The 72089-nt window shown below is 40.3% G+C and overlaps 1 protein-coding gene and 1 pseudogene across 1 annotated transcript; one reads left to right on the top strand and one right to left on the bottom strand.

Moving 5' to 3' along the window:
• Nucleotides 1-13202, top strand: part of LOC123481284 — a 22143-nt pseudogene extending 8941 nt beyond the window's left edge.
• A 14933-nt stretch (nt 13203-28135) lies between these two features.
• Nucleotides 28136-67154, bottom strand: LOC123488227 (guanine nucleotide exchange protein smcr8a-like; the record flags this gene model as incomplete). Its single annotated transcript, XM_045219114.1, has 2 exons — nt 28136-29306; nt 66930-67154. Coding segments are annotated over 2 exons (1036 nt in total), but the record flags the coding sequence as incomplete, so codon positions are not given.
• Nucleotides 67155-72089: the final 4935 nt, after the last annotated feature.

Raw genomic sequence — 72089 nt, 5'->3', positions numbered from 1 at the left:
CCAGAGCGCTCAGGACCTCAGACTGGGGCGAAGGTTCACCTTCCAACAGGACAACGACCCTAAGCACACAGCCAAGACAACGCAGGAGTGGTTTCGGGACAAGTCTCTGAATGTCTTTGAGTGGCCCAGCCAGAGCCCGGACTTGAACCCGTTTGAACATCTCTGGAGAGACCTGAAAATAGCTGTGCAGCGAGGCTCCCCATCCAACCTGACAGAGCTTGAGAGGATCTGCAAAGAAGAATGGGAGAAACTCCCCAAATACAGGTGTGCCAAGCTTGTAGCGTCATACCCAAGAAGACTCGAGGCTGTAATCGCTGCCAAAGGTGCTTCAACAAAGTACTGAGTAAAGGGTCTGAATACTTATGTAAATGTGATATTTCAGTTGTTTATTTTTAATACATTTGCAAAAAAATTCTAAAAACCTGTTTTTGCTTTGTCATTATGGGGTACTGTGTGTAGATTGATGAGGGGGGAAAACAATGTAATCCATTTTAGAATAAGGCTGGAAAAAGTCAAGGGGTCTGAATACTTTCCGAAGGCACTGTATGTGTGACTACTGGTGTGGTGGTGGCCTGGAGCAGGCTCTGAACCCAGAGTTTAAGGGTTAATGTGGGTTAATGTGGGTTAATGTGGGTTAATGTGGGTTAATGTAGGTTAATGTGGGTTAATGTGTGTTAGTGTGTGTTACTGTGTGTTAATGTATGTTAATGTGTGTTTAATGTGTGTTTAATGTGTGTTTGTGTGTGTTAAAAGTGTGTTAATGTGTGTTAATGTGTGTTAATGTGTGTTAATGTGTGTTAATGTGTGTTAATGTCTGTTAATGTGGGTTAGTGTGTGTAATTGTGTGTTAATGTGGGTTAATGTGTGTTAATGTGTGTTAATGTGTGTTAATGTGTGTTAATGTGTGTTAATGTGTGTTAATGTGTGTTAGTGTGTGTTAATGTGTGTTAATGTGTGTTAATGTGTGTTAATGTGTGTTAATGTTGGTTAGTGTGTGTTAATGTGTGTTAATGTGTGTTAATGTGTGTTAATGTGTGTTAATGTGTGTTTAATGTGTCTCCAGGTGTTGCAGTGGCCCTGAAGCAGGCTTTGACCCCAGAGTTTAAGGCATATCAGTACCAGGTGCTCTCTAACTGCAGAGCTATGGCCAACGCCCTCATCAACCACGGGTACAAGATCGTCACCGGTGAGACAATAATGTTGTGGTTAACAGACTGTAACCCAGCGTTTCCCAAACGCTGCTGTTAGGGATGGGCTCAGTTATTAACCCTGTGTGTTAACTAGGGATGGGCTCAGTTATTAACCCTGTGTGTTAACTAGGGATGGGCACGGTTATTAACCCTGTGTGTTAACTAGGGATGGGCTCAGTTATTAACCCTGTGTGTTAACTAGGGATGGGCTCAGTTATTAACCCTGTGTGTTAACTAGGGATGGGCTCAGTTATTAACCCTGTGTGTTAACTAGGGATGGGCTCAGTTATTAACCCTGTGTGTTAACTAGGGATGGGCTCAGTTATTAACCCTGTGTGTTAACTAGGGATGGGCTCAAGTTATTAACCCTGTGTGTTAACTAGGGATGGGCTCAGTTATTAACCCTGTGTGTTAACTAGGGATGGGCTCAGTTATTAACCCTGTGTGTTAACTAGGGATGGGCTCAGTTATTAACCCTGTGTGTTAACTAGGGATGGGCTCGGTTATTAACCCTGTGTGTTAACTAGGGATGGGCTCAGTTATTAACCCTGTGTGTTAACTAGGGATGGGCTCAGTTATTAACCCTGTGTGTTAACTAGGGATGGGCTCAGTTATTAACTCTGTGTGTTAACTAGGGATGGGCACGGTTATTAACCCTGTGTGTTAACTAGGGATGGGCACGGTTATTAACCCTGTGTGTTAACTAGGGATGGGCTCAGTTATTAACCCTGTGTGTTAACGAGGGATGGGCTCAGTTATTAACCCTGTGTGTTAACTAGGGATGAGCACAGTTATTAACCCTGTGTGTTAACTAGGGATGGGCACAGTTATTAACCCTGTGTGTTAACTAGGGATGGGCACGGTTATTAACCCTGTGTGTTAACTAGGGATGGGCACGGTTATTAACCCTGTGTGTTAACTAGGGATGGGCACAGTTATTAACCCTGTGTGTTAACTAGGGATGGGCACGGTTATTAACCCTGTGTGTTAACTAGGGATGGGCACGGGTTATTAACCCTGTGTGTTAACTAGGGATGGGCACGGTTATTAACCCTGTGTGTTAACTAGGGATGGGCTCAGTTATTAACCCTGTGTGTTAACTAGGGTTGGGCACGGTTATTCAATATCCCAACGGACGTTAATATTATAATACTTGTTGTTGTTAACCCTGTGTGTTAACTAGGGATGGGCACGGTTATTCAATATCCCAACGGACGTTAATATTATAATACTTGTTGTTGTTAACCCTGTGTGTTAACTAGGGATGGGCACGGTTATTCAATATCCCAACGGACGTTAATATTGTAATACTTGTTGTTGTTAACCCTGTGTGTTAACTAGGGATGGGCACGTGTTATTCAATATCCCAACGGACGTTAATATTATAATACTTGTTGTTGTTAACCCTGTGTGTTAACTAGGGATGGCCACGGTTATTCAATATCCCAACGGACGTTAATATTATAATACTTGTTGTTGTTAACCCTGTGTGTTAACTAGGATGGGCACGGTTATTCAATATCCCAACGGACGTTAATATTATAATACTTGTTGTTGTTAACCCTGTGTGTTAACTAGGGATGGGCACGGTTATTCAATATCCCAACGGACGTTAATATTATAATACTTTGTTGTTGTTAACCCTGTGTGTTAACTAGGGATGGGCACGGTTATTCAATATCCCAACGGACGTTAATATTATAATACTTGTTGTTGTTAACCCTGTGTGTTAACTAGGGATGGCCACGGTTATTCAATATCCCAACGGACGTTAATATTATAATACTTGTTGTTGTTAACCCTGTGTGTTAACTAGGGATGGGCACGGTTATTCAATATCCCAACGGACGTTAATATTATAATACTTGTTGTTAACCCTGTGTGTTAACTAGGGATGGGCACGGTTATTCAATATCCCAACGGACGTTAATATTATAATACTTGTTGTTGTTGTTAACCCTGTGTGTTAACTAGGGATGGCCACGGTTATTCAATATCCCAACAGACGTTAATATTATAATACTTGTTGTTGTTAACCCTGTGTGTTAACTAGGGATGGGCACGGTTATTCAATATCCCAACGGACGTTAATATTATAATACTTGTTGTTGTTGTTAACCCTGTGTGTTAACTAGGGATGGCCACGGTTATTCAATATCCCAACGGACGTTAATATTATAATACTTGTTGTTGTTGTTAACCCTGTGTGTTAACTAGGGATGGCCACGGTTATTCAATATCCCAACGGACGTTAATATTATAATACTTGTTGTTGTTAACCCTGTGTGTTAACTAGGGATGGCCACGGTTATTCAATATCCCAACGGACGTTAATATTATAATACTTGTTGTTGTTGTTAACCCTGTGTGTTAACTAGGGATGGCCACGGTTATTCAATATCCCAACGGACGTTAATATTATAATACTTGTTGTTGTTAACCCTGTGTGTTAACTAGGGATGGCCACTGTTATTCAATATCCCAACAGACGTTAATATTATAATACTTGTTGTTGTTGTTAACCCTGTGTGTTAACTAGGGATGGACACGGTTATTCAATATCCCAACGGACGTTAATATTATAATACTTGTTGTTGTTAACCCTGTGTGTTAACTAGGGATGGGCACGGTTATTCAATATCCCAACAGACGTTAATATTATAATACTTGTTGTTGTTAACCCTGTGTGTTAACTAGGGATGGGCACGGTTATTCAATATCCCAACGGACGTTAATATTATAATACTTGTTGTTGTTGTTAACCCTGTGTGTTAACTAGGGATGGGCACGGTTATTCAATATCCCAACAGACGTTAATATTATAATACTTGTTGTTGTTGTTAACCCTGTGTGTTAACTAGGGATGGGCACGGTTATTCAATATCCCAACGACGTTAATATTATAATACTTGTTGTTGTTGTTAACCCTGTGTGTTAACTAGGGATGGCCACGGTTATTCAATATCCCAACGGACGTTAATATTATAATACTTGTTGTTGTTAACCCTGTGTGTTAACTAGGGATGGGCACGGTTATTCAATATCCCAACAGACGTTAATATTATAGTACTTGTTGTTGTTGTTAACCCTGTGTGTTAACTAGGGATGGGCACGGTTATTCAATATCCCAACGGACGTTAATATTATAATACTTGTTGTTGTTGTTAACCCTGTGTTAACTAGGGATGGGCACGGTTATTCAATATCCCAACGGACCTTAATATTATAATACTTGTTGTTGTTATTAACCCTGTGTGTTAACTTAGGGATGGGCACGGTTATTCAATATCCCAACGGACGTTAATATTATAATACTTGTTGTTGTTGTTAACCCTGTGTGTTAACTAGGGATGGACACGGTTATTCAATATCCCAACGGACGTTAATATTATAATACTTGTTGTTGTTAACCCTGTGTGTTAACTAGGGATGGGCACGGGTTATTCAATATCCCAACGGACGCTAATATTAGAATACTTGTGTGAGTATTCATCTTTGCACTAAAACAATTTATAGGCCTATTTTAACATTGAAAAGTTTATTGTATGTTTTATTAAAATATATAGATTTGACATGGTTACATAAAATGATTCATGTTATATCATTTTGTTAATTTATCAATATCATTTTGTTAATTTAATAAAACAAACTTTTCAATGTAGGTTTTATGACGTGCGCCCCATTAAAATACCTGTAGCCGTCCGGTAGCCTTCACGTGTGTTGCTTGTTGTTCAAAGCTGCAAAAATATACACAAATGATGCATTATCTGATGAAATTGCTTTAGAAAGGGGCACAAGACAGGGATGTCCTCTCTCCCCCCTCATGTTTGCTTTAGAAAGGGGCACCAGACAGGGATGTCCTCTCTCCCCCCTCATGTTTGCTTTAGAAAGGGGCACAAGACAGGGATGTCCTCTCTCCCCCCTCATGTTTGCTTTAGAAAGGGGCACCAGACAGGGATGTCCTCTCTCCCCCCTCATGTTTGCTTTAGAAAGGGGCACCAGACAGGGATGTCCCCTCTCCCCCCTCATATGCGCACCATGGTTGTTTCGCCTGCCCCCCCCTCAAGCTGGCTCGCCTGGGGCGTGTTCATTGCGCCGATTCTGTTGCAAAAAAAACGTTTCTGAACGGAAGCAAACTAAATGGGGAGGGATCTACCTGAATTTGTCCAATAGAAACTCTTGTTTTAGTTGCAAACTGTTTGGACTAATGATTCCACACCTTCTCTTCCTCTTCCCTAATGACGCCAGTGTGTGTTCAGTCTTCGGTCTGTTCCGTGTAGAATATCGTAGCCTATTCACAAAATAGTCCAAATTGGTGGAGTGAAATGAAATTAATAACTTGTTTCAAAAAAAGTATTTTAAAAAATATATGGAAAAGTGGTGCGTGCATATGTATTCACCCCCTTTGCTATGAAGCCCCTAAATAAGATCTGGTGCAACCAATTACCTTCAGAAGTCACATAATTAGTTTAATAAAGTCCACCTGTGTGCAATCTAAGTGTCACATGATCTGTCACATGATCTCAGTATATATACACCTGTTCTGAAAGGCCCCAGAGTCTGCAACACCACTAAGCAAGGGGCACCACCAAGCAAGCGGCACCATGAAGACCAAGGAGCTCTCCAAACAGGTCAGGGACAAAGTTGTGGAGAAGTACAGATCAGGGTTGGGTTATAAAAAAATATCTGAAACTTTGAACATCCCACGGAGCACCATTAAATCTATTATTAAAACATTGAAAGAATATGGCACCACAGTAAACCTGCCAAGAGAGGGCCGCCCACCAAAACTCACGGACCAGGCAAGGAGGGCATTAATCAGAGGCAACAAAGAGACCTAAGATAACCCTGAAGGAGCTGCAAAGCTCCACAGCGGAGATTGGAGTATCTGTCCATAGGACCACTTTAAGCCGTACACTCCACAGAGCTGGGCTTTACGGAAGAGTGGCCAGAAAAAAGCCATTGCTTTAAGAAAAAAATTAGCTAATTGAGCTTTTTGGCCATCAAGGAAATGCTATGTCTGGCGCAAACCCAAAACCTCTCATCACCCAGAGAACACCATCCCCACAGTGAAGCATTTTGGTGATACAAACCCCCCAAAATCTATTTTAATTCCAGGTTGTAAAGCAACAAAATAGGAAAAATGCCAAGGGGGGTGAATACTTTGGAAAGCCACTGTAGCTGAGAAGGAAAAGCAGACTGTGAGGTGAAACTGAGGTACGGTAATGGAAGTACAGGTGCAATGCTTCACCATCTGAGCGACGCACTCGCGAGACCCAAACTGTTGCTGGCAGCAGCGCGAGCTGCGTTTGTGAATTTACGGGACATTTTATGCATTTTTCTTATTGTTTTAATGGAAAACTGTTTTTTATTTATTTATTTTTTTGCTGTTTTTAAACGTTAAGAATAGTGGTCCATTTGTCACATCCCTAGTTGCTATATGGTTGTCTTAATGTTGTTATATGGTTGTGTTAATGTTATATGGTCGTGTTCATCAAATCAAATCGTATTTGTCACATACACGTGTTTAGCAGATGTTATAGTGGGTGTAGCGAAATGCTTGTGCTTCTAGCTCAGACAGTGCAGTAATATCTAACAAGTAATATCTAACAATTTTACAACATATACCCAATACAAACAAATGTTGTGTTAATGTTGCTTAATGGTTGTAATTAATGTTGCTATATGGTTGTGTTAATGTTGCTAAATGGTTGTGTTTGTTGCTATATGGTTGTGTTAATGTTGCTACATGGTTGTGTTAATGTTGCTATATGGTTGTGTTAATGTTGCTATATGGTTGTGTTAATGTTGCTATATGGTTGTGTTAATGTTGCTATATGGTTGTGTTAATGTTGCTATATGGTTGTGTTAATGTTGCTATATGGTTGTGTTAATGTTGCTATATGGTTGTGTTAATGTTGCTATATGGTTGTGTTAATGTTGCTATATGGTTGTGTTAATGTTGCTATATGGTTGTGTTAATGTTGCTATATGGTTGTCTTAATGTTGCTATATGGTTGTGTTAATGTTGCTATATGGTTGTGTTAATGTTGCTATATGGTTGTGTTAATGTTGCTATATGGTTGTGTTAATGTTGCTATATGGTTGTCTTAATGTTGCTATATAGTTGTGTTAATGTTGCTATATGGTTGTGTTAATGTTGCTATATGATTGTGTTAATGTTGCTATATGGTTGTGTTAATGTTGCTATATGGTTGTCTTAATGTTGCTATATGGTTGTGTTAATGTTCTCCAGGGGTTCTGATAACCATCCGATCTTATTGGACCTGAGGCCCAATGGGACGGACGGAGGACGAGCTGAGAAGGTTCTAGAAGCTGCTCGCCATCGCCTGCAACAAGAACACCTGCCCAGGTAAGCAACCGACACTGTCCTCTGTAGGTGATAAGAGTGCTCTGCATCCCAGCGGTCTGTGTGTGTGTGTGTGTATATACGTAATGTGTGTGTGTGTGTGTGTATATACGTAATGTGTGTGTGTGTGTGTGTGTGTGTGTGTGTTATATACGTAATGTGTGTGTGTGTGTGTGTGTGTGTGTATATACGTAATGTGTGTGTGTGTGTGTGTGTGTATATACATAATGTGTGTGTGTGTGTGTGTGTGTGTGTGTGTATATACGTAATGTGTGTGTGTGTGTGTATATACGTAATGTGTGTGTGTGTGTGTGTGTGTATATACGTAATGTGTGTGTGTGTGTGTGTGTGTGTGTATATACGTAATGTGTGTGTGTGTGTGTGTGTGTCTGTGTGTAGGTGATAAGAGTGCTCTCCGTCCCAGCGGTGTGTGTGTGTGTGTGTGTGTGTGTGTGTATATATACGTAATGTGTGTGTGTGTGTGTGTGTATATACGTCGTGTGTGTGTGTGTGTGTGTGTGTATATACGTAATGTGTGTGTGTGTGTGTGTGTGTGTGTGTGTATATACGTAATGTGTGTGTGTGTATACGTAATGTGTGTGTGTGTGTGTGTGTGTGTGTATAGGTGATAAGAGTGCTCTGCGTCCCAGTGGGCTGAGGTTCGGCTCTCCTGCTCTGACCTCCAGAGGAATGGTGGAGGATGACTTCAGGAAGGTCGCAGAGTTCATCCACAGAGGTAACTCCTGAACTCTTAACACTAACCCTCAGAGGTGACCTTTAACCCCTTGACCTCTGTGTCTATAGGCAGTAGGTGCTGACCCTAGATGTCCAGCCAGCAGACCAAGGCCTCTCTAACCCCTTGACCTCTGTGTCTAGAGGCAGTAGGTGCTGACCCTAGATGTCCAGCCAGCAGACCAAGGCCACTTTAACCCCTTGACCTCTGTGTCTATAGGCAGTAGGTGCTGACCCTAGATGTCCAGCCAGCAGACCAAGGCCCCTTTAACCCCTTGACCTCTGTGTCTATAGGCAGTAGGTGCTGACCCTAGATGTCCAGCCAGCAGACCAAGGCCCCTTTAACCCCTTGACCTCTGTGTCTATAGGCAGTAGGTGCTGACCCTAGATGTCCAGCCAGCAGACCAAGGCCCCTTTAACCCCCTTGACCTCTGTGTCTAGAGGCAGTAGGTGCTGACCCTAGATGTCCAGCCAGCAGACCAAGGCCCCTTTAACCCCTTGACCTCTGTGTCTATAGGCAGTAGGTGCTGACCCTAGATGTCCAGCCAGCAGACCAAGGCCCCTTTAACCCCTTGACCTCTGTGTCTAGAGGCAGTAGGTGCTGACCCTAGATGTCCAGCCAGCAGACCAAGGCCCCTTTAACCCTTGACCTCTGTGTCTATAGGCAGTAGGTGCTGACCCTAGATGTCCAGCCAGCAGACCAAGGCCCCCTTTAACCCCTTTGACCTCTGTGTCTAGAGGCAGTAGGTGCTGACCCTAGATGTCCAGCCAGCAGACCAAGGCCCCTTTAACCCCTTGACCTCTGTGTCTATAGGCAGTAGGTGCTGACCCTAGATGTCCAGCCAGCAGACCAAGGCCCCTTTAACCCCCCTGACCCTCTGTGTCTAGAGGCAGTAGGTGCTGACCCTAGATGTCCAGCCAGCAGACCAAGGCCCCTTTAACCCCTTGACCTCTGTGTCTATAGGCAGTAGGTGCTGACCCTAGATGTCCAGCCAGCAGACCAAGGCCCCTTTAACCCCTTGACCTCTGTGTCTATAGGCAGTAGGTGCTGACCCTAGATGTCCAGCCAGCAGACCAAGGCCCCTTTAACCCCTTGACCTCTGTGTCTAGAGGCAGTAGGTGCTGACCCTAGATGTCCAGCCAGCAGACCAAGGCCCCTTTAACCCCTTGACCTCTGTGTCTAGAGGCAGTAGGTGCTGACCCTAGATGTCCAGCCAGCAGACCAAGGCCCCTTTAACCCCTTGACCTCTGTGTCTATAGGCAGTAGGTGCTGACCCTAGATGTCCAGCCAGCAGACCAAGGCCCCTTTAACCCCTTGACCTCTGTGTCTAGAGGCAGTAGGTGCTGACCCTAGATGTCCAGCCAGCAGACCAAGGCCCCTTTAACCCCCTTGACCTCTGTGTCTATAGGCAATAGGTGCTGACCCTAGATGTCCAGCCAGCAGACCAAGGCCCCTTTAACCCCTTGACCTCTGTGTCTATAGGCAGTAGGTGCTGACCCTAGATGTCCAGCCAGCAGACCAAGGCCCCTTTAACCCCTTGACCTCTGTGTCTATAGGCAGTAGGTGCTGACCCTAGATGTCCAGCCAGCAGACCAAGGCCCCTTTAACCCCTTGACCTCTGTGTCTATAGGCAGTAGGTGCTGACCCTAGATGTCCAGCCAGCAGACCAAGGCCCCTTTAACCCCTTGACCTCTGTGTCTATAGGCAGTAGGTGCTGACCCTAGATGTCCAGCCAGCAGACCAAGGCCCCTTTAACCCCCTTGACCTCTGTGTCTAGAGGCAGTAGGTGCTGACCCTAGATGTCCAGCCAGCAGACCAAGGCCCCTTTAACCCCTTGACCTCTGTGTCTATAGGCAGTAGGTGCTGACCCTAGATGTCCAGCCAGCAGACCAAGGCCTCTCTAACCCCCCTGACCCTCTGTGTCTAGAGGCAGTAGGTGCTGACCCTAGATGTCCAGCCAGCAGACCAAGGCCCCTTTAACCCCTTGACCTCTGTGTCTATAGGCAGTAGGTGCTGACCCTAGATGTCCAGCCAGCAGACCAAGGCCCCTTTAACCCCTTGACCTCTGTGTCTAGAGGCAGTAGGTGCTGACCCTAGATGTCCAGCCAGCAGACCAAGGCCCCTTTAACCCCCTTGACCTCTGTGTCTAGAGGCAGTAGGTGCTGACCCTAGATGTCCAGCCAGCAGACCAAGGCCCCTTTAACCCCTTGACCTCTGTGTCTAGAGGCAGTAGGTGCTGACCCTAGATGTCCAGCCAGCAGACCAAGGCCCCTTTAACCCCTTGACCTCTGTGTCTATAGGCAGTAGGTGCTGACCCTAGATGTCCAGCCAGCAGACCAAGGCCCCTTTAACCCCTTTGACCTCTGTGTCTAGAGGCAGTAGGTGCTGACCCTAGATGTCCAGCCAGCAGACCAAGGCCCCCTTTAACCCCTTGACCTCTGTGTCTATAGGCAGTAGGTGCTGACCCTAGATGTCCAGCCAGCAGACCAAGGCCCCTTTAACCCCTTGACCTCTGTGTCTATAGGCAGTAGGTGCTGACCCTAGATGTCCAGCCAGCAGACCAAGGCCCCTTTAACCCCTTGACCTCTGTGTCTAGAGGCAGTAGGTGCTGACCCTAGATGTCCAGCCAGCAGACCAAGGCCCCTTTAACCCCTTGACCTCTGTGTCTAGAGGCAGTAGGTGCTGACCCTAGATGTCCAGCCAGCAGACCAAGGCCCCTTTAACCCCTTGACCTCTGTGTCTAGAGGCAGTAGGTGCTGACCCTAGATGTCCAGCCAGCAGACCAAGGCCCCTTTAACCCCTTGACCTCTGTGTCTAGAGGCAGTAGGTGCTGACCCTAGATGTCCAGCCAGCAGACCAAGGCCCCTTTAACCCCTTGACCTCTGTGTCTAGAGGCAGTAGGTGCTGACCCTAGATGTCCAGCCAGCAGACCAAGGCCCCTTTAACCCCTTGACCTCTGTGTCTAGAGGCAGTAGGTGCTGACCCTAGATGTCCAGCCAGCAGACCAAGGCCCCTTTAACCCCTTGACCTCTGTGTCTATAGGCAGTAGGTGCTGACCCTAGATGTCCAGCCAGCAGACCAAGGCCCCTTTAACCCCTTGACCTCTGTGTCTAGAGGCAGTAGGTGCTGACCCTAGATGTCCAGCCAGCAGACCAAGGCCCCTTTAACCCCTTGACCTCTGTGTCTATAGGCAGTAGGTGCTGACCCTAGATGTCCAGCCAGCAGACCAAGGCCCCTTTAACCCCTTGACCTCTGTGTCTATAGGCAGTAGGTGCTGACCCTAGATGTCCAGCCAGCAGACCAAGGCCCCCTTTAACCCCTTGACCTCTGTGTCTATAGGCAGTAGGTGCTGACCCTAGATGTCCAGCCAGCAGACCAAGGCCCCTTTAACCCCTTGACCTCTGTGTCTATAGGCAGTAGGTGCTGACCCTAGATGTCCAGCCAGCAGACCAAGGCCCCTTTAACCCCTTGACCTCTGTGTCTATAGGCAGTAGGTGCTGACCCTAGATGTCCAGCCAGCAGACCAAGGCCCCTTTAACCCCTTGACCTCTGTGTCTATAGGCAGTAGGTGCTGACCCTAGATGTCCAGCCAGCAGACCAAGGCCCCTTTAAACCCCTTGACCTCTGTGTCTAGAGGCAGTAGGTGCTGACCCTAGATGTCCAGCCAGCAGACCAAGGCCCCTTTAACCCCTTGACCTCTGTGTCTATAGGCAGTAGGTGCTGACCCTAGATGTCCAGCCAGCAGACCAAGGCCCCTTTAAACCCTTGACCTCTGTGTCTATAGGCAGTAGGTGCTGACCCTAGATGTCCAGCCAGCAGACCAAGGCCCCTTTAACCCCTTGACCTCTGTGTCTAGAGGCAGTAGGTGCTGACCCTAGATGTCCAGCCAGCAGACCAAGGCCCCTTTAACCCCTTGACCTCTGTGTCTATAGGCAGTAGGTGCTGACCCTAGATGTCCAGCCAGCAGACCAAGGCCCCTTTAACCCCTTGACCTCTGTGTCTATAGGCAGTAGGTGCTGACCCTAGATGTCCAGCCAGCAGACCAAGGCCCCTTTAACCCCTTGACCTCTGTGTCTAGAGGCAGTAGGTGCTGACCCCTAGATGTCCAGCCAGCAGACCAAGGCCCCTTTAACCCCTTGACCTCTGTGTCTAGAGGCAGTAGGTGCTGACCCCTAGATGTCCAGCCAGCAGACCAAGGCCCCTTTAAACCCTTGACCTCTGTGTCTAGAGGCAGTAGGTGCTGACCCCTAGATGTCCAGCCAGCAGACCAAGGCCCCTTTAACCCCTTGACCTCTGTGTCTAGAGGCAGTAGGTGCTGACCCTAGATGTCCAGCCAGCAGACCAAGGCCCCTTTAACCCCTTGACCTCTGTGTCTAGAGGCAGTAGGTGCTGACCCTAGATGTCCAGCCAGCAGACCAAGGCCCCTTTAACCCCTTGACCTCTGTGTCTAGAGGCAGTAGGTGCTGACCCTAGATGTCCAGCCAGCAGACCAAGGCCCCTTTAACCCCTTGACCTCTGTGTCTAGAGGCAGTAGGTGCTGACCCTAGATGTCCAGCCAGCAGACCAAGGCCCCTTTAACCCCCCTGACCCTCTCAACACCCTTGTTTCTCCTTACAGGCGTCCAGATTACCCTGGACATCCAGGCGTCTCTGCAGCCCAAGGCGACCCTGAAGGAGTTCAAGGAGGCCCTGGCAGGGGAGGAGAAGCACCGGGAGCGGGTAGCAGAACTGAAGGGGGAGGTGGAGGCTTTCGCTGGGGGGTTCCCCATGCCGGGTCTGGAGGAACTGTAGAAGAACTGGATCTGACGGCTCTTACTGTTGGACGGCTGGCTGGCTGAGAGAGGGAGGGAGTGTATATGTGTGTTTGACAAAGTGTGTGTGTGTGTGTGTGTGTGAGGGTGTGTGTGTGTGTGTGTGAGGGAGTGTGTGTGTGTGTGTGTGTATGATCTGTTTGTGTGTGTGTGAGTGTGTGTGTGTGTGTGTGCTTGGGGTCTATTCCTCTACTGTTTCACCCTGTTGAATAAAGCTCCACCTCCTTTCCAACGCCTTAAAGGAAATATCCACTCAAACTATATTCTGCTGTTTGCTTCGTTAGTCCACTGTTGATACAGTCCCTCAACTTTTCAAGATAAAGGATTTTCACGAAGCAAAGTGTCACTTTGCCACGTCGTCGTACTTCTTGAAATGGCTATATCTTGAAACGTTGACTTTCTGACAATGCAAACCATTCTGGGACTGTATCAACAGTGGGCTAACGAAACACAAACAGCAGAATATAGTTTGAGTGGATATTTCCTTTAATAACCAATCACAGCCTTCAGAATACCTGGGCCGTTCAGCTATTGGTTCCCGACAGACCTGCGACTGTGACATCGCTGTTGCTCATCCCAAATGGCATCCTGTTACCCATATAGGACACAGAGTCCACGACACGAGGGAATAGGGGGCTATTTGGGATGCATGAAGCCTCTTTAACTTGACTGTTTCCTTCTCGGTTGTCCTCTGCCTTAACTCGACTGTTTCCTTCTCTGTTGTCCTTAACTGACTGTTTCCTTCTCTGTTGTCCTCTGCCTTAACTCGACTGTTTCCTTCTCTGTTGTCCTCTGCCTTAACTGACTGTTTCCTTCTCGGTTGTCCTCTGCTTTAACTGACTGTTTCCTTCTCTGTTGTCCTCTGCCTTAACTGACTGTTTCCTTCTCTGTTGTCCCTCTGCCTTAACTGACTGTTTCCTTCGGTGTCCCCTCTGCCTTAACTGACTGTTTCCTTCTCTGTTGTCCTCTGCCTTAACTGACTGTTTCCTTCTCTGTTTTCCTCTGCCTTAACTGACTGTTTCCTTCTCTGTTGTCCTCTGCCTTAACTGACTGTTTCCTTCTCGGTTGTCCTCTGCCTTAATTCGACTGTTTCCTTCTCTGTTGTCCTCTGCCTTAACTGACTGTTTCCTTCTCTGTTGCCCTCTGCCTTAACTCGACTGTTTCCTTCTCGGTTGTCCTCTGCCTTAACTGACTGTTTCCTTCTCTGTTGTCCTCTGCCTTAACTGACTGTTTCCTTCTCTGTTGTCCTCTGCCTTAACTCGACTGTTTCCTTCTCTGTTGTCCTCTGCCTTAACTGACTGTTTCCTTCTCTGTTGTCCTCTGCCTTAACTGACTGTTTCCTTCTCGGTTGTCCTCTGCCTTAACTGACTGTTTCCTTCTCGGTTGTCCTCTGCCTTAACTGACTGTTTCCTTCTCTGTTGTCCTCTGCCTTAACTGACTGTTTCCTTCTCGGTTGTCCTCTGCCTTAACTGACTGTTTCCTTCTGTTGTCCTCTGCCTTAACTGACTGTTTCCTTCTCTGTTGTCCTCTGCCTTGACTGACTGTTTCCTTCTGTTGTCCTCTGCCTTAACTGACTGTTTCCTTCTCTGTTGTCCTCTGCCTTAACTGACTGTTTCCTTCTCTGTTGTCCTCTGCCTTAACTGACTGTTTCCTTCTCTGTTGTCCTCTGCCTTAACTGACTGTTTCCCTCTGTCTGCCTTGACTGACTGTTTCCTTCTCTGTTGTCCTCTGCCTTAACTGACTGTTTCCTTCTCTGTTGTCCTCTGCCTTAACTGACTGTTTCCTTCTGTTGTCCTCTGCCTTAACTGACTGTTTCCTTCTCTGTTGTCCTCTGCCTTAACTCGACTGTTTCCTTCTCTGTTGTCCTCTGCCTTAACTCGACTGTTTCCTTCTCTGTTGTCCTCTGCCTTGACTGACTGTTTCCTTCTGTTGTCCTCTGCCTTAACTGACTGTTTCCTTCTCTGTTGTCCTCTGCCTTAACTGACTGTTTCCTTCTCTGTTGTCCTCTGCCTTAACTGACTGTTTCCTTCTCTGTTGTCCTCTGCCTTAACTGACTGTTTCCCTCTGTCTGCCTTGACTGACTGTTTCCTTCTCTGTTGTCCTCTGCCTTAACTGACTGTTTCCTTCTCGGTTGTCCTCTGCCTTAACTGACTGTTTCCTTCTCTGTTGTCCTCTGCCTTAACTGACTGTTTCCTTCTCTGTTGTCCTCTGCCTTAACTGACTGTTTCCTTCTCTGTTGTCCTCTGCCTTAACTGACTGTTTCCTTCTCTGTTGTCCTCTGCCTTAACTGACTGTTTCCTTCTCTGTTGTCCTCTGCCTTAACTGACTGTTTCCTTCTCTGTTGTCCTCTGCCTTAATTGACTGTTTCCTTCTCTGTTGTCCTCTGCCTTAACGGACTGTTTCCTTCTCTGTTGTCCTCTGCCTTAACTGACTGTTTCCTTCTCTGTTGCCCTCTGCCTTAACTCGACTGTTTCCTTCTCGGTTGTCCTCTGCCTTAACTGACTGTTTCCTTCTCTGTTGTCCTCTGCCTTAACTGACTGTTTCCTTCTCTGTTGTCCTCTGCCTTAACTCGACTGTTTCCTTCTCTGTTGTCCTCTGCCTTAACTGACTGTTTCCTTCTCTGTTGTCCTCTGCCTTAACTGACTGTTTCCTTCTCGGTTGTCCTCTGCCTTAACTGACTGTTTCCTTCTCGGTTGTCCTCTGCCTTAACGGACTGCTTCCTTCTCTGTTGTCCTCTGCCTTAACTGACTGTTTCCTTCTCGGTTGTCCTCTGCCTTAACTGACTGTTTCCTTCTGTTGTCCTCTGCCTTAACTGACTGTTTCCTTCTCTGTTGTCCTCTGCCTTGACTGACTGTTTCCTTCTGTTGTCCTCTGCCTTAACTGACTGTTTCCCTTCTCTGTTGTCCTCTGCCTTAACTGACTGTTTCCTTCTCTGTTGTCCTCTGCCTTAACTGACTGTTTCCTTCTCTGTTGTCCTCTGCCTTAACTGACTGTTTCCCTCTGTCTGCCTTGACTGACTGTTTCCTTCTCTGTTGTCCTCTGCCTTAACTGACTGTTTCCTTCTCTGTTGTCCTCTGCCTTAACTGACTGTTTCCTTCTGTTGTCCTCTGCCTTAACTGACTGTTTCCTTCTCTGTTGTCCTCTGCCTTAACTCGACTGTTTCCTTCTCTGTTGTCCTCTGCCTTAACTCGACTGTTTCCTTCTCTGTTGTCCTCTGCCTTAACTCGACTGTTTCCTTCTCTGTTGTCCTCTGCCTTGACTGACTGTTTCCTTCTGTTGTCCTCTGCCTTAACTGACTGTTTCCTTCTCTGCTGTCCTCTGCCTTAACTGACTGTTTCCTTCTCTGTTGTCCTCTGCCTTAACTGACTGTTTCCTTCTCTGTTGTCCTCTGCCTTAACTGACTGTTTCCCTCTGTCTGCCTTGACTGACTGTTTCCTTCTCTGTTGTCCTCTGCCTTAACTGACTGTTTCCTTCTCTGTTGTCCTCTGCCTTAACTGACTGTTTCCTTCTCTGTTGTCCTCTGCCTTAACTGACTGTTTTCCTTCTCTGTTGTCCTCTGCCTTAACTGACTGTTTCCTTCTCTGTTGTCCTCTGCCTTAACTGACTGTTTCCTTCTCTGTTGTCCTCTGCCTTAACTGACTGTTTCCTTCTCTGTTGTCCTCTGCCTTAACTGACTGTTTCCTTCTCTGTTGTCCTCTGCCTTAATTGACTGTTTCCTTCTCTGTTGTCCTCTGCCTTAACGGACTGTTTCCTTCTCTGTTGTCCTCTGCCTTAACTTAACTGTTTCCTTCTCTGTTGTCCTCTGCCTTAACTGACTGTTTCCTTCTCGGTTGTCCTCTGCCTTAACTGACTGTTTCCTTCTCTGTTGTCCTCTGCCTTAACTGACTGTTTCCTTCTCTGTTGTCCTCTGCCTTAACTGACTGTTTCCTTCTCGGTTGTCCTCTGCCTTAACTGACTGTTTCCTTCTCTGTTGTCCTCTGCCTTAACTGACTGTTTCCTTCTCTGTTGCCCTCTGCCTTAACTCGACTGTTTCCTTCTCTGTTGTCCTCTGCCTTAACTGACTGTTTCCTTCTCTGTTGTCCTCTGCCTTAACTGACTGTTTCCTTCTCTGTTTTCCTCTGCCTTAACTGACTGTTTCCTTCTCTGTTGTCCTCTGCCTTAACTGACTGTTTCCTTCTCGGTTGTCCTCTGCCTTAACTGACTGTTTCCTTCTCGGTTGTCCTCTGCCTTAACTGACTGTTTCCTTCTCTGTTGTCCTCTGCCTTAACTGACTGTTTCCTTCTCTGTTGTCCTCTGCCTTAACTGACTGTTTCCTTCTCTGTTGTCCTCTGCCTTAACTGACTGTTTCCTTCTCTGCTGTCCTCTGCCTTAACTGACTGTTTCCTTCTCTGTTGTCCTCTGCCTTAACTGACTGTTTCCTTCTCTGTTGTCCTCTGCCTTAACTGACTGTTTCCCTCTCGGTTGTCCTCTGCCTTAACTGACTGTTTCCTTCTCTGTTGTCCTCTGCCTTAACGGACTGTTTCCTTCTCTGTTGTCCTCTGCCTTAACTTAACTGTTTCCTTCTCTGTTGTCCTCTGCCTTAACTGACTGTTTCCTTCTCTGTTTTCCTCTGCCTTAACTGACTGTTTCCTTCTCTGTTGTCCTCTGCCTTAACTGACTGTTTCCTTCTCTGTTGTCCTCTGCCTTAACTGACTGTTTCCTTCTGTTGTCCTCTGCCTTAACTGACTGTTTCCTTCTCTGTTGACCTTAACTGACTGTTTCCTTCTCTGTTTTCCTCTGCCTTAACTGACTGTTTCCTTCTCTGTTGTCCTCTGCCTTAACTGACTGTTTCCTTCTCTGTTGTCCTCTGCCTTAACGGACTGTTTCCTTCTCTGTTGTCCTCTGCCTTAACTGACTGTTTCCTTCTCTGTTGTCCTCTGCCTTAACGGACTGTTTCCTTCTCTGTTGTCCTCTGCCTTAACTGACTGTTTCCTTCTGTTGTCCTCTGCCTTAACTGACTGTTTCCTTCTCTGTTGACCTTAACTGACTGTTTCCTTCTCTGTTTTCCCTCTGCCTTAACTGACTGTTTCCTTCTCTGTTGTCCTCTGCCTTAACTGACTGTTTCCTTCTCTGTTGTCCTCTGCCTTAACGGACTGTTTCCTTCTCTGTTGTCCTCTGCCTTAACTGACTGTTTCCTTCTCTGTTGTCCTCTGCCTTAACGGACTGTTTCCTTCTCTGTTGTCCTCTGCCTTAACTGACTGTTTCCTTCTCTGTTGTCCTCTGCCTTAACTTGACTGTTTCCTTCTCTGTTGTCTGCCTTAACTGACTGTTTCCTTCTCTGTTGTCCTCTGCCTTAACTGACTGTTTCCTTCTCTGTTGTCCTCTGCCTTAACTGACTGTTTCCTTCTCTGTTGTCCTCTGCCTTAACTTGACTGTTTCCTTCTCGGTTGGCCTCTGCCTTAACGGTTTGATGTAATAAAACTCAGATGTGTAACACACCTCAGTCACTACAGTCTCTGTTTTTTCTTCAGAAGATGAAAGATACTGTGGACAGATTGATAGAGCTCATCGTGGTTAGGTTGGATAGATGAGAGGGAATCAATGGATGTGATTAGAGCATGGCATTGTGGTTAGATATAGAGTCCATCGACCATTAGGATTTGGTTCCAGATAGTGGCTTGAGAAAGTATTCACCCCCCTTGGCATTTTTCCTATTTTGTTGCCTTACAACCTGGAATTAAAATGGATTTTTTTTTTTTTTTGGGGGGGGGGTTTGTATCATTTGATTTACACAACATGCCTACCACTTTTGAAGATGCAAAATATTTTTTATTGTGAAACAAACAAGAAATAAGACAAAAAAACAGAAAACTTGAGCGTGCATAACTATTCACCTCCCCCCAAAGTCAATATTTTGTAGAGCCACCTTTTGCAGCAATTACAGCTGCAAGTCTCTTGGGGTATGTCTCTATAAGCTTGGCACATCTAGCCACTGGAATTTCTGCCCATTCTTCAAGGCAAAACTGCTCCAGCTCCTTCAAGTTGGATGGGTTCCGCTGGTGTACAGCAATCTTTAAGTCATACCACAGATTCTCAATTGGATTGAGGTCTGGGCTTTGACTAGGCCATTCCAAGACATTTAAATGTTTCCCCTTAAACCACTCGAGTGTTGCTTTAGCAGTATACTTAGGATCATTGTCCTGCTGGAAGGTGAACCTCCGTCCCATTCTCAAATCTCTGGAAGACTGAAACAGGTTTCCCTCAAGAATTTCCCTGTATTTAGCGCCATCCATCATTCCTTCAATTCTGACCAGTTTCCCAGTCCCTGCCGATGAAAAACATCCCCACAGCATGATGCTGCCACCACCATGCTTCACTGTGGGGATGGTGTTCTCGGGGTGATGAGAGGTGTTGGGTTTGCGCCAGACATAGCGTTTTCCTTGATGGCCAAAAAGCTCAATTTTAGTCTCATCTGACCAGAGTACCTTCTTCCATATGTTTGGGGGAGTCTCCCACATGTCTTTTGGTGATCACCAAACGTGTTTGCTTCTTTTTTCTTTAAGCAATGGCTTTTTTCTGGCCACTCTTCCGTAAAGCCCAGCTCTGTGGAGTGTACGGCTTAAAGTGGTCATAGGGACAGATACTCCAATCTCCGCTGTGGAGCTTTGCAGCTCCTTCAGGGTTATCTTTGGTCTCTTTGTTGCCTCTCTGATTAATGCCCTCCTTTCCTGGTCCGTGAGTTTTGGTGGGCGGCCCTCTCTTGGCAGGTTTGTTGTGGTGCCATATTCTTTAAATTTTTTAATAATGGATTTAATGGTGCTCCGTGGGATGTTCAAAGTTTCAGATATTTTTTTATAACCCAAACCTGATGTGTACTTCTCCACAACTTTGTCCCTGACCTGTTTAGAGAGCTCCTTGGTCTTCATGGTGCCGCTTGCTTGGTGGTGCCCCTTGCTTAGTGGTGTTGCAGACTCTGGGGCCTTTCAGAACAGGTGTATATATACTGAGATCATGTGACACTTAGATTGCACACAGGTGGACTTTATTAAACTAATTATGTGACTTCTGAAGGTAATTGGTTGCACCAGATCTTATTTATGGGCTTCATAGCAAAGGGGGTGAATACATATGCACGCACCACTTTTCCAATATTTATTTTTTAGAATTTTTTTAAACAAGTTATTATTTTTTTCACTATTTTGTGTATGTCCATTACATGAAATCTAAATAAAAATCCATTTAAATTACAGATTGTAATGCAACAAAATAGGAAAAACGCCAAGGGGGATGAATACTTTTGCAAGGCGCTGTACACGCACACATTTATCATGTTACCATAAAGAGAGAAAGGGATACTTAGTCAGTTACACAACTGACTGTAGCGGAACCAGCTGTGTTTTATCTTTAATATTGATCATCAGGTTGGATCTTTAATATCGATCATCAGGTTGTATCTTTAATATCGATCATCATCAGGTTGTATCTGTCTCCGTGACAACAACCAACCAATGACGGAGACTCCCAACAGCTTCAACAACTTCAGTACTCAGTCAGCCATCGACAGAAACATTCAATCATTTAATGGAATCATAATAACAATAATCAGCATCGTGACGGTATGAACCAGACAGACATTCAGCTCTGTTTAACACTGGTCCAGAACGGTATGAACCAGACAGACATTCAGCTCTGTTTAACACTGGTCCAGAACGGTATGAACCAGACAGACATTCAGCTCTGTTTAACACTGGTCCAGAACGGTATGAACCAGACAGACATTCAGCTCTATTTAACACTGGTCCAGAACGGTATGAACCAGACAGACATTCAGCTCTGTTTAACACTGGTCCAGAACGGTATGAACCAGACAGACATTCAGCTCTGTTTAACACTGGTCCAGAACGGTATGAACCAGACAGACATTCAGTTCTGTTTAACACTGGTCCAGAACGGTATGAACCAGACAGACATTCAGCTCTGTTTAACACTGGTCCGTAACGGTATGAACCAGACAGACATTCAGCTCTGTTTAACACTGGTCCAGATCATCCCATGGCACAGGTGTTCTCTGGGTGGGTGAAATCCAGGACCAGAAGAAATACATAATGGTATGAACCAGACAGACAGGTGTTCCTCTGGGTGGGTGAAATCCAGGACCAGAACAATACTTATACTGTGGGGAGAACAAGTATTTGATACACTGCCGATTTTGCAGGTGTTCCTACTTACAAAGCATGTAGAGGTCTGTAATTTTTATCATAGGTACACTTCAACTGTGAGAGACGGAATCTAAAACAAAAATCCAGAAAATCATATGTCATGCAATAAAATGCAAATTAATTACTTAAAAATCATACAATGTGATTTTCTGGGTTTTTGTTTTAGATTCCGTCTCTCACAGTTGAAGTGTACCTATGATAAAAATTACAGACCTCTACATGCTTTGTAAGTAGGAAAACCTGCAAAATCGACAGTGTATCAAATACTTGTTCTCCCCAAGTGTACATTGAGCTGAAAAACAACACTAAGCAGACTGTGGTAAGGCTGATCAACAGGTTCCATTCTGTTTGCATTTAGACAATCTGTAACAATCAGAAGAATAAAACACACATCCAAACATCTTGACCTTTCAAACAGACAGCATGATGGAATGACAAACAGGAAACATCCAACGTAAAAGTGTCTTTAAACAGGGCGTTGGGCCACCAGCAAGCCAGAACAGCTTCAATGCACCTTGGAATAGCTTCTACAAGAGGGCGGCAGGTAGCTTAGTGGTTAAGAGCGTTGTGCCAGTAACCGAAAGGTTGCTGGTTCTAATCCCCGAGCCGACTAGGTGGAAAAATCTGTCGATGTGCCCTTGAGCAAGGCACTTAACCCTAATTGCTCCTGTAAGTCGCTCTGGATAAGAGCGTCTGCTAAATGACTAAAAATGTAAATGTAAGAGTCTGGAACTCTATTGGAGGGATGCGACCGCCGTTCTTCCACGAGGAATTCCATCATTTGGTGTTTTATTGATGGTGGTGGAAAACACCGCTCCAGAATCTCCCGTAAGTGTTGAATTGGGTTGAGGTCTGGTGACTGAGACGGCCGTGGCATATGGTTTACATCGTTTTCAGGGTCATCAAACCATTCAGGGACCACTCCTGCCCTGTGGATGGGGGCGTTGTCATCCTATCGGGGGCACAGCCATGACAGGCAAAATGAATGGCCTGCCCAGCATTTTTACACATGACCCCTAAGCATGATGGGATGTTAATTGCTTAATTAAGTCAGGAACCACACCTGTGTGGAAGCACCTGCTTTCAATATACATTATCCCTCATTTACACCAAGGGTTATGGCAGATACCTGTAAAACAGTAACTGGGTTCCCATCCAATTGGCGACGGATGTTTTTGCCCATATTCTAAAATCCGCATAAAGAAAATATGCAAGTTTTTTCCCACCAATGGTGTGTTTCCACCAAACGGACTTATTGCGGATAAAAAAGTCAGTGGGTGATGACAGCACACACACGGAATGTACATTTTCGCTGAAGTTTTCATGTTCCCGAATAAAAAAAAATATCTAAAGTTCAGTGTTTTTTTCCCCATCACATTTTCAACTCTACAGATAGTTTTGTCCAATAGCTAAAATGTGCCCTACTCTGGTCATGGCACTTGCGCTCGAGCCAACAGCTGGCAGATACAATGGGGGTCGGATGTGGGGGTCGAATGTGGGGGTCGGATGTGGGGGTCAGATGTGGGGGTAGGCTGTGGGGGTTGGATGTGGGGGTAGGCTGTGGGGGTCGGCTGTGGGGGTCGGATTTGGGGGTCAGATGTGGGGGTAGGCTGTGGGGGTCGGCTGTGGGGGTCGGCTGGTCTACATAATTAGATTATTATGGATAAGAGCGAGAATGGTTTTATTTGTCAAAACGGCAGTCGAGCATCATGTCACCAGAAAAATACCCTCGATATTTACTGGAAAGGAGCATCTGACACCAATGTAGAGAATTCAGGGGGACTCGAATCCGGGTCCAGCGACTATCAAGCCAAGACCTTAACCATTACGCCAAGAGGTCCGAACCCATTGACGGAGGTCGCTAGGTGTTGGGTTAAGGTTGCTACGATATTCTCGCTCGTACCCTTAATCTCATCACGTAGACTAGCCTACCCACGCTGTAGACCAGGGATCATCGACTAGATTCAGCCGCGGGCCGATTTTCTATTGAGCGGGATAGTCAGGGGGCCGGAAAACATAATTACATATCATTTGTAGACTGAAAATTGATGCCCAAAACGATATATTTGACTGAAACATAATACTTTCAAAACTTGCTTACGTTTGTATATGATCACATACTGAATATCTCTCTATTATGAATACTTTGGAACAGATTTCCATAATTAAAAATCACTTGGAGCTGATTGGCTGGTGTTTTTTACAGTCTTGTGTTTCCACCCCAAAAAAACTATGATGCAACAGTTTTTGTGACAAAACTATTGGTAGAGTTGAAAATGTGACACTGAACTTTAGATTTTTATTGGGTACATGAAAACTTAAAGCGAAAAAAAGGTACATTTTGTGGTCACTACGTCGTCACCCCACTGATTTTTTTTATCAGCAACAAGTCAGTTTGGTGGAAAATTAGCATATTTTCTTCATGAGGATTTTTGAATATTGGTATGAAAACCTGTCACCAATTGGGATGGAAACCTAGCTACTATATGCGCATAAAAGGCCATTTCCACCACCATTTCTCGCATGATTAAATTTTACCGACACAAACCATGTCAAACAAATAAGTTACGTCTGCATTTATAAAATTGTACCGAAACTACCTGTTTCCCATTAACATTTATATGGTATGACTTTACTCACATAAAAACTGTGGATGGAAACGTGGTTTATGATTCAGAACTACAGTAGGAATGAGTGTGGTTCTATGGGAATTTATTTAACAAGGCAAGTCAGTTAAGAACAAAATTCTTATTTACAATGGACGGCCTACACCGGCCAAACCCGGACGACGCTGGGCCGATTGTGCGCTGCACCTACGGGACTCCCAATCACGGGCCGGTTGTGATACAGCCTGGAATCGAACCAGGGGGTCTGTAGTGACGCCTCAAGCACTGAGATGCAGTGCCTTAAGACCCACTGCTCCACTCGGGAGCCCGATGTCAGACCTCAGAATGTCTAATTCCAGAGATGTGGTGGATCCGGTAACGGTCAGGTAACAGGTCATAGATCGATGATTACTTCACCTCTATGGCACTGGAGTTACAGTCGTCCTAGCAACGACACGTCAACAACAACAACAACAACAACAAACAGTTGGTCAATATCTCAGTTTTTAAAAACGATGGTCGTCATCGCAACGTATTTTTTTAAAAACAAACTTGTTACACCCTCATGCTGACATCACAACACTCCCACAACATTACTATGACAACCTTCAGACAACAGTTTTCAATATTTCACATTTAGTCGTAAAAAAAAAAAAAAAAAAAAAAAAAAGTGTCCAGGAAGACGCTGGATGGTTACTATGGAGAAAGTGGTTGGCGCCGCCCGTTAGCACTTTAGTTAGGAACATACAGGGAAGGAACCAGCCACACCGGGAACCAAATTTGAAATGGAATTTTGATTTGATTTATTAGTATCCCCATTAGCGAACTGCAATACATTGAATACACGGAGCAGGGTGGGGGATTTTTTTTTTTTTTTTATCGCATAAGAAAACTATTTAAAATGTATTTTCGGAAGGGCTGTGGTCACCATTCACGTAATCCATTAAAACAGCGTTTTCCCAAACTCGGGTCCTCGGGACCCCAAGGGGTGAACGTTTTGGTTTTTGGTCCTAGCACTACACAGCTTGATTTAAATAATCAACTAATCATCAAGCTTTGATTATTTGAAATCAGCTGTGCACCCATTAGCGTCCCCCAGAACCCAGTTTGGGAAACGCTGCATTAAATATATAGACGGTATTGGGGAGCTATTTCATCGTTTTATTGTTTTTTTTGGGGGGGCTACATAACACTGGTAACTCTTCCAATTTTTATTCCAGGTTGCATATCACAATATTTAAGCGCATATCGAAATGGTCTGCTCTGCCCATAAGTCACACCAAACGCAGGGTGTTTGCTATAAGATTGAAATGGGGAAAATAATGTACCCGCAAAAATAGCTCTCCAATATGAAATAGCTCCCCAATACCGGCTGATGTATATATTTAATGTATTACATGAATGGTGACCACAGCCCTTCCGAAAATACATTTAAAATCGTGTTTTAATGCTCCATGTATTCCAGTTAAAATTTGGCTCCCAGTGGGGGCTTTACTTTCAGGCCGTTATGATGCATTTGACAGCTCCTTCTCTGTATAGAGTACCACGGTATAGTCACAATACCCATAAAACCTAGCGGTCAAACAGGGAAATGGTTTCAATCGTTTTTTTTCCAGAATTAAAAACTGTTCCCGTAGGGGATTTCAGAAACACTTCAAATAAGGGCTGTGTTTCGTGTCGGCTTACCCCTGACGTGACCTTTTGATAACCGTGTAAATCTCTCTAGGACAAGGTGGCTTATCAATACAGTCGCCTGTATTTACCCCCCCAAAAAAAAATTTTTAATGCTAATTAGCTGCTAATGTGGCTATCATAAAGAACTACAAATGTCATGATGATCTGGACGAGACAGCCGAATCGAGGCAAAGGTAAGAATCTCTGGATTAACTACCTGTTAGCTAAATGTAGTAGCTAAAGTTTAAAATTGACACAAAACCTGTTAGCAAAGGAGTCAGCTAGAGATGACGTGCAGGAACTGTGGCAGGGACTTATTAGCGTTTTCAAAACCCGAGAGTAAATCGAGACGAATATATTGATAAAAGTCACCTTGTCCGAGAGACATTTACCACGGTTATCAAAACGTCACGCCAAGGGTAAGCCTGCACGAAACACAGCCCTTATTTTAAGTGTTTCTAAAATCCCCTATGGGGAAAAACGATTGGAACCATTTCCCCTGTTTGACCGCTAGGTCTGGGGGGTATTATGACACCTTCCGCTGTGGGGGTTCTATATGTATAGACCCTGGATAGCTGACAGTGGGGGCTGTTTTGAAGCCCTCTTGGCACTCAAATAGTAAAAAATATATTATTTCGGAAGCTATAGAAATGCATTTAAATGTCTACATTCATTTCTGACACGTTTATTCTATCCTTAATGTATACTTTTACATGATATGATGTGAGCTAATATCCATTCATTCCTATGGAGGGCTGCTAATATCCATTCATTCCTATGGAGGGCTGCTAATATCCATTCATTCCTATGGAGGGCTGCTAATATCCATTCATTCCTATGGAGGGCTGCTAATATCCATTCATTCCTATGGAGGGCTGCTCCTAATAAGGAGTGGCAATATGGCCGACCGGTGGCTTCAAAAAGCTTCTAAATGGCCCAATTCACAGCATCAGCAATCCAGGGTTTATATATCCGTCATTGGTAATAGAGGCGGTAAAGAGCTAAATCGAACTCTACCAAAAACAATGGAATGCCCTTGCCATGGAAACGCAGGGGGGGAAGATCCCAAATCTCCTCATTGCCCCCCAGCAAAATTAGCCTCGATTTCTATGCTATGGTTTATATGTGTATTTCACACTATGTTGAGGTAAAAATCAAGAGTATAACGCTTGTATGGACGTCAACACCAACTCATGTTCATGTCATCGTCGCCAATCAACTGCATTACAGTTAAAAAACGACTGGACTACCATCAACGATTTCTGTATGCTAGCTATGCTAACCAGCTTATACGAACGGGAGTTAGCATTTAGAAGTCACTTCTTCTAAAACTTGAAAAAGGGAAAACTTCTACATGTTATGCAGCGGGAAAACAGCCAAATATATATCCCAAATCGGACTTAAGTAAGCACATCGTGGTCCTGTTACACTGCATTAATCATGACTGATTTGACGAATATCAGATGTGTTGAAACGGGCCCCAATCTGGTCCTTTCACAGCATCAATGTTCCTAGCGCTGTAGTGGTTCTGGGGGACAACATGGCAACGTCACGCAAGACAGACCGACACCAACACACACAGCACATGCATCATTAACATCTCTCTCACACACACACACACACTTCTCGCTCAGATCAGAAGGACGGCTCTTAGTGACTGTCACTCAGTCAACATCAGTGTCCAGGTTTTACCCGGATAGGACATTCGTCAGGAGGAGAAGGACGGATCGAGAGCATGATTGGGACATCACTGACACGGAACACTGTTACGTTACATTCTTCCTGATCCCTAAGGAGGAGGAGACTGACAGCCATCCATCTCCAACCTAGAGTGAATCTCCTAACCCTCAGTCTCTTCCTGATACCTAAGGAGGAGACAGACAGCCATCCATCTCCAACCTAGAGTGAATCTCCTAACCCTCAGTCTCTTCCTGATACCTAAGGAGGAGGAGACAGACAGCCATCCATCTCCAACCTAGAGTGAATCTCCTAACCCTCAGTCTCTTCCTGATACCTAAGGAGGAGACAGACAGCCATCCATCTCCAACCTAGAGTGGATCTCCTAACCCTCAGTCTCTTCCTGATACCTAAGGAGGAGACAGACAGCCATCCATCTCCAACCTAGAGTGAATCTCCCTAACCCTCAGTCTCTTCCTGATACCTAAGGAGGAGGAGACAGACAGCCATCCATCTCCAACCTAGAGTGAATCTCCTAACCCTCAGTCTCTTCCTGATACCTAAGGAGGAGGAGACAGACAGCCATCCATCTCCAACCTAGAGTGAATCTCCTAACCCTCAGTCTCTTCCTGATACCTAAGGAGGAGGAGACAGACAGCCATCCATCTCCAACCTAGAGTGAATCTCCTAACCCCCAGTCTCTTCCTGATACCTAAGGAGGAGGAGACAGACAGCCATCCATCTCCAACCTAGAGTGAATCTCCCTAACCCTCAGTCTCTTCCTGATACCTAAGGGAGGAGACAGACAGCCATCCATCTCCAACCTAGAGTGAATCTCCTAACCCTCAGTCTCTTCCTGATACCTAAGGGAGGAGGAGACAGACAGCCATCCATCTCCAACCTAGAGTGAATCTCCTAACCCTCAGTCTCTTCCTGATACCTAAGGAGGAGGAGACAGACAGCCATCCATCTCCAACCTAGAGTGAATCTCCTAACCCTCAGTCTCTTCCTGATACCTAAGGAGGAGACAGACAGCCATCCATCCATCTCCAACCTAGAGTGAATCTCCTAACCCTCAGTCTCTTCCTGATCCCTAAGGAGGAGACAGACAGCCAGCCATCTCCAACCTAGAGTGAATCTCCGCAGATCTTCTCCTCCCATGTTGTTTTGAGGAGGTGAGTAGAGAGAGACGCGAGGGCTCAGGCTAGGAGATTCCACTTCCAGTCAGAGTTTCAGATCAGATCTTGTATAGGAGACTGGTAGTGTAGTTAAAGGTGAAGCTGGGTGGCGCTCTGCCCCTAGTAGCAGACTGAAGGATGGCAGGGTCTATGCCCTGCTCTGGGATTATAGCGCCCCCAGTGGTAGAGTCTAGGTACTGCTCTGGGATTATAGCACCCCCTGTGGTAGGGTCTAGGTACTGCTCTGTATTCACTCCAGTACTAGACTCAGGGTCTTGTTGGGTTATAGCGCCCCCTGTGGTAGAGTCTAGGTACTGCTCTGTATTCACTCTGCCTCCAGTACTAGACTCAGGGTCTTGTTGGGTTATAGCGCCCCCTGTGGCAGGGTCTAGTATGTCGTTAGGTTCCAGGTCCCGCTGTGTGGTTACGGGCGTGCTGTCTGTCTCCGGGTAGGGTTGTGTCGTAACAGCTCCTCCTGTGGTGCCGTCCAGGTACTGCAGCGTGATCAGCCGACTGAGGTACATCAGGATGGAACAGTCGTCTTCCCCGAGCCTGAGCTGATCCCTCAGGAAGCCCCGCTTCCTGTCCTCTACTTCCTGCCTCTGCTCCTGGTGGCTGATGGGAAGGTGGAGGTGGTGTGTAAAGCTGATGAGGAAGGCCCGGGCAGCCAGTCTACTGAGCGTGCTCTGTAGATGCAGGAAGTAGTTGGAGCCTCGGCGGAGGTGGGTGCGGTGGTCCGTCACGTTGGCCAGGAGGGTTCCGCTGTAGCCGGGGCAACGGAGGGTCTTCTGGTCAGCGTCCAGGACGGAGATGTAACGGCTGTAGCGAGACAGAGAGCAAAGCATGCTGGTCCCCACGGGAGACGCCATCCTGGAGGGAAAAAAAGGGAGGGAGAGCTTCAATGAGTCTGAATGAGATGTACGGTGCCTAGTGAAAGTCTTAAAAAAAAAATCAATATTTTTTATTGATCAATGGGGGAAAAAAATCCCCATTTAATGCACTTCTAGATTTTAATTTAAGGCTGCAAAATGTGAAAACTATGCAAAGTGTGTGTAGACTTTCATTAGGCACTGTCTGTATGGGTAGGAGCTAGGAGGAGGCACGTCTACTGTATTTAGGGTAGGAGCTAGGAGGAGGCACGTCTACTGTCTGTATGGGTAGGAGCTAGGAGGAGGCACGTCTACTGTCTGTATGGGTAGGAGCTAGGAGGAGGCACGTCTACTGTCTGTATGGGTAGGAGCTAGGAGGAGGCACGTCTACTGTCTGTATGGGTAGGAGCTAGGAGGAGGCACGTCTACTGTCTGTATGGGTAGGAGCTAGGAGTGAGGAGGCACGTCTACTGTATTTAGGGTAGGAGCTAGGAGGAGGCACGTCTACTGTATTTAGGGTAGGAGCTAGGAGGAGGCACGTCTGCTGTATTTAGGGTAGGAGCTAGGAGGAGCACGTCTACTGTATAGTAGGTAGGAGCTAGAGGAGGCACGTCTACTGTCTTTAGGGTAGGAGCTAGGAGGAGGCACGTCTACTGTCTGTATGGGTAGGAGCTAGGAGGAGGCACGTCTACTGTCTGTAGGGTAGGAGCTAGGAGGAGGCACGTCTACTGTCTGTATGGGTAGGAGCTAGGAGGAGGCACGTCTACTGTCTGTAGGGGTAGGAGCTAGGAGGAGGCACGTCTACTGTCTGTATGGGTAGGAGCTAGGAGGAGGCACGTCTACTGTCTGTATGGGTAGGAGCTAGGAGGAGGCACGTCTACTGTCTGTATGGGTAGGAGCTAGGAGGAGGCACGTCTACTGTCTGTATGGGTAGGAGCTAGGAGGAGGCACGTCTACTGTCTGTATGGGTAGGAGCTAGGAGGAGGCACGTCTACTGTCTGTATGGGTAGGAGCTAGGAGGAGGCACGTCTACTGTCTGTAGGGTAGGAGCTAGGAGGAGGCACGTCTACTGTCTGTATGGGTAGGAGCTAGGAGGAGGCACGTCTACTGTCTGTATGGGTAGGAGCTAGGAGGAGGCACGTCTACTGTCTGTATGGGTAGGAGCTAGGAGGAGGCACGTCTACTGTCTGTATGGGTAGGAGCTAGGAGGAGGCACGTCTGTCATGGGTAGGAGCTAGGAGGCACGTCTACTGTCTGTATGGGTAGGAGCTAGGAGGAGGCACGTCTACTGTCTGTATGGGTAGGAGCTAGGAGGAGGCACGTCTACTGTCTGTATGGGTAGGAGCTGGAGGAGGCCGTCTACTGTCTGTATGGGTGGGAGCTAGGAGGCACGTCTACTGTCTGTATGGGTAGGAGCTAGGAGGAGGCACGTCTACTGTCTTTAGGGTAGGAGCTAGGAGGGAGCATACGTACTGTCTGTATTGGGTAGGCTCCAGCGAGGGGAGGCCCGCTACTGTCTGTAGCGGTAGGAGCTAGGAGGAGCCACGTCTACTGTGTCTTTCAAACGGGTAGGAGCTAGGAGGAGGCCGTCTGCACTGTCTGTAGGGTAGGAGCTAGGAGGAGGCACGTCTTACTGTCTGTAGGGTAGGAGCTAGGAGGAGCACGTCTACTGTCTCCTATGGGTAGGAGCTAGAGGGGGCACGTCTGTCTGTGGGTAGGAGCTAGGAGGAGGCACGTCTACTGTCATTTAGGGTGGAGCTAGGAGGAGGCACGTCTACTGTCTGTATGGGTAGGAGCTAGGAGGCGCCACGTCTACTGTCTTTAGGGTAGGAGCTAGGAGGAGGCACGTCTACTGTATTTAGGGTAGGAGCTAGGAGGAGGCACGTCTACTGTCTGTATGGGTAGGAGCTAGGAGGAGGCACGTCTACTGTCTGTATGGGTAGGAGCTAGGAGGAGGCACGTCTACTGTCTGTATGGGTAGGAGCTAGGAGGAGGCACGTCTGGACTAGGCTAGTTATAAACAGGAAGGACTGTATATAGGCTAGTTATAAACAGGAAGGACTGTATATAGACTAGTTATAAACAGGAAGGACTGTATATAGGCTAGTTATAAACAGGAAGGACTGTATATAGACTAGTTATAAACAGGAAGGACTGTATATAGACTAGTTATAAACAGGAAGGACTGTATATAGGCTAGTTATAAACAGGAAGGACTGTATATAGACTAGTTATAAACAGGAAGGACTGTATATAGGCTAGTTATAAACAGGAAGGACTGTATATAGGCTAGTTATAAACAGGAAGTACTGTATATAGACTAGTTATAAACAGGAAGGACTGTATATAGGCTAGTTAAACAGGAAGGACTGTATATAGACTAGTTATAAACAGGAAGGACTGTATATAGGCTAGTTATAAACAGGAAGGACTGTATATAGACTAGTTATAAACAGGAAGGACTGTATATAGACTAGTTATAAACAGGAAGGACTGTATATAGACTAGTTATAAACAGGAAGGACTGTATATAGACTAGTTATAAACAGGAAGGACTGTATATAGACTAGTTATAAACAGGAAGTACTGTATATAGACTAGTTATAAACAGGAAGGACTGTATATAGGCTAGTTATAAACAGGAAGGACTGTATATAGGCTAGTTATAAACAGGAAGGACTGTATATAGACTAGTTATAAACAGGAAGGACTGTATATAGACTAGTTATAAACAGGAAGGACTGTATATAGACTAGTTATAAACAGGAAGGACTGTATATAGACTAGTTATAAACAGGAAGGACTGTATATAGGCTAGTTATAAACAGGAAGGACTGTATATAGACTAGTTATAAACAGGAAGGACTGTATATAGACTAGTTATAAACAGGAAGGACTGTATATAGACTAGTTATAAACAGGAAGGACTGTATATAGGCTAGTTATAAACAGGAAGGACTGTATATAGGCTAGTTATAAACAGGAAGGACTGTATATAGACTAGTTATAAACAGGAAGGACTGTATATAGACTAGTTATAAACAGGAAGGACTGTATATAGGCTAGTTATAAACAGGAAGGACTGTATATAGGCTAGTTATAAACAGGAAGGACTGTATATAGACTAGTTATAAACAGGAAGGACTGTATATAGACTAGTTATAAACAGGAAGGACTGTATATAGACTAGTTATAAACAGGAAGGACTGTATATAGGCTAGTTATAAACAGGAAGGACTGTATATAGGCTAGTTATAAACAGGAAGGACTGTATATAGACTAGTTATAACAGGAAGGACTGTATATAGACTAGTTATAAACAGGAAGGACTGTATATAGACTAGTTATAAACAGGAAGGACTGTATATAGACTAGTTATAAACAGGAAGGACTGTATATAGACTAGTTATAAACAGGAAGGACTGTATATAGACTAGTTATAAACAGGAAGGACTGTATATAGGCTAGTTATAAACAGGAAGGACTGTATATAGACTAGTTATAAACAGGAAGGACTGTATATAGACTAGTTATAAACAGGAAGGACTGTATATAGACTAGTTATAAACAGGAAGGACTGTATATAGACTAGTTATAAACAGGAAGGACTGTATATAGGCTAGTTATAAACAGGAAGGACTGTATATAGACTAGTTATAAACAGGAAGGACTGTATATAGGCTAGTTATAAACAGGAAGGACTGTATATAGACTAGTTATAAACAGGAAGGACTGTATATAGACTAGTTATAAACAGGAAGGACTGTATATAGACTAGTTATAAACAGGAAGGACTGTATATAGACTAGTTATAAACAGGAAGGACTGTATATAGACTAGTTATAAACAGGAAGGACTGTATATAGGCTAGTTATAAACAGGAAGGACTGTATATAGACTAGTTATAAACAGGAAGGACTGTATATAGACTAGTTATAAACAGGAAGGACTGTATATAGGCTAGTTATAAACAGGAAGGACTGTATATAGGCTAGTTATAAACAGGAAGGACTGTATATAGACTAGTTATAAACAGGAAGGACTGTATAAGGCTAGTTATAAACAGGAAGGACTGTATATAGGCTAGTTATAAACAGGAAGGACTGTATATAGGCTAGTTATAAACAGGAAGGACTGTATATAGGCTAGTTATAAACAGGAAGGACTGTATATAGGCTAGTTATAAACAGGAAGGACTGTATATAGGCTAGTTATAAACAGGAAGGACTGTATATAGACTAGTTATAAACAGGAAGGACTGTATATAGGCTAGTTATAAACAGGAAGGACTGTATATAGGCTAGTTATAAACAGGAAGGACTGTATATAGCTAGTTATAAACAGGAAGGACTGTATATAGACTAGTTATAAACAGGAAGTGACTGTATATAGGCTAGTTATAAACAGGAAGGACTGTATATAGACTAGTTATAAACAGGAAGGACTGTATATAGGACTAGTTATAAACAGGAAGGACTGTATATAGACTAGTTATAAACAGGAAGGACTGTATATAGGCTAGTTATAAACAGGAAGGACTGTATATAGACTAGTTATAAACAGGAAGGACTGTATATAGACTAGTTATAAACAGGAAGGACTGTATATAGGCTAGTTATAAACAGGAAGTGACTGTATATAGACTAGTTATAAACAGGAAGTGACTGTATATAGGCTAGTTATAAACAGGAAGGACTGTATATAGGCTAGTTATAAACAGGAAGGACTGTATATAGACTAGTTATAAACAGGAAGGACTGTATATAGGCTAGTTATAAACAGGAAGGACTGTATATAGACTAGTTATAAACAGGAAGGACTGTATATAGGCTAGTTATAAACAGGAAGGACTGTATATAGACTAGTTATAAACAGGAAGGACTGTATATAGACTAGTTATAAACAGGAAGGACTGTATATAGGCTAGTTATAAACAGGAAGGACTGTATATAGGCTAGTTATAAACAGGAAGGACTGTATATAGACTAGTTATAAACAGGAAGGACTGTATATAGACTAGTTATAAACAGGAAGGACTGTATATAGGCTAGTTATAAACAGGAAGTGGACTGTATATAGACTAGTTATAAACAGGAAGGACTGTATATAGACTAGTTATAAACAGGAAGGACTGTATATAGGCTAGTTATAAACAGGAAGGACTGTATATAGACTAGTTATAAACAGGAAGGACTGTATATAGACTAGTTATAATACAGGAAGGACTGTATATAGACTAGTTATAAACAGGAAGGACTGTATATAGGACTAGTTATAAACAGGAAGGACTGTATATAGACTAGTTATAAACAGGAAGGACTGTATATAGACTAGTTATAAACAGGAAGGACTGTATATAGACTAGTTATAAACAGGAAGGACTGTATATAGACTAGTTATAAACAGGAAGGACTGTATATAGACTAGTTATAAACAGGAAGGACTGTATATAGGCTAGTTATAAACAGGAAGGACTGTATATAGGCTAGTTATAAACAGGAAGGACTGTATATAGACTAGTTATAAACAGGAAGGACTGTATATAGGCTAGTTATAAACAGGAAGGACTGTATATAGGCTAGTTATAAACAGGAAGGACTGTATATAGGCTAGTTATAAACAGGAAGGACTGTATATAGACTAGTTATAAACAGGAAGGACTGTATATAGACTAGTTATAAACAGGAAGGACTGTATATAGACTAGTTATAAACAGGAAGGACTGTATATAGACTAGTTATAAACAGGAAGGACTGTATATAGGCTAGTTATAAACAGGAAGGACTGTATATAGACTAGTTATTAACAGGAAGGACTGTATATAGACTAGTTATAAACAGGAAGGACTGTATATAGACTAGTTATAAACAGGAAGGACTGTATATAGACTAGTTATAAACAGGAAGGACTGTATATAGGCTAGTTATAAACAGGAAGGACTGTATATAGGCTAGTTATAAACAGGAAGTGGACTGTATATAGGCTAGTTATAAACAGGAAGGACTGTATATAGACTAGTTATAAACAGGAAGGACTGTATATCAGATGTATGACTAGTTATAAACAGGAAGGACTGTATATAGGCTAGTTATAAACAGGAAGGACTGTATATAGACTAGTTATAAACAGGAAGGACTGTATATAGACTAGTTATAAACAGGAAGGACTGTATATAGACTAGTTATAAACAGGAAGGACTGTATATAGACTAGTTATAAACAGGAAGGACTGTATATAGGCTAGTTATAAACAGGAAGGACTGTATATAGGCTAGTTATAAACAGGAAGGACTGTATATAGACTAGTTATAAACAGGAAGGACTGTATATAGGCTAGTTATAAACAGGAAGGACTGTATATAGGCTAGTTATAAACAGGAAGGACTGTATATAGGCTAGTTATAAACAGGAAGGACTGTATATAGGCTAGTTATAAACAGGAAGGACTGTATATAGACTAGTTATAAACAGGAAGGACTGTATATAGACTAGTTATAAACAGGAAGGACTGTATATAGGCTAGTTATAAACAGGAAGGACTGTATATAGGCTAGTTATAAACAGGAAGTGACTGTATATAGGCTAGTTATAAACAGGAAGGACTGTATATGAGACTAGTTATAAACAGGAAGGACTGTATATAGACTAGTTATAAACAGGAAGGACTGTATATAGGCTAGTTATAAACAGGAAGGACTGTATATAGACTAGTTATAAACAGGAAGGACTGTATATAGACTAGTTATAAACAGGAAGGACTGTATATAGACTAGTTATAAACAGGAAGGACTGTATATAGACTAGTTATAAACAGGAAGGACTGTATATAGGCTAGTTATAAACAGGAAGGACTGTATATAGAGCTAGTTATAAACAGGAAGGACTGTATATAGACTAGTTATAAACAGGAAGGACTGTATATAGGCTAGTTATAAACAGGAAGGACTGTATATAGGCTAGTTATAAACAGGAAGGACTGTATATAGACTAGTTATAAACAGGAAGGACTGTATATAGGCTAGTTATAAACAGGAAGGACTGTATATAGGCTAGTTATAAACAGGAAGGACTGTATATAGACTAGTTATAAACAGGAAGGACTGTATATAGACTAGTTATAAACAGGAAGTGACTGTATATAGGCTAGTTATAAACAGGAAGGACTGTATATAGACTAGTTATAAACAGGAAGGACTGTATATAGGCTAGTTATAAACAGGAAGGACTGTATATAGGCTAGTTATAAACAGGAAGGACTGTATATAGACTAGTTATAAACAGGAAGGACTGTATATAGACTAGTTATAAACAGGAAGGACTGTATATAGGCTAGTTATAAACAGGAAGGACTGTATATAGACTAGTTATAAACAGGAAGGACTGTATATAGACTAGTTACTAAACAGGAAGGACTGTATATAGACTAGTTATAAACAGGAAGGACTGTATATAGGCTAGTTATAAACAGGAAGGACTGTATATAGGCTAGTTATAAACAGGAAGGACTGTATATAGGCTAGTTATAAACAGGAAGGACTGTATATAGGCTAGTTATAAACAGGAAGGACTGTATATAGACTAGTTATAAACAGGAAGGACTGTATATAGGCTAGTTATAAACAGGAAGGACTGTATATAGACTAGTTATAAACAGGAAGGACTGTATATAGACTAGTTATAAACAGGAAGGACTGTATATAGGCTAGTTATAAACAGGAAGGACTGTATATAGGCTAGTTATAAACAGGAAGGACTGTATATAGACTAGTTATAAACAGGAAGTGGACTGTATATAGACTAGTTATAAACAGGAAGGACTGTATATAGGCCAGTTATAAACAGGAAGGACTGTATATAGGCTAGTTATAAACAGGAAGGACTGTATAAGACTAGTTATAAACAGGAAGGACTGTATATAGACTAGTTATAAACAGGAAGGACTGTATATAGGCTAGTTATAAACAGGAAGGACTGTATATAGACTAGTTATAAACAGGAAGGACTGTATATAGGCTAGTTATAAACAGGAAGGACTGTATATAGGCTAGTTATAAACAGGAAGGACTGTATATAGACTAGTTATAAACAGGAAGGACTGTATATAGACTAGTTATAAACAGGAAGGACTGTATATAGACTAGTTATAAACAGGAAGGACTGTATATAGACTAGTTATAAACAGGAAGGACTGTATATAGGCTAGTTATAAACAGGAAGGACTGTATATAGGCTAGTTATAAACAGGAAGGACTGTATATAGGCTAGTTATAAACAGGAAGGACTGTATATAGACTAGTTATAAACAGGAAGGACTGTATATAGACTAGTTATAAACAGGAAGGACTGTATATAGACTAGTTATAAACAGGAAGGACTGTATATAGACTAGTTATAAACAGGAAGGACTGTATATAGGCTAGTTATAAACAGGAAGGACTGTATATAGGCTAGTTATAAACAGGAAGGACTGTATATAGCACTAGTTATAAACAGGAAGGACTGTATATAGACTAGTTATAAACAGGAAGGACTGTATATAGACTAGTTATAAACAGGAAGGACTGTATATAGGCTAGTTATAAACAGGAAGGACTGTATATAGACTAGTTATAAACAGGAAGGACTGTATATAGGCTAGTTATAAACAGGAAGGACTGTATATAGACTAGTTATAAACAGGAAGGACTGTATATAGACTAGTTATAAACAGGAAGGACTGTATATAGACTAGTTATAAACAGGAAGGACTGTATATAGACTAGTTATAAACAGGAAGGACTGTATATAGACTAGTTATAAACAGGAAGGACTGTATATAGGCTAGTTATAAACAGGAAGGACTGTATATAGACTAGTTATAAACAGGAAGGACTGTATATAGACTAGTTATAAACAGGAAGGACTGTATATAGACTAGTTATAAACAGGAAGGACTGTATATAGGCTAGTTATAAACAGGAAGGACTGTATATAGACTAGTTATAAACAGGAAGGACTGTATATAGGGCTAGTTATAAACAGGAAGGACTGTATATAGACTAGTTATAAACAGGAAGGACTGTATATAGACTAGTTATAAACAGGAAGGACTGTATATAGGCTAGTTATAAACAGGAAGGACTGTATATAGGCTAGTTATAAACAGGAAGGACTGTATATAGGCTAGTTATAAACAGGAAGGACTGTATATAGACTAGTTATAAACAGGAAGGACTGTATATAGACTAGTTATAAACAGGAAGGACTGTATATAGACTAGTTATAAACAGGAAGGACTGTATATAGGCTAGTTATAAACAGGAAGGACTGTATATAGGCTAGTTATAAACAGGAAGGACTGTATATAGACTAGTTATAAACAGGAAGGACTGTATATAGACTAGTTATAAACAGGAAGGACTGTATATAGACTAGTTATAAACAGGAAGGACTGTATATAGACTAGTTATAAACAGGAAGGACTGTATATAGGCTAGTTATAAACAGGAAGGACTGTATATAGGCTAGTTATAAACAGGAAGGACTGTATATAGACTAGTTATAAACAGGAAGGACTGTATATAGACTAGTTATAAACAGGAAGGACTGTATATAGACTAGTTATAAACAGGAAGGACTGTATATAGAGCTAGTTATAAACAGGAAGGACTGTATATAGGCTAGTTATAAACAGGAAGGACTGTATATAGACTAGTTATAAACAGGAAGGACTGTATATAGACTAGTTATAAACAGGAAGGACTGTATATAGACTAGTTATAAACAGGAAGGACTGTATATAGGCTAGTTATAAACAGGAAGGACTGTATATAGGCTAGTTATAAACAGGAAGGACTGTATATAGGCTAGTTATAAACAGGAAGGACTGTATATAGGCTAGTTATAAACAGGAAGGACTGTATATAGGCTAGTTATAAACAGGAAGGACTGTATATAGGCTAGTTATAAACAGGAAGGACTGTATATAGACTAGTTATAAACAGGAAGGACTGTATATAGACTAGTTATAAACAGGAAGGACTGTATATAGACTAGTTATAAACAGGAAGGACTGTATATAGACTAGTTATAAACAGGAAGGACTGTATATAGACTAGTTATAAACAGGAAGGACTGTATATAGACTAGTTATAAACAGGAAGGACTGTATATTAGACTAGTTATAAACAGGAAGGACTGTATATAGACTAGTTATAAACAGGAAGGACTGTATATAGGCTAGTTATAAACAGGAAGGACTGTATATAGACTAAAGTTATAAACAGGAAGGACTGTATATAGGCTAGTTATAACAGGAAGGACTGTATATAGGCTAGTTATAAACAGGAAGGACTGTATATAGACTAGTTATAAACAGGAAGGACTGTATATAGGCTAGTTATAAACAGGAAGGACTGTATATAGACTAGTTATAAACAGGAAGGGACTGTATATAGACTAGTTATAAACAGGAAGGACTGTATATAGACTAGTTATAAACAGGAAGGGACTGTATATAGACTGCGCAAGGCAGTTATAAACAGGAAGGACTGTATATAGACTAGTTATAAACAGGAAGGACTGTATATAGACTAGTTATAAACAGGAAGGACTGTATATAGACTAGTTATAAACAGGAAGGACTGTATATAGACTAGTTATAGAACAGGAAGGACTGTATATAGGCTAGTTATAAACAGGAAGGACTGTATATAGACTAGTTATAAACAGAAGGACTGTATATAGACTAGTTATAACACAGGAAGGACTGTATATAGACTAGTTATAAACAGGAAGGACTGTATATAGACTAGTTATAAACAGGAAGGACTGTATATGACTAGTTATAAACAGGAAGGACTGTATAAGACTAATTATAAACAGGAAGGACTGTATATAGGCTGGTTATAAACAGGAAGGACTGTATATAGACTAGTTATCAAACAGGAAGGACTGTATATAGACTAGTTATAAACAGGAAGGACTGTATATAGACTAGTTATAAACAGGAAGGACTGTATATAGACTAGTTATAAACAGGAAGGACTGTATATAGGCTAGTTATAAACAGGAAGGACTGTATATAGGCTAGTTATAAACAGGAAGGGACTGTATATAGGCTAGTTATAAACAGGAAGGACTGTATATGAGGCTAGTTATAAACAGGAAGGACTGTATATATAGACTAGTTATAAACAGGAAGGACTGTATATAGGCTAGTTATAAACAGGAAGGACTGTATATAGACGCAGTTATAAACAGGAAGGACTGTATATACTAGTTATAAACAGGAAGGACTACTATACTAGGCTAGTTATAAACAGGAAGGACTGTATATAGACTAGTTATAAACAGGAAGGACTGTATATAGACTAGTTCATAAACAGGAAGACTGTATATAGACTAGTTATAAACAGGAAGGACTGTATATAGACTAGTTATAAACAGGAAGGACTGTATATAGGCTAGTTATAAACAGGAAGGACTGTATATAGGCTAGTTATAAACAGGAAGGACTGTATACAGACTAGTTATAAACAGGAAGGACTGTATATAGACTAGTTATAAACAGGAAGGACTGTATATAGACTAGTTATAAACAGGAAGGACTGTATATAGACTAGTTATAAACAGGAAGGACTGTATATAGACTAGTTATAAACAGAAGGACTGTATATAGAGCTAGTTATAAACAGGAAGGACTGTATATAGACTAGTTATAAACAGGAAGGACTGTATATAGACTAGTTATAAACAGGAAGGACTGTATATAGGCTAGTTATAAACAGGAAGGACTGTATATAGACTAGTTATAAACAGGAAGGACTGTATATAGACTAGTTATAAACAGGAAGGACTGTATATAGGCTAGTTATAAACAGGAAGGACTGTATATAGGCTAGTTATAAACAGGAAGGACTGTATATAGGCTAGTTATAAACAGGAAGGACTGTATATAGACTAGTTATAAACAGGAAGGACTGTATATAGCTATAAAACAGGAAGGACTGTATATAGAGCTAGTTATAAACAGGAAGGACTGTATATAGACTAGTTATAAACAGGAAGGACTGTATATAGGCTAGTTATAAACAGGAAGGACTGTATATAGACTAGTTATAAACAGGAAGGACTGTCATATAGACTAGTTATAAACAGGAAGGACTGTATATAGACTGGTTATAAACAGGAAGGACTGTATATAGACTAGTTATAAACAGGAAGGACTGTATATAGACTAGTTATAAACAGGAAGGGACTGTATATAGACTAGTTTATAAACAGGAAGGACTGTATATAGGCTAGTTATAAACAGGAAGGACTGTATATAGGCTAGTTATAAACAGGAAGGACTGTATATAGACTAGTTATAAACAGGAAGGACTGTATATAGACTAGTTATAAACAGGAAGGACTGTATATAGACTAGTTATAAACAGGAAGGACTGTATATAGGCTAGTTATAAACAGGAAGGACTGTATATAGACTAGTTATAAACAGGAAGGACTGTATATAGGCTAGTTATAAACAGGAAGGACTGTATATAGACTAGTTATAAACAGGAAGGACTGTATATAGACTAGTTATAAACAGGAAGGACTGTATATAGGCTAGTTATAAACAGGAAGGACTGTATATAGACTAGTTATAAACAGGAAGGACTGTATATAGGCTAGTTATAAACAGGAAGGACTGTATATGACTAGTTATAAACAGGAAGGACTGTATATAGACTAGTTATAAACAGGAAGGACTGTATATAGACTAGTTATAAACAGGAAGGACTGTATATAGGCTAGTTATAAACAGGAAGGACTGTATATAGGCTAGTTATAACAGGAAGGACTGTATATAGGCTAGTTATAAACAGGAAGGACTGTATATAGGCTAGTTATAAACAGGAAGGACTGTATATAGACTAGTTATAAACAGGAAGGACTGTATATAGACTAGTTATAAACAGGAAGGACTGTATATAGGCTAGTTATAAACAGGAAGGACTGTATATAGGCTAGTTATAAACAGGAAGGACTGTATATAGGCTAGTTATAAACAGGAAGGACTGTATATAGACTAGTGAAACAGGAAGGGACTGTATATAGACTCAGTTATAAACAGGAAGGACTGTATATAGGCTAGTTATAAACAGGAAGGACTGTATATAGACTAGTTATAAACAGGAAGGACTGTATATAGACTAGTTATAAACAGGAAGGACTGTATATAGACTAGTTATAAACAGGAAGGACTGTATATAGGCTAGTTATAAACAGGAAGGACTGTATATAGACTAGTTATAAACAGGAAGGACTGTATATAGACTAGTTATAAACAGGAAGGACTGTATATAGGCTAGTTATAAACAGGAAGGACTGTATATAGGCTAGTTATAAACAGGAAGGACTGTATATAGACTAGTTATAAACAGGAAGGACTGTATATAGGCTAGTTATAAACAGGAAGGACTGTATATAGACTAGTTATAAACAGGAAGGACTCGTATATAGACTTAGTTATAAACAGGAAGGACTGTATATAGACTAGTTATAAACAGGAAGGACTGTATATAGACTAGTTATAAACAGGAAGGACTGTATAGAGGCTAGTTATAAACAGGAAGGACTGTATATAGGCTAGTTATAAACAGGAAGGACTGTATATAGACTAGTTATAAACAGGAAGGACTGTATATAGACTAGTTATAAACAGGAAGGACTGTATATAGACTAGTTATAAACAGGAAGGACTGTATATAGACTAGTTATAAACAGGAAGGACTGTATATAGACTAGTTATAAACAGGAAGGACTGTATATAGACTAGTTATAAACAGGAAGGACTGTATATAGGCTAGTTATAAAGCAGGAAGGACTGTATATAGGCTAGTTATAAACAGGAAGGACTGTATATAGACTGAAGTTATAAACAGGAAGGACTGTATATAGGCTAGTTATAAACAGGAAGGACTGTATATAGGCTAGTTATAAACAGGAAGGACTGTATAGGCTAGTTATAAACAGGAAGGACTGTATAAGACTAGTTATAAAACAGGAAGGACTGTATATAGACTAGTTATAAACAGGAAGGACTGTATATAGACTAGTTATAAACAGGAAGGACTGTATATAGGCTAGTTATAAACAGGAAGGACTGTATATAGGCTAGTTATAAAACAGGAAGGACTGTATATAGACTAGTTATAAACAGGAAGGACTGTATATAGACTAGTTATAAACAGGAAGGACTGTATATAGACTAGTTATAAACAGGAAGGACTGTATATAGGCTAGTTATAAACAGGAAGGACTGTATAAGACTAGTTATAAACAGGAAGGACTGTATATAGACTAGTTATAAACAGGAAGGACTGTATATAGACTAGTTATAAACAGGAAGGACTGTATATAGGCTAGTTATAAACAGGAAAGGACTGTATATAGGCTAGTTATAAACAGGAAGGACTGTATATAGACTTAGTTATAAACAGGAAGGACTGTATATAGACTAGTTATAAACAGGAAGGACTGTATATAGACTAGTTATAAACAGGAAGGACTGTATATAGGCTAGTTATAAACAGGAAGGACTGTATATAGGCTAGTTATAAACAGGAAGGACTGTATATAGACTAGTTATAAACAGGAAGGACTGTATATAGACTAGTTATAAACAGGAAGTTGACTGTATAAACAGAGGCTAGTTATAAACAGGAAGGACTGTATATAGGCTAGTTATAAACAGGAAGGACTGTATATAGACTAGTTATAAACAGGAAGGGACTGTATATAGACTAGTTATAAACAGGAAGGACTGTATATAGACTAGTTATAAACAGGAAGGACTGTATATAGACTAGTTATAAACAGGAAGGACTGTATATAGACTAGTTATAAACAGGAAGGACTGTATATAGACTAGTTATAAACAGGAAGGACTGTATATAGACTAGTTATAAACAGGAAGGACTGTATATAGACTAGTTATAAACAGGAAGGACTGTATATAGACTAGTTATAAACAGGAAGGACTGTATATAGGCTAGTTATAAACAGGAAGGACTGTATATAGACTAGTTATAAACAGGAAGGACTGTATATAGACTAGTTATAAACAGGAAGGACTGTATATAGGCTAGTTATAAACAGGAAGGACTGTATATAGACTAGTTATAAACAGGAAGGACTGTATATAGACTAGTTATAAACAGGAAGGACTGTATATAGACTAGTTATAAACAGGAAGGACTGTATATAGGCTAGTTATAAACAGGAAGGACTGTATATAGACTAGTTATAAACAGGAAGGACTGTATATAGGCTAGTTATAAACAGGAAGGACTGTATATAGACTAGTTATAAACAGGAAGGACTGTATATAGGCTAGTTATAAACAGGAAGGACTGTATATAGACTAGTTATAAACAGGAAGGACTGTATATAGGCTAGTTATAAACAGGAAGGACTGTATATAGACTAGTTATAAACAGGAAGGACTGTATATAGACTAGTTATAAACAGGAAGGACTGTATATAGACTAGTTATAAACAGGAAGGACTGTATATAGACTACTTATAAACAGGAAGGACTGTTATAGGCTAGTTATAAACAGGAAGGACTGTATATAGGCTAGTTATAAACAGGAAGGACTGTATATAGACTAGTTATAAACAGGAAGGACTGTATATAGACTAGTTATAAACAGGAAGGACTGTATATAGACTAGTTATAAACAGGAAGGACTGTATATAGACTAGTTATAAACAGGAAGGACTGTATATAGACTAGTTATAAACAGGAAGGACTGTATATAGACTAGTTATAAACAGGAAGGACTGTATATAGGCTAGTTATAAACAGGAAGGACTGTATATAGGCTAGTTATAAACAGGAAGGACTGTATATGGCTAGTTATAAACAGGAAGGACTGTATATAGACTAGTTATAAACAGGAAGGACTGTATATAGACTAGTTATAAACAGGAAGGACTGTATATAGACTAGTTATAAACAGGAAGGACTGTATATAGGCTAGTTATAACAGGAAGGACTGTATATAGCTAGTTATAAACAGAGAAGGACTGTATATAGGCTAGTTATAAACAGGAAGGACTGTATATAGACTAGTTTATAAACAGGAAGGACTGTATATAGGCTAGTTATAAACAGGAAGGACTGTATATAGACTAGTTATAAACAGGAAGGACTGTATATAGACTAGTTATAAACAGGAAGGACTGTATATAGACTAGTTATAAACAGGAAGGACTGTATATAGGCTAGTTATAAACAGGAAGGACTGTATATAGGCTAGTTATAAACAGGAAGGACTGTATATAGGCTAGTTATAAACAGGAAGGACTGTATATAGGCTAGTTATAAACAGGAAGGACTGTATATAGGCTAGTTATAAACAGGAAGGACTGTATATAGGCTAGTTATAAACAGGGAAGGACTGTATATAGGCTAGTTATAAACAGGAAGGACTGTATATAGGCTAGTTAAGTAAACAGGAAGGACTGTATATAGACTAGTTATAAACAGGAAGGACTGTATATAGGCTAGTTATAAACAGGAAGGACTGTATATAGACTAGTTATAAACAGGAAGGACTGTATATAGGCTAGTTATAAACAGGAAGGACTGTATATAGACTAGTTATAAACAGGAAGGACTGTATATAGACTAGTTATAAACAGGAAGTGGACTGTATATAGGCTAGTTATAAACAGGAAGGACTGTATATAGACTAGTTATAAACAGAAGGACTGTATATAGACTAGTTATAAACAGGAAGGACTGTATATAGGCTAGTTATAAACAGGAAGGACTGTATATAGGGGCTAGTTATAAACAGGAAGGACCGTATATAGACTAGTTATAAACAGGAAGGACTGTATATAGACTAGTTATAAACAGGAAGGACTGTATATAGACTAGTTATAAACAGGAAGGACTGTATATAGGCTAGTTATAAACAGGAAGGACTGTATATAGACTAGTTATAAACAGGAAGGACTGTATATAGACTAGTTATAAACAGGAAGGACTGTATATAGACTAGTTATAAACAGGAAGGACTGTATATAGGCTAGTTATAAACAGGAAGGACTGTGATATAGACTAGTTATAAACAGGAAGGACTGTATATAGGCTAAGTTATAAACAGGAAGGACTGTATATAGAGCTAGTTATAAACAGGAAGGACTGTATATAGACTAGTTATAAACAGGAAGGACTGTATATAGACTAGTTATAAACAGGAAGGACTGTATATAGACTAGTTATAAACAGGAAGGACTGTATATAGGCTAGTTATAACAGGAAGGACTGTATATAGACTAGTTATAAACAGGAAGGGACTGTATATAGACTAGTTATAAACAGGAAGGACTGTATATAGACTAGTTATAAACAGGAAGGACTGTATATAGACTAGTTATAAACAGGAAGGACTGTATATAGACTAGTTATAAACAGGAAGGACTGTATATAGGCTAGTTATAAACAGGAAGGACTGTATATAGGCCTAGTTATAAACAGGAAGGACTGTATATAGACTAGTTATAAACAGGAAGGACTGTATATAGACTAGTTATAAACAGGAAGGACTGTATATAGGCTAGTTATAAACAGGAAGGACTGTATATAGACTAGTTATAAACAGGAAGGACTGTATATAGACTAGTTATAAACAGGAAGGACTGTATATAGACTAGTTATAAACAGGAAGGACTGTATATAGGCTAGTTATAAACAGGAAGGACTGTATATAGGCTAGTTATAAACAGGAAGGACTGTATATAGGCTAGTTATAAACAGGAAGGACTGTATATAGGCTAGTTATAAACAGGAAGGACTGTATATAGGCTAGTTATAAACAGGAAGGACTGTATATAGAGCTAGTTATAAACAGGAAGGACTGTATATAGGCTAGTTATAAACAGGAAGGACTGTATATAGACTAGTTATAAACAGGAAGGACTGTATATAGGCTAGTTATAAACAGGAAGGACTGTATATAGGCTAGTTATAAACAGGAAGGACTGTATATAGGCTAGTTATAAACAGGAAGGACTGTATATAGGCGTAGTTATAAACAGGAAGGACTGTATATAGGCTAGTTATAAACAGGAAGGACTGTATATAGACTAGTTATAAACAGGAAGGACTGTATATAGACTAGTTATAAACAGGAAGGACTGTATATAGGCTAGTTATAAACAGGAAGGACTGTATATAGGCTAGTTATAAACAGGAAGGACTGTATATAGACTAGTTATAAACAGGAAGGACTGTATATAGGCTAGTTATAAACAGGAAGGACTGTATATAGACTAGTTATAAACAGGAAGGACTGTATATAGACTAGTTATAAACAGGAAGGACTGTATATAGACTAGTTATAAACAGGAAGGACTGTAATATGGACTAGTTATAAACAGGAAGGACTGTATATAGGCTAGTTATATACAGGAAGTGGACTGTATATAGACTAGTTATAAACAGGAAGGACTGTATATGGCTAGTTATAAACAGGAAGGACTGTATATGGAGCTAGTTATAAACAGGAAGGACTGCTCACATATAGACTAGTTATAAACAGGAAGGACTGTATATAGGCTAGTTATAAACAGGAAGGACTGTATATAGACTAGTTATAAACAGGAAGGACTGTATATAGACTAGTTATAAACAGGAAGGACTGTATATAGACTAGTTATAAACAGGAAGGACTGTATATAGGCTAGTTATAAACAGGAAGGACTGTATATAGACTAGTTATAAGCAGGAAGGACTGTATATAGTGCTAGTTATAAACAGGAAGGACTGTATATAGACTATTATAAACAGGAAGGACTGTATATAGACTAGTTATAAAACAGGAAGGACTGTATATAGACTAGTTATAAACAGGAAGGACTGTATATAGACTAGTTATAAACAGGAAGGACTGTATATATGGCTAGTTATAAACAGGAAGGACTGTATATAGACTAGTTATAAACAGGAAGGACTGTATATAGGCTAGTTATAAACAGAAAGGACTGTATAGCTAGTTATAAATGGAAGGACTATATAGACTAGTTATAAACAGGAAGGACTGTCATATAGACTAGTTATAAACAGGAAGGACTGTATATAGGCTAGTTATAAACAGGAAGGACTGTATATAGACTAGTTATAAACAGGAAGGACTGTATATAGAGCTAGTTATAAAACAGGAAGGACTGTATATGACTAGTTATAAACAGGAAGGACTGTATATAGACTAGTTATAAACAGGAAGGACTGTATATAGGCTAGTTATAAACAGGAAGGACTGTATATAGCTAGTTATAAACAGGAAGGACTGTATATAGGCTAGTTATAAACAGGAAGGACTGTATATAGACTAGTTATAAACAGGAAGGACTGTATATAGACTAGTTGCATAAACAGGAAGGACTGTATATAGGCTAGTTATAAACAGGAAGGACTGTATATAGGCTAGTTATAAACAGGAAGGACTGTATATAGACTAGTTATAAACAGGAAGGACTGTATATAGGCTAGTTATAAACAGGAAGGACTGTATATAGACTAGTTATAAACAGGAAGGACTGTATATAGGCTAGTTATAAACAGGAAGGACTGTATATAGACTAGTTATAAACAGGAAGGACTGTATATAGACTAGTTATAAACAGGAAGGACTGTATATAGGCTAGTTATAAACAGGAAGGACTGTATATAGACTAGTTATAAACAGGAAGGACTGTATATAGGCTAGTTATAAACAGGAAGGACTGTATATAGGCTAGTTATAAACAGGAAGGACTGTATATAGACTAGTTATAAAACAGGAAGGACTGTATATAGGCTAGTTATAAACAGGAAGGACTGTATATAGACTAGTTATAAACAGGAAGGACTGTATATAGGCTAGTTATAAACAGGAAGGACTGTATATAGACTAGTTATAAACAGGAAGGACTGTATATAGGCTAGTTATAAACAGGAAGGACTGTATATAGACTAGTTATAAAGAAGGCAGATACGACTGTATATAGACTAGTTATAAACAGGAAGGACTGTATATAGACTAGTTATAAACAGGAAGGACTGTATATAGGCTAGTTATAAACAGGAAGGACTGTATATAGACTAGTTATAAACAGGAAGGACTGTATATAGACTAGTTATAAACAGGAAGGACTGTATATAGACTAGTTATAAACAGGAAGGACTGTATATAGGCTAGTTATAAACAGGAAGGACTGTATATAGGCTAGTTATAAACAGGAAGGACTGTATATAGACTAGTTATAAACAGGAAGGACTGTATATAGGCTAGTTATAAACAGGAAGGACTGTATATAGGCTAGTTATAAACAGGAAGGACTGTAGATAGACTAGTTATAAAACAGGAAGGACTGTATATAGACTAGTTATAAACAGGAAGGACTGTATATAGACTAGTTATAAACAGGAAAGGACTGTATATAGACTAGTTATAAACAGGAAGGACTGATATAGACTAGTTATAAACAGGAAGGACTGTATATAGACTAGTATAAACAGGAAGGACTGTATATAGACTAGTTATAAAACAGGAAGGACTGTATATAGACTAGTTATAAACAGGAAGGACTGTATATAGACTAGTTATAAACAGGAAGGACTGTATATAGACTAGTTATAAACAGGAAGGACTGTATATAGACTAGTTATAAACAGGAAGGACACAGACTAGTTATAAACAGGAGACTGTATATAGACTAGTTATAAACAGGAAGGACTGTATATAGACTAGTTATAAACAGGAAGGACTGTATATAGACTAGTTATAAACAGGAAGGACTGTATATAGACTAGTTATAAACAGAAGGACTGTATATAGGCTAGTTATAATCAGGAAGGACTGTATATAGGCTAGTTATAAACAGGAAGGACTGTATATAGACTAGTTATAAACAGGAAGGACTGTATATAGACTAGTTATAAACAGGAAGGACTGTATATAGAGCTAGTTATAAACAGGGAAGGACTGTATATAGACTAGTTATAAACAGGAAGGACTGTATATAGACTAGTTATAAACAGGAAGTGACTGTATATAGGCTAGTTATAAACAGGAAGGACTGTATATAGACTAGTTATAAACAGGAAGGACTGTATATAGAGCTGAAGTTATAAACAGGAAGGACTGTATATAGACTAGTTATAAACAGGAAGGACTGTATATAGACTAGTTATAAACAGGAAGGACTGTATATAGGCTAGTTATAAACAGGAAGGACTGTATATAGACTAGTTATAAACAGGAAGGACTGTATATAGACTAGTTATAAACAGGAAGGACTGTATATAGGCTAGTTATAAACAGGAAGGACTGTATATAGACTAGTTATAAACAGGAAGGACTGTATAGACTGAAGTTATAAACAGGAAGGACTGTATATAGGCTAGTTATAAACAGGAAGGACTGTATATAGACTAGTTATAAACAGGAAGGACTGTATATAGACTAGTTATAAACAGGAAGGACTGTATATAGACTAGTTATAAACAGGAAGGACTGTATATAGGCTAGTTATAAACAGGAAGGACTGTATATAGACTAGTTATAAACAGGAAGTGGACTGTATATAGACTAGTTATAAACAGGAAGGACTGTATAAGGCTAGTTATAAAACAGGAAGGACTGTATATAGACTAGTTTATAAACAGGAAGACTTCTATCAGGACTGTATATAGACTAGTTATAAACAGGAAGGACTGTATATAGACTAGTTATAAACAGGAAGGACTGTATAGACCAGTTATAAACAGGAAGGACTGTATATAGACTAGTTATAAACAGAAGGACTGTATATAGGCTAGTTATAAACAGGGAAGGACTGTATATAGACTAGTTATAAAAGGAAGGACTGTATATAGGCTAGTTATAAACAGAGGCTGTATATAGACTAGTTATAAACAGGAAGGACTGTATATAGACTAGTTATAAGCAGGAGACTGTATATGGACTAGTTATAAACAGGAAGGACTGTATATAGACTAGTTATAAACAGGAAGGACTGTATATAGACTAGTTATAAACAGGAAGGACTGTATATAGACTAGTTATAAACAGGAAGGACTGTATATAGACTAGTTATAAACAGGAAGGACTGTATATAGGCTAGTTATAAACAGGAAGGACTGTATATAGGCTAGTTATAAACAGGAAGGACTGTATATAGACTAGTTATAAACAGGAAGGACTGTATATAGACTAGTTATAAACAGGAAGGACTGTATATAGACTAGTTATAAACAGGAAGGACTGTATATAGACTAGTTATAAACAGGAAGGACTGTATATAGGCTAGTTATAAACAGGAAGGACTGTATATAGACTAGTTATAAACAGGAAGGACTGTATATAGGCTAGTTATAAACAGGAAGGACTGTATATAGGCTAGTTATAAACAGGAAGGACTGTATATAGGCTAGTTATAAACAGGAAGGACTGTATATAGACTAGTTATAAACAGGAAGGACTGTATATAGACTAGTTATAAACAGGAAGGACTGTATATAGACTAGTTATAAACAGGAAGGACTGTATATAGACTAGTTATAAACAGGAAGGACTGTATATAGGCTAGTTATAAACAGGAAGTGGACTGTATATAGGCTAGTTATAAACAGGAAGGACTGTATATAGACTAGTTATAAACAGGAAGTGGACTGTATATAGACTAGTTATAAACAGGAAGTGGACTGTATATAGACTAGTTATAAACAGGAAGGACTGTATATAGACTAGTTATAAACAGGAAGGACTGTATATAGGCTAGTTATAAACAGGAAGGACTGTATATAGACTAGTTATAAACAGGAAGGACTGTATATAGACTAGGTTATAAACAGGAAGTGACTGTATATAGACTAGTTATAAACAGGAAGGACTGTATAGACTAGTTATAAACAGGAAGGACTGTATATAGACTAGTTATAAACAGGAAGGACTGTATATAGACTAGTTATAAACAGGAAGGACTGTATATAGACTAGTTATAAACAGGAAGGACTGTATATAGGCTAGTTATAAACAGGAAGGACTGTATATAGACTAGTTATAAACAGGAAGGACTGTATATAGACTAGTTATAAACAGGAAGGACTGTATATAGACTTATAAACAGGAAGGACTGTATATAGACTAGTTATAAACAGGAAGGACTGTATATAGGCTAGTTATAAACAGGAAGGACTGTATATAGGCTAGTTATAAGCAGGAAGGACTGTATATAGGCTAGTTATAAACAGGAAGGACTGTATATAGACTAGTTATAAACAGGAAGGACTGTATATAGACTAGTTATAAACAGGAAGGACTGTATATAGACTAGTTATAAACAGGAAGGACTGTATATAGGCTAGTTATAAACAGGAAGGACTGTATATAGACTAGTTATAAACAGGAAGGACTGTATATAGGCTAGTTATAAACAGGACAGGACTGTATATAGACTAGTTATAAGCAGGAAGGACTGTATATGACTAGTTATAAACAGGAAGGACTGTATATAGACTAGTTATAAACAGGAAGGACTGTATATAGACTAGTTATAAACAGGAAGGACTGTATATAGGCTAGTTATAAACAGGAAGGACTGTATATAGACTAGTTATAAACAGGAAGGACTGTATATAGACTAGTTATAAACAGGAAGGACTGTATATAGACTAGTTATAAACAGGAAGGACTGTATATAGGCTAGTTATAAACAGGAAGGACTGTATATAGACTAGTTATAAACAGGAAGGACTGTATATAGACTAGTTATAAACAGGAAGGACTGTATATAGACTAGTTATAAACAGGAAGGACTGTATATAGACTAGTTATAAACAGGAAGGACTGTATATAGACTAGTTATAAACAGGAAGGACTGTATATAGGCTAGTTATAAACAGGAAGGACTGTATATAGGCTAGTTATAAACAGGAAGGACTGTATATAGGCTAGTTATAAACAGGAAGGACTGTATATAGACTAGTTATAAACAGGAAGGACTGTATATAGACTAGTTATAAACAGGAAGGACTGTATATAGACTAGTTATAAACAGGAAGGACTGTATATAGACTAGTTATAAACAGGAAGGACTGTATATAGGCTGTATAACAGGAGCTAGACTAGTTATAAACAGGAAGGACTGTATATAGGCTAGTTATAAACAGGAAGGACTGTATATAGACTAGTTATAAACAGGAAGGACTGTATATAGACTAGTTATAAACAGGAAGGACTGTATATAGACTAGTTATAAACAGGAAGGACTGTATATAGGCTAGTTATAAACAGGAAGGACTGTATATAGGCTAGTTATAAACAGGAAGGACTGTATATAGGCTAGTTATAAACAGGAAGTGACTGTATATAGGCTAGTTATAAACAGGAAGGACCGTATATAGACTAGTTATAAACAGGAAGGACTGTATATAGACTAGTTATAAACAGGAAGGACTGTATATAGACTAGTTATAAACAGGAAGGACTGTATATAGACTAGTTATAAACAGGAAGGACTGTATATAGACTAGTTATAAACAGGAAGGACTGTATATAGACTAGTTATAAACAGGAAGGACTGTATATAGCTAGTTATAAACAGGAAGGACTGTATATAGGCTAGTTATAAACAGGAAGGACTGTATATAGACTAGTTATAAACAGGAAGGACTGTATATAGGCTAGTTATAAACAGGAAGGACTGTATATAGACTAGTTATAAACAGGAAGGACTGTATATAGACTAGTTATAAACAGGAAGGACTGTATATAGACTAGTTATAAACAGGAAGGACTGTATATAGGCTAGTTATAAACAGGAAGGACTGTATATAGACTAGTTATAAACAGGAAGGACTGTATATAGGCTAGTTATAAACAGGAAGGACTGTATATAGACTAGTTATAAACAGGAAGGACTGTATATAGACTAGTTATAAACAGGAAGGACTGTATATAGACTAGTTATAAACAGGAAGGACTGTATATAGACTAGTTATAAACAGGAAGGACTGTATATAGACTAGTTATAAACAGGAAGGACTGTATATAGGCTAGTTATAAACAGGAAGGACTGTATATAGACTAGTTATAAACAGGAAGTGGACTGTATATAGGCTAGTTATAAACAGGAAGGACTGTATATAGGCTAGTTATAAACAGGAAGGACTGTATATAGACTAGTTATAAACAGGAAGGACTGTATATAGACTAGTTATAAACAGGAAGGACTGTATATAGACTAGTTATAAACAGGAAGGACTGTATATAGACTAGTTATAAACAGGAAGGACTGTATATAGACTAGTTATAAACAGGAAGGACTGTATATAGACTAGTTATAAACAGGAAGGACTGTATATAGGCTAGTTATAAACAGGAAGGACTGTATATAGACTAGTTATAAACAGGAAGGACTGTATATAGACTAGTTATAAACAGGAAGGACTGTATATAGGCTAGTTATAAACAGGAAGGACTGTATATAGACTAGTTATAAACAGGAAGGACTGTATATAGGCTAGTTATAAACAGGAAGGACTGTATATAGGCTAGTTATAAACAGGAAGGACTGTATATAGACTAGTTATAAACAGGAAGGACTGTATATAGACTAGTTATAAACAGGAAGGACTGTATATAGGCTAGTTATAAACAGGAAGACTGTATATAGACTAGTTATAAACAGGAAGGACTGTATATAGACTAGTTATAAACAGGAAGGACTGTATATAGACTAGTTATAAACAGGAAGGACTGTATATAGACTAGTTATAAACAGGAAGGACTGTATATAGACCAGTTATAAACAGGAAGGACTGTATATAGACTAGTTATAAACAGGAAGGACTGTATATAGGCTAGTTATAAACAGGAAGGACTGTATAGACTAGTTATAAACAGGAAGGACTGTATATAGACTGTTATATACAGTCTGTTATAAACTAGTTATGACTTTATATAGACTAGTTAATAGTATATAAACAGGAAGGACTGTATAAGACTAGTTATAAACAGGAAGGACTGTATATAGACTAGTTATAAACAGGAAGGACTGTATATAGACTAGTTATAAACAGGAAGGACTGTATATAGACTAGTTATAAACAGGAAGGACTGTATATAGACTAGTTATAAACAGGAAGGACTGTATATAGGCTAGTTATAAACAGGAAGGACTGTATATAGGCTAGTTATAAACAGGAAGGACTGTATATAGACTAGTTATAAACAGGAAGGACTGTATATAGACTAGTTATAAACAGGAAGGACTGTATATAGACTAGTTATAAACAGGAAGGACTGTATATAGGCTAGTTATAAACAGGAAGGACTGTATATAGGCTAGTTATAAACAGGAAGGACTGTATATAGACTAGTTATAAACAGGAAGGACTGTATATAGACTAGTTATAAACAGGAAGGACTGTATATAGACTAGTTATAAACAGGAAGGACTGTATATAGGCTAGTTATAAACAGGAAGGACTGTATATAGACTAGTTATAAACAGGAAGGACTGTATATAGGCTAGTTATAAACAGGAAGGACTGTATATAGACTAGTTATAAACAGGAAGGACTGTATATAGGCTAGTTATAAACAGGAAGGACTGTATATAGACTAGTTATAAACAGGAAGTGGACTGTATATAGACTAGTTATAAACAGGAAGGACTGTATATAGACTAGTTATAAACAGGAAGGACTGTATATAGACTAGTTATAAACAGGAAGGACTGTATATAGGCTAGTTATAAACAGGAAGGACTGTATATAGACTAGTTATAAACAGGAAGGACTGTATATAGGCTAGTTATAAACAGGAAGGACTGTATATAGACTAGTTATAAACAGGAAGGACTGTATATAGACTAGTTATAAACAGGAAGGACTGTATATAGGCTAGTTATAAACAGGAAGGACTGTATATAGACTAGTTAGAAACAGGAAGGACTGTATATAGACTAGTTATAAACAGGAAGTGGACTGTATATAGACTAGTTATAAACAGGAAGGACTGTATATAGACTAGTTATAAACAGGAAGGACTGTATATAGGCTAGTTATAAACAGGAAGGACTGTATATAGGCTAGTTATAAACAGGAAGGACTGTATATAGACTAGTTATAAACAGGAAGGACTGTATATAGACTAGTTATAAACAGGAAGGACTGTATATAGGCTAGTTATAAACAGGAAGGACTGTATATAGACTAGTTATAAACAGGAAGGACTGTATATAGACTAGTTATAAACAGGAAGGACTGTATATAGACTAGTTATAAACAGGAAGGACTGTATATAGACTAGTTATAAACAGGAAGGACTGTATATAGGCTAGTTATAAACAGGAAGGACTGTATATAGACTAGTTATAAACAGGAAGGACTGTATATAGGCTAGTTATAAACAGGAAGGACTGTATATAGACTAGTTATAAACAGGAAGGACTGTATATAGACTAGTTATAAACAGGAAGGACTGTATATAGGCTAGTTATAAACAGGAAGGACTGTATATAGACTAGTTATAAACAGGAAGTGGACTGTATATAGACTAGTTATAAACAGGAAGGACTGTATATAGACTAGTTATAAACAGGAAGGACTGTATATAGGCTAGTTATAAACAGGAAGGACTGTATATAGACTAGTTATAAACAGGAAGGACTGTATATAGACTAGTTATAAACAGGAAGTGGACTGTATATAGACTAGTTATAAACAGGAAGGACTGTATATAGGCTAGTTATAAACAGGAAGGACTGTATATAGGCTAGTTATAAACAGGAAGGACTGTATATAGGCTAGTTATAAACAGGAAGGACTGTATACTTAGGAAAAGGACTGTATATAGACTAGTTATAAACAGGAAGGACTGTATATAGGCTAGTTATAAACAGGAAGGACTGTATATAGACTAGTTATAAACAGGAAGGACTGTATATAGACTAGTTATAAACAGGAAGGACTGTATATAGACTAGTTATAAACAGGAAGGACTGTATATAGACTAGTTATAAACAGGAAGGACTGTATATAGGCTAGTTATAAACAGGAAGGACTGTATATAGGCTAGTTATAAACAGGAAGGACTGTATATAGACTAGTTATAAACAGGAAGGACTGTATATAGACTAGTTATAAACAGGAAGGACTGTATATAGGCTAGTTATAAACAGGAAGGACTGTATATAGACTAGTTATAAACAGGAAGGACTGTATATAGGCTAGTTATAAACAGGAAGGACTGTATATAGACTAGTTATAAACAGGAAGGACTGTATATAGACTAGTTATAAACAGGAAGGACTGTATATAGACTAGTTATAAACAGGAAGGACTGTATATAGGCTAGTTATAAACAGGAAGGACTGTATATAGACTAGTTATAAACAGGAAGGACTGTATATAGACTAGTTATAAACAGGAAGGACTGTATATAGACTAGTTATAAACAGGAAGGACTGTATATAGGCTAGTTATAAACAGGAAGGACTGTATATAGACTAGTTATAAACAGGAAGGACTGTATATAGACTAGTTATAAACAGGAAGGACTGTATATAGGCTAGTTATAAACAGGAAGGACTGTATATAGGCTAGTTATAAACAGGAAGGACTGTATATAGGCTAGTTATAAACAGGAAGGACTGTATATAGGCTAGTTATAAACAGGAAGGACTGTATATAGACTAGTTATAAACAGGAAGGACTGTATATAGACTAGTTATAAACAGGAAGTGGACTGTATATAGACTAGTTATAAACAGGAAGGACTGTATATAGACTAGTTATAAACAGGAAGGACTGTATATAGACTAGTTATAAACAGGAAGGACTGTATATAGGCTAGTTATAAACAGGAAGGACTGTATATAGACTAGTTATAAACAGGAAGGACTGTATATAGGCTAGTTATAAACAGGAAGGACTGTATATAGACTAGTTATAAACAGGAAGGACTGTATATAGACTAGTTATAAACAGGAAGGACTGTATATAGACTAGTTATAAACAGGAAGGACTGTATATAGACTAGTTATAAACAGGAAGGACTGTATATAGACTAGTTATAAACAGGAAGGACTGTATATAGGCTAGTTATAAACAGGAAGGACTGTATATAGACTAGTTATAAACAGGAAGGACTGTATATAGGCTAGTTATAAACAGGAAGGACTGTATATAGACTAGTTATAAACAGGAAGGACTGTATATAGGCTAGTTATAAACAGGAAGGACTGTATATAGACTAGTTATAAACAGGAAGGACTGTATATAGACTAGTTATAAACAGGAAGGACTGTATATAGACTAGTTATAAACAGGAAGGACTGTATATAGGCTAGTTATAACAGGAAGGACTGTATATAGACTAGTTATAAACAGGAAGGACTGTATATAGGCTAGTTATAAACAGGAAGGACTGTATATAGACTAGTTATAAACAGGAAGGACTGTATATAGACTAGTTATAAACAGGAAGGACTGTATATAGGCTAGTTATAAGCAGGAAGGACTGTATATAGACTAGTTATAAACAGGAAGGACTGTATATAGGCTAGTTATAAACAGGAAGGACTGTATATAGGCTAGTTATAAACAGGAAGGACTGTATATAGACTAGTTATAAACAGGAAGGACTGTATATAGGCTAGTTATAAACAGGAAGGACTGTATATAGGCTAGTTATAAACAGGAAGGACTGTATATAGGCTAGTTATAAACAGGAAGGACTGTATATAGACTAGTTATAAACAGGAAGGACTGTATATAGACTAGTTATAAACAGGAAGGACTGTATATAGGCTAGTTATAAACAGGAAGGACTGTATATAGACTAGTTATAAACAGGAAGGACTGTATATAGGCTAGTTATAAACAGGAAGGGACTGTATATAGACTAGTTATAAACAGGAAGGACTGTATATAGACTAGTTATAAACAGGAAGGACTGTATATAGGCTAGTTATAAACAGGAAGGACTGTATATAGACTAGTTATAACAGGAAGGACTGTATATAGACTAGTTATAAACAGGAAGGACTGTATATAGACTAGTTATAAACAGGAAGGACTGTATATAGGCTAGTTATAAACAGGAAGGACTGTATATAGACTAGTTATAAACAGGAAGGACTGTATATAGACTAGTTATAAACAGGAAGGACTGTATATAGACTAGTTATAAACAGGAAGGACTGTATATAGGCTAGTTATAAACAGGAAGTGACTGTATATAGACTAGTTATAAACAGGAAGGACTGTATATAGACTAGTTATAAACAGGAAGGACTGTATATAGGCTAGTTATAAACAGGAAGGACTGTATATAGACTAGTTATAAACAGGAAGGACTGTATATAGACTAGTTATAAACAGGAAGGACTGTATATAGACTAGTTATAAACAGGAAGGACTGTATATAGACTAGTTATAAACAGGAAGGACTGTATATAGGCTAGTTATAAACAGGAAGGACTGTATATAGGCTAGTTATAAACAGGAAGGACTGTATATAGACTAGTTATAAACAGGAAGGACTGTATATAGACTAGTTATAAACAGGAAGGACTGTATATAGACTAGTTATAAACAGGAAGGACTGTATATAGACTAGTTATAAACAGGAAGGACTGTATATAGGCTAGTTATAAACAGGAAGGACTGTATATAGACTAGTTATAAACAGGAAGGACTGTATATAGACTAGTTATAAACAGGAAGGACTGTATATAGACTAGTTATAAACAGGAAGGACTGTATATAGGCTAGTTATAAACAGGAAGGACTGTATATAGACTAGTTATAAACAGGAAGGACTGTATATAGACTAGTTATAAACAGGAAGGGACTGTATATAGACTAGTTATAAACAGGAAGGACTGTATATAGACTAGTTATAAACAGGAAGGACTGTATATAGACTAGTTATAAACAGGAAGGACTGTATATAGACTAGTTATAAACAGGAAGGACTGTATATAGACTAGTTATAAACAGGAAGGACTGTATATAGACTAGTTATAAACAGGAAGGACTGTATATAGACTAGTTATAAACAGGAAGGACTGTATATAGGCTAGTTATAAACAGGAAGGACTGTATATAGGCTAGTTATAAACAGGAAGGACTGTATATAGACTAGTTATAAACAGGAAGGACTGTATATAGGCTAGTTATAAACAGGAAGGACTGTATATAGACTAGTTATAAACAGGAAGGACTGTATATAGGCTAGTTATAAACAGGAAGGACTGTATATAGGCTAGTTATAAACAGGAAGGACTGTATATAGACTAGTTATAAACAGGAAGGACTGTATATAGACTAGTTATAAACAGGAAGGACTGTATATAGACTAGTTATAAACAGGAAGGACTGTATATAGACTAGTTATAAACAGGAAGGACTGTATATAGGCTAGTTATAAACAGGAAGGACTGTATATAGACTAGTTATAAACAGGAAGGACTGTATATAGGCTAGTTATAAACAGGAAGGACTGTATATAGACTAGTTATAAACAGGAAGGACTGTATATAGACTAGTTATAAACAGGAAGGACTGTATATAGACTAGTTATAAACAGGAAGGACTGTATATAGACTAGTTATAAACAGGAAGGACTGTATATAGACTAGTTATAAACAGGAAGGACTGTATATAGACTAGTTATAAACAGGAAGTGGACTGTATATAGGCTAGTTATAAACAGGAAGGACTGTATATAGACTAGTTATAAACAGGAAGGACTGTATATAGACTAGTTATAAACAGGAAGGACTGTATATGACTAGTTATAAACAGGAAGGACTGTATATAGGCTAGTTATAAACAGGAAGGACTGTATATAGGCTAGTTATAAACAGGAAGGACTGTATAGACTAGTTATAAACAGGAAGGACTGTATATAGACTAGTTATAAACAGGAAGGACTGTATATAGACTAGTTATAAACAGGAAGGACTGTATATAGACTAGTTATAAACAGGAAGGACTGTATATAGGCTAGTTATAAACAGGAAGGACTGTATATAGACTAGTTATAAACAGGAAGGACTGTATATAGGCTAAGTTATAAACAGGAAGGACTGTATATAGACTAGTTATAAACAGGAAGGACTGTATACTAGGCTAGTTATAAACAGGAAGGACTGTATATAGACTAGTTATAAACAGGAAGGACTGTATATAGGCTAGTTATAAACAGGAAGGACTGTATATAGACTAGTTATAAACAGGAAGGACTGTATATAGGCTAGTTATAAACAGGAAGGACTGTATATAGACTAGTTATAAACAGGAAGGACTGTATATAGGCTAGTTATAAACAGGAAGGACTGTATATAGACTAGTTATAAACAGGAAGGACTGTATATAGGCTAGTTATAAACAGGAAGGACTGTATATAGGCTAGTTATAAACAGGAAGGACTGTATATAGACTAGTTATAAACAGGAAGGACTGTATATAGACTAGTTATAAACAGGAAGGACTGTATATAGGCTAGTTATAAACAGGAAGGACTGTATATAGACTAGTTATAAACAGGAAGGACTGTATATAGACTAGTTATAAACAGGAAGGACTGTATATAGACTAGTTATAAACAGGAAGGACTGTATATAGACTAGTTATAAACAGGAAGGACTGTATATAGGCTAGTTATAAACAGGAAGGACTGTATATAGGCTAGTTATAAACAGGAAGGACTGTATATAGACTAGTTATAAACAGGAAGGACTGTATATAGGCTAGTTATAAACAGAAGGACTGTATATAGGCTAGTTATAAACAGGAAGGACTGTATATAGACTAGTTATAAACAGAAGGACTGTATATAGGCTAGTTATAAACAGGAAGGACTGTATATAGACTAGTTATAAACAGGAAGGACTGTATATAGCTAGTTATAAACAGGAAGGACTGTATATAGGCTAGTTATAAACAGGAAGGACTGTATATAGACTAGTTATAAACAGGAAGGACTGTATATAGGCTAGTTATAAACAGGAAGTGACTGTATATAGACTAGTTATAAACAGGAAGGACTGTATAGCCAAGTTATAAACAGGAAGGACTGTATATAGACTGAAGTTATAAACAGGAAGGACTGTATATAGACTAGTTATAAACAGGAAGGACTGTATATAGACTAGTTATAAACAGGAAGGACTGTATATAGACTAGTTATAAACAGGAAGGACTGTATATAGACTAGTTATAAACAGGAAGGACTGTATATAGACTAGTTATAAACAGGAAGGACTGTATATAGACTAGTTATAAACAGGAAGGACTGTATATAGGCTAGTTATAAACAGGAAGGACTGTATATAGGCTAGTTATAAACAGGAAGGACTGTATATAGACTAGTTATAAACAGGAAGGACTGTATATAGGCTAGTTATAAACAGGAAGGACTGTATATAGACTAGTTATAAACAGGAAGGACTGTATATAGGCTAGTTATAAACAGGAAGGACTGTATATAGGCTAGTTATAAACAGGAAGGACTGTATATAGACTAGTTATAAACAGGAAGGACTGTATATAGACTAGTTATAAACAGGAAGGACTGTATATAGACTAGTTATAAACAGGAAGGACTGTATATAGACTAGTTATAAACAGGAAGGACTGTATATAGGCTAGTTATAAACAGGAAGGACTGTATATAGGCTAGTTATAAACAGGAAGGACTGTATATAGACTAGTTATAAACAGGAAGGACTGTATATAGACTAGTTATAAACAGGAAGGACTGTATATAGACTAGTTATAAACAGGAAGGACTGTATATAGGCTAGTTATAAACAGGAAGGACTGTATATAGACTAGTTATAAACAGGAAGGACTGTATATAGACTAGTTATAAACAGGAAGGACTGTATATAGACTAGTTATAAACAGGAAGGACTGTATATAGACTAGTTATAAACAGGAAGGACTGTATATAGACTAGTTATAAACAGGAAGGACTGTATATAGGCTAGTTATAAACAGGAAGGACTGTATATAGACTAGTTATAAACAGGAAGGACTGTATATAGACTAGTTATAAACAGGAAGGACTGTATATAGACTAGTTATAAACAGGAAGGACTGTATATAGACTAGTTATAAACAGGAAGGACTGTATAGGCTAGTTATAAACAGGAAGGACTGTATATAGGCTAGTTATAAACAGGAAGGACTGTATATAGACTAGTTATAAACAGGAAGGACTGTATATAGGCTAGTTATAAACAGGAAGGACTGCATATAGGCTAGTTATAAACAGGAAGGACTGTATATAGACTAGTTATAAACAGGAAGGACTGTATATAGACTAGTTATAAACAGGAAGGACTGTATATAGGCTAGTTATAAACAGGAAGTGGACTGTATATAGGCTAGTTATAAACAGGAAGGACTGTATATAGACTAGTTATAAACAGGAAGGACTGTATATAGACTAGTTATAAACAGGAAGGACTGTATATAGGCTAGTTATAAACAGGAAGGACTGTATATAGACTAGTTATAAACAGGAAGGACTGTATATAGGCTAGTTATAAACAGGAAGGACTGTATATAGGCTAGTTATAAACAGGAAGGACTGTATATAGGCTAGTTATAAACAGGAAGGACTGTATAGTAGACTAGTTATAAACAGGAAGGACTGTATATAGACTAGTTATAAACAGGAAGGACTGTATATAGGCTAGTTATAAACAGGAAGGACTGTATATAGGCTGAGTTATAAACAGGAAGGACTGTATATAGACTAGTTATAAACAGGAAGGACTGTATATAGACTAGTTATAAACAGGAAGGACTGTATATAGACTAGTTATAAACAGGAAGGACTGTATATAGACTAGTTATAAACAGGAAGTGACTGTATATAGACTAGTTATAAACAGGAAGGACTGTATATAGGCTAGTTATAAACAGGAAGGACTGTATATAGGCTAGTTATAAACAGGAAGTACTGTATATAGACTAGTTATAAACAGGAAGGACTGTATATAGACTAGTTATAAACAGGAAGGACTGTATATAGACTAGTTATAAACAGGAAGGACTGTATATAGGCTAGTTATAAACAGGAAGTACTGTATATAGACTAGTTATAAACAGGAAGGACTGTATATAGACTAGTTATAAACAGGAAGGACTGTATATAGGCTAGTTATAAACAGGAAGGACTGTATATAGACTAGTTATAAACAGGAAGGACTGTATATAGACTAGTTATAAACAGGAAGGACTGTATATAGGCTAGTTATAAACAGGAAGGACTGTATATAGACTAGTTATAAACAGGAAGGACTGTATATAGGCTAGTTATAAACAGGAAGGACTGTATATAGACTAGTTATAAACAGGAAGGACTGTATATAGACTAGTTATAAACAGGAAGGACTGTATATAGACTAGTTATAAACAGGAAGGACTGTATATAGGCTAGTTATAAACAGGAAGGACTGTATATAGGCTAGTTATAAACAGGAAGGACTGTATATAGACTAGTTATAAACAGGAAGGACTGTATATAGACTAGTTATAAACAGGAAGGACTGTATATAGACTAGTTATAAACAGGAAGGACTGTATATAGACTAGTTATAAACAGAAGGACTGTATATAGACTAGTTATAAACAGGAAGGACTGTATAAGACTAGTTATAAACAGGAAGGACTGTATATAGACTAGTTATAAACAGGAAGGACTGTATATAGACTAGTTATAAACAGGAAGGACTGTATATAGACTAGTTATAAACAGGAAGGACTGTATATAGACTAGTTATAAACAGGAAGGACTGTATATAGACTAGTTATAAACAGGAAGGACTGTATATAGACTAGTTATAAACAGGAAGGACTGTATATAGACTAGTTATAAACAGGAAGGACTGTATATAGACTAGTTATAAACAGGAAGGACTGTATATAGACTAGTTATAAACAGGAAGGACTGTATATAGGCTAGTTATAAACAGGAAGGACTGTATATAGGCTAGTTATAAACAGGAAGGACTGTATATAGGCTAGTTATAAACAGGAAGGACTGTATATAGACTAGTTATAAACAGGAAGGACAGGGTTCGATAATTGGACCTTTGTTATTCCGAATCTATATCAATGACCTTACTGCTGTGTCATTCAAAAATCCAACTTTATTGTATTCACAAAAAAAAAAAGAGCCAGAATTTCAAATTGGTGAGAATGAAATGGAACAAGTCAAATCCACTAGATTCCCTGGAGTTCTAATTGATGAAAAGTGATCCTGGAAAGATCATATTCAATTTGTCTGCATAAAAGTGATTAAATCTGTTGGTATCATCAGAAAGATGAGTGGCTTGGTTCATCAGGCTTGCTATACTACTAGCTTCATTTACCCATATCTCATTTACTGTAATATTGTCTGGGCCAGTACATGTCTCCTACCTACACAGATTACTCATCAAACTAAATACATTTCAAGACCAGCCACCTCCTCTAATTACCTGACCTTTGTTTAAGAAACTCAATATCTTGTCTATTTACCACATTAATGTCCTCTAATTATGCACAGTTCCCAGACAGTTTACCTAAACCCTTCAATGGATTCTTCCAGGTTAAGTCTGAAATCCATCTATATAAAACACAAGCCACTGCGATAACCTTCACCCTCCCCACTGCCGCACCTCACAGTCAATTCTCTATCAGATAGAGAGGTACCAAACTCTGGAATTCTTATCTTCACATTGCCAAAACCTCATCATCCCTCAATAACTTCAGGAGAAGACTGGGGGGTCAGCCTGATGAACCAAACTACTCAGTAATCTCCTCCATGAAGACTGGCCCTCCCTACTCATATCCATGAAGACTGGGGTCAGCATAAATACTCAGTAATCTCCTCCATGAAGACTGGGGTCAGCCTGTGAACCTACCCCATGAAGACTGGGGTCAGCCTGATGACCAAACTCCGAACTGGCAATACTCTGTTCTTGTCAGCCTTTACCAGTAATCTCCTCCATGAAGACTGGGGGTCAGCCTGATGAACCAAACTACCCAGTAATCTCCTCCATATAGACTAAGTCTCACACACTCACCCATCCTCACACCACATTTAAACAAAACATGTAAAAAAAAATTGTTTTGTTTTTTTGAATGATTATTGATCAATTAATTTATAATTTGTTGGTTTTGTTATCTGTTTTAACAAACCTTTTTTTGTATTTTTGTATTGTATATAGTTGTTTTGTGATGTGGTTTTTATATCAGCCCCCAGGGCTTCCATCCACACCTGTACACACCGCTTTTTAAATGTATTTGTTTTTATCTGTATTGTTGTTTAAAAATCACTAGTTTTCTTTGGTGCACATAAATTTAAACATTAAACTAAATATAGGCTAGTTCTAAAAAACAGGAAGTGTTTCGGTCCAGAGTAGTTTAGATTATAGGATGCACTGACTGACCCCCCCAGGACTGATGACATCATCACCCAGGCACAATACCCCACCTCCCCCCCTCCCCTCACCTATCAATACCCCCCCCTACCCCCCCAGGACTGATGACATCATCACCCAGGCACAATACCCCCCCACCCCCTCACCTCTGCAGTCCTACGAGTTTCCATCGCTGTAGGTCAGTGAGGCTGAAGGGGCAGGAGAGCCAGGGCTGGATCCTCTCGCCACAGCGCCCGGGTCCAGGCACGTAGAGGGCTAGAGCGGACACCAGCCTCCTGACCCTGCCCTCCTCAGACCCCAGGACGACCAGGGTCCGACCACTCAGTAGGGACCACAGGGCATGCTGGGCAAACGGATACTGACGCACAAACCTGGAGGTGGAATGAAGCACAACAGAAATAAATAAAGTCTTGCTGACACACAAACCTGGGAGGGAGACCGAGAGATAGAGAAACTATTACTACTTCTGTCTAGAGTTTCATAGGGAATGGGCCGGGTGCCATTTCACAGCCCCAGAGTTTCATAGTGAATGGGCCGGGTGCCATTTCACAGCCCCAGAGTTTTATAGGGAATGGGCCGGGTGCCATTTCACAGCCCCAGAGTTTCATAGTGAATGGGCCGGGTGCCATTTCACAGCCCCAGAGTTTCATAGTGAATGGGCCGGGTGCCATTTCACAGCCCCAGAGTTTCATAGTGAATGGGCCGGGTGCCATTTCACAGCCCCAGAGTTTCATAGTGAATGGGCCGGGTGCCATTTCACAGCCCCAGAGTTTTATAGTGAATGGGCCGGGTGCCATTTCACAGCCCCAGAGTTTTATAGTGAATGGGCCGGGTGCCATTTCACAGCCCCAGAGTTTTATAGTGAATGGGCCGGGTGCCATTTCACAGCCCCAGAGTTTCATAGGGAATGGGCCGGGTGCCATTTCACAGCCCCAGAGTTTCATAGTGAATGGGCCGGGTGCCATTTCACAGCCCCAGAGTTTCATAGGGAATGGGCCGGGTGCCATTTCACAGCCCCAGTGGAGGCATGTCTACCCGGCCTATAGTGAATACCTGCAGACATTTGGCCCTCCGTGGAATGAGTTTGACATGTGTTGTAGAGCATGAACCTGCACGAGCGAGTCACTGCTTTGACGTTTGCAGAAAAGGATGTTGTCCAGGGTCACGCCAAGGTCATTTGCACTCTGGGAGGGGGACACTGTGGAGTTGTCAACCGTGATGAAGGTCTTGGAGCGGGCAGGTCTTCCCCGGGGAGGAAGAGCAGCTCCGTCTTGTCGAGGTTGAGCTTGAGGTGGTGGTCCGACATCCAAGTTGAGATATCTGCCAGGCACGCAGAGATGCTGTCGCCACCTGAATGTCAGAAGGGGGAAGGAGAAAAGTAGTTGAGTGTCGTCCGCATAGCAATGATAGGAGAGACCATGTGAGGATATGACAGAGCTGAGTGACTTGGTGTATAGAGAGAAGAGGAGAGGGCCTAGGACCGAGCCCTGGGGGACACCAGTAGTGAGAGTACATGGTGCGGACACAGATCCTCTCCACGTCACCTGGTAGGAGCGGCCTGCCAGGTAGGATGCAATCCAAGAGTGTGCAGAGCCTGAGATGCTCAGCCCTGAGAGGGTGGAGAGGAGGATCTGATGGTTCACAGTGTCAAAGGCAGAAGATAGATCTAGGAGGACAAGAGCAGAGGAGAGAGAGTCAGCTTTGGCAGTGTGGAGAGCCTCCGTGACACAGAGAAGAGCAGTCTCGGTTGAGTGACACATATTGAAGCCTGACTGGTTTGGGTCAAGAAGATCGTTCTGAGAGAGATAACGAGAGAGTTGATCAGAGACAGAACGCTCAAGTGAAGAAGGGATACCGGTCTGTAGTTTTTGACGTCAGATGAGTCGAGCGTTGGTCTCTTAAGGAGGGGAGCGACTCGCTCCATTTTGAAGTCAGAGGGGACGCAGCCAGTGGTCAGGGATGAGTTGATGGGCGAAGTGAGGAATGGTAGAAGGTCTCCAGAGATGGTCTGGAGGAGGGAGGAGGGTGGGGTCGAGTGGGCAGGTTGTCGGGCAGCCAGACCTCACTAGTGAGTGGGACCAGTGGACTCAATAGGCGGAGTGAATGAGGAGCGGATGTCATCAACCTTCTTTTCATCCGCAGAGAGGGAGGGGGTGGAGGATTAAGGAGGGAGGGGGGTGGAGGATTAAGGAGGGAGGGGGTGGAGGATTAAGGAGGGAGGGGGGTGGAGGATTAAGGAGGGAGGGGGTGGAGGATTAAGGAGGGAGGGGGCGGAGGATTAAGGAGGGAGGGGGCGGAGGATTAAGGAGGGAGGGGGCGGAGGATTAAGGAGGGAGGGGGCGGAGGATTAAGGAGGGAGGAGATGGTGGAAAATAAGTTTCCTAGGGTTAGAGGGAGATGCTTAAAATGTAGAGTGATAGAAAGTGGCTTTAGCAGCAGATACAGGTAGAGAAGAGAAGGTAGAGAGGAGAGAGTGTGTAGTGTGTGTACTTGATGGGGTGTATGGGGGGATGGGCCTGATCTAGCCAGGATAGTCCACTCAGTAACACTCACTACTGTTTTAAAGATCTAAACGATCTAGCCAGGATAGTCCACTCAGTAACACTCACCACTGTTTTAAAGATCTAAACGATCTAGCCAGGATAGTCCACTCAGTAACACTCACCACTGTTTTAAAGATCTAAACGATCTAGCCAGGATAGTCCACTCAGTAACACTTACCACTGTTTTAAAGATCTAAACGATCTAGCCAGGATAGTCCACTCAGTAACACTCACCGCTGTTTTAAAGATCTAAACGATCTAGCCAGGATAGTCCACTCAGTAACACTTACCGCTGTTTTAAAGATCTAAACGATCTAGCCAGGATAGTCCACTCAGTAACACTTCACCGCTGTTTTAAAGATCTAAACGATCTAGCCAGGATAGTCCACTCAGTAACACTCACCGCTGTTTTAAAGATCTAAACGATCTAGCCAGGATAGTCCACTCAGTAACACTCACCGCTGTTTTAAAGATCTAAACGATCTAGCCAGGATAGTCCACTCAGTAACACTTACCGCTGTTTTAAAGATCTAAACGATCTAGCCAGGATAGTCCACTCAGTAACACTTACCACTGTTTTAAAGATCTAAACGATCTAGCCAGGATAGTCCACTCAGTAACACTTACCACTGTTTTAAAGATCTAAACGATCTAGCCAGGATAGTCCACTCAGTAACACTTACCACTGTTTTAAAGATCTAAACGATCTAGCCAGGATAGTCCACTCAGTAACACTCACCACTGTTTTGTAAAGATCTAAACGATCTAGCCAGGATAGTCCACTCAGTAACACTCACCGCTGTTTTAAAGATCTAAACGATCTAGCCAGGATAGTCCACTCAGTAACACTCACCGCTGTTTTAAAGATCTAAACGATCTAGCCAGGATAGTCCACTCAGTAACACTTACCGCTGTTTTAAAGATCTAAACGATCTAGCCAGGATAGTCCACTCAGTAACACTTACCGCTGTTTTAAAGATCTAAACGATCTAGCCAGGATAGTCCACTCAGTAACACTCACCGCTGTTTTAAAGATCTAAACGATCTAGCCAGGATAGTCCACTCAGTAACACTCACCGCTGTTTTAAAGATCTAAACGATCTAGCCAGGATAGTCCACTCAGTAACACTTACCGCTGTTTTAAAGATCTAAACGATCTAGCCAGGATAGTCCACTCAGTAACACTCACCGCTGTTTTAAAAGATCTAAACGATCTAGCCAGGATAGTCCACTCAGTAACACTTACCGCTGTTTTAAAGATCTAAACGATCTAGCCAGGATAGTCCACTCAGTAACACTTACCACTGTTTTAAAGATCTAAACGATCTAGCCAGGATAGTCCACTCAGTAACACTTACCACTGTTTTAAAGATCTAAACGATCTAGCCAGGATAGTCCACTCAGTAACACTTACCACTGTTTTAAAGATCTAAACGATCTAGCCAGGATAGTCCACTCAGTAACACTTACCACTGTTTTAAAGATCTAAACGATCTAGCCAGGATAGTCCACTCAGTAACACTCACTACTGTTTTAAAGATCTAAAACGATCTAGCCAGGATAGTCCACTCAGTAACACTCACCGCTGTTTTACAGCCTGTAGTGTGTTAGTGTACTTGATGGGGTGTATATATATACAGTGGGGAGAACAAGTATTTGATACACTGCCGATTTTGCAGGTTTTCCTACTTACAAAGCATGTAGAGGTCTGTAATTTTTATCATAGGTACACTTCAACTGTGAGAGACGGAATCTAAAACAAAAATCATAGAAAATCACATTGTATGATTTTTAAGTAATTCGTTTGCATTTTATTGCATGACATAAGTATTTGATACATCAGAAAAGCAGAACTTAATATTTGGTACAGAAACCTTTGTTTGCAATTACAGAGATCATACGTTTCCTGTAGGTCTTGACCAGGTTTGCACACACTGCAGCAGGGATTTTGGTCCACTCCTCCATACAGACCTTCTCCAGATCCTTCAGGTTTCGGGGCTGTCGCTGGGCAATACGGACTTTCAGCTCCCTCCAAAGATTTTCTATTGGGTTCAGGTCTGGAGACTGGCTAGGCCACTCCAGGACCTTGAGATGCTTCTTAGTTGCCCTGGCTGTGTGTTTCGGGTCGTTGTCATGCTGGAAGACCCAGCCACGACCATCTTCAATGCTCTTACTGAGGGAAGGAGGTTGTTGGCCAAGATCTCGCGACACATGGCCCCATCCATCCTCCCCCTCAATACGGTGCAGTCGTCCTGTCCCCTTTGCAGAAAAGCATCCCCAAAGAATGATGTTTCCACCTCCATGCTTCACGGTTGGGATGGTGTACTTGGGGGTTGTACTCATCCTTCTTCTTCCTCCAAACACGGCGAGTGGAGTTTAGATCAAAAAGCTCTATTTTTGTCTCATCAGACCACATGACCTTCTCCCATTCCTCCTCTGGATCATCCAGATGGTCATTGGCAAACTTCAGACGGGCCTGGACATGCGCTGGCTTGAGCAGGGGGACCTTGCGTGCGCTGCAGGATTTTAATCCATGACGGCGTAGTGTGTTACTAATGGTTTTCTTTGAGACTGTGGTCCCAGCTCTCTTCAGGTCATTGACCAGGTCCTGCCGTGTAGTTCTGGGCTGATCCCTCACCTTCCTCATGATCATTGATGCCCCACGAGGTGAGATCTTGCATGGAGCCCCAGACCGAAGGTGATTGACCGTCATCTTGAACTTCTTCTATTTTCTAATAATTGCGCCAACAGTTGTTGCCTTCT

This window comes from Coregonus clupeaformis, unplaced genomic scaffold (assembly GCF_020615455.1).
Source record: "Coregonus clupeaformis isolate EN_2021a unplaced genomic scaffold, ASM2061545v1 scaf2073, whole genome shotgun sequence".
Lineage (NCBI taxonomy): Eukaryota > Metazoa > Chordata > Actinopteri > Salmoniformes > Salmonidae > Coregonus > Coregonus clupeaformis.
Note: the sequence above shows the minus strand (reverse complement) of the source record. Positions and strands in the feature narration are given on the sequence as shown.